Genomic DNA, 52,009 nt, shown 5'->3' on the forward strand with positions numbered 1-52,009 from the left:
ACTAAAAAGCTTGCAGACAGTCAACAAAATAAAAAAAATGTTGTTGGGTTGGCAACCTTGACAGTGACACACTACTGCAGTGACTAACTTCCCAGCTTTCACTAGATTCTATAAAGGAACCCTACAGTATTGAAAATACGACAGAGATTTTGACTCATCTTTTTTCCAGAGAGGGAGGCTCTTCTTCTTTAGTATATTTAAAAGAAAATAAATAGATGTCGTGTGTTGGGGTGAGTCCCCTCCGCCACACAGGAAGGGGCCACTAGTTGTGGAGGGCACAGGGAAGACTTGTGCCTGCTGGGGATAATTTAAGAGGCTTCAGAGATGGGGCAATTCCCCCAGATGGCAGCTCTCCTTGCCCACACAGTGGAGGTACCTCCTCCAATCCCCACAACCACAAGCCTCAAATGTTAGAGGAGTGGGAAGGATGGGGACATTAAAAAAACAAAAAAAAAAAAAAAAAGGAAAAGAAAAGAAAAAAGTGTCCCAAGTCAAATCAATCCCAAATCTGTGAGTCATTCAAGAACCATATGTGGCCCTGCTACCAGCAAATATCCTCCATCCCAGCCTGGGACTTTAAATGCTTCCAAACCTTTTAGCAGGCATCTTATGTGCAGTCCCAAGCCCAAAGGCTAGCGTTTGGATGCCCCCTAAGTTTTGCTTGCCCTCAACTGTAGGTCTGCAGGAGCAAGCTAGGGAGATTTCTATAAAGTCAGTATACAGCCAAACTCTTCCGGCTGGAAGTGAAAGTGGGAGGCTACCTATACGTGACCTCCGTCAGGGTACTACCTCTGCCAAGAAACTGGCAGTTTTCCTACTGCCAGTAGGAAAACTACCTTAGTGGTCATGGTGTTTCCCCTGCCAGGGGGATGGGGACATTGCAGGGAGAGGATACTGTGTGGCCCCTGCCTGTGGCACTTGTGTCCAGGCCGTTGGGCAGTGCCTGGCTTCTCTGCACCCTGCTTTTGCAGACCTTTTTTTTTTTTTCGCAAAAATCTTGTTGGTCTAATAAAAGATATCATCTCTACTACCAGTCCTGATTACCTTTTCCTCTAGATTAATACGGCTACAACCTGGCTACCTGACCCCGGGCAGTTAATGCCCTGAAGACCCCAGCATCCACCTCACATCATACCCTGCGGCGCCACGCACCCCCACCGGGCAGGAGCCACTTTCCTTCGCTTCTATTGACCACAAGGAGGAGGGCGGGGCACTCGGAATTTTAAATTTTTCAAATACGGAGGGCGGAGCCTCGCACGCACCTCCCTCGCGGCGTGATGCATCCTGGGGCGGGAAGTCCGTCCAGCAGTCGCCGCCCGTCACGAAGTGGGGCCGAGCGACTGCGTTTCCCGGCATGCCTGGCGCCGCGGCGCGGCTATAAATAGGGGCCCGGCGGCGCGCGTGGTTCAGAAGTCGTGCAGTGAGTGTGGTGGTGCTGGTTTGTTTTAGTGTGTGGGGATGAGGCCTGAGGCGGCGGCGGCGCAGGGCAGCCCCGGGCTGGCCCCGGCGGCGCTGGAGCAGCTGAAGCAGCGCGCGGCCGAGTGCGTGGAGCAGAACGCGGCGCGGCTGAGCGCGCTGAGCAGCTGCATCTGGGCCCGGCCCGAGCTGGCCTACGCGGAGCAACAAGCGCACGACGCCATGACTCGCTTCTTCGCCGCGCCCGAGGTGCCGGGCGCCGCCTGGGCCGTGCAGCCGCGCTACAAGCTCGACACCGCCTTCCGCGCCGACTGGGCCCCGACCCCGGCCGAGCCCGCCGCCCCGGGCCCGGCGCCGCGCCCTCTGCACTTGGCCTTCCTGTGCGAGTACGACGCGCTGCCCGGCATCGGCCACGCTTGCGGCCACAACCTCATCGCCGAGGTGGGCGCCGCCGCGGCGCTGGGGCTCAAGGGAGCCCTGGAGAACGCGCTCCCCGCCCCGGTGAAGGTGAGTCCTGCCTGCCCGCCTCCCCCCCCACCTGCGGCCCCGGCCCCGCCTGACTGAGCGGCGCGTGTGACAGCCTCCCGTTCCTCCGCCCCGCAGGTGACGGTGCTGGGCACCCCGGCCGAGGAGGAGGGAGGTGGCAAAATTGACCTGATTGAGGCCGGGGCCTTTGACGATGTGGACGTGGTTTTCATGGCTCACCCAGCGCAGGAGGATGCGGCCTACCTGCCTGATGTAGCTGAGCACGAGTGAGTATTCGTCCTCCTCTCGTGCCACTCAACCGTGCTGTGTCCCTGACCCTTGCCCAAGAAAGGGGCTCGCTAGGAGCAGCTCCTGTTGTAAGCGGGTGCCGGCATCCTAAGGAGCTGTGGCACTACAGCGCCTGGGAGGATGAGTTTTTGTATCCTATGAAATGCAAGAGTCCAGCCTGCATCGGTTGTAAGGGAGAGTTTGATAGGCTTGTTAAAAGGGTGGTATGACACAGCTCCCGGCCAGGGCAAGAGGGTCCCCTTGGGAACTTGGGAGCTCCCTCGCAGACATGCAGGCAAATGAGCTGTTCCAAGGACTGGTCCTTGAGGACTCTGCTAGTAACTTTTATTTCCAGCCTAACGGTCCCCTTTTCAGCACTGCCCCTTCCTGTTTCCCCTTTGTCCTGTTCTCACCACTCTAGCATGGATGGTAAGGATGGGTGCGCTGAATCTTCAAACAAAATGCATCTATCTCTTAGCTTTCATTTCCCACCCTAGTCAAAGAAGGTGTAGGACAACTTTGTAAGTGCTGGTGTAGTATGTTTTCCAGCAAACCCTTGTTTATGCTGGTGTTACAATCTTACTCCCTTGTTTTAATTGTGTATTTTAGACATTTAACACACTCTGTTACTTTGTGTCTTGTTCAAGGTATATGTTTTTAATCAGAAATCTTTCTCTTTGGTTTTTTCAGTGTCCCTTAACATTCAACAACACCTTAAAGCTCTTTGGAGTTCATTAGAAAGATCTAGTTCCATCCTCTTTCCCCCCCAACCCCCACTTAAAATGTATTTCTTTCTATTTGCAGTGGTGATACAATAGCATTCAAACTAATTCTTGTGCCTTAAAGAATCAGCATTTATTGAAAGACTGAAGTGCCCAGGGGTTTCTTGAGGTAATGGGGATTGCGCTTGTTAGCCAGAACAGGTCTGCAAGGGAGTTCTTAGGTTGTCAAGTTCAGTCTCTTGCTGTGGCTGACAGTCATGCCATATAATCCTTTTAATAAATCGATCAAACTTTCTCTTAAAGCTGGGTAAGTTTTGGCCCCTCGTAACTGATAGGAAGTCAGTTTTAAGACCTTGCAGTTGTGATGGTTGGGAACCTTCTAATTTTATATATGGCCAACTTATACCCATTTGTTCTGTTGCCAGCATTTGCCCCAAAGCTCTAAGCATCTCTTCTTTTCCTGGTGTTTATCTCCAGTGTATTTATAGACCAGTTGTACCCCTTGAGAGCTTTCATGTAGTCTCGCTTTGCAAGGTAGGTTGTCCAATCATGCTAGTAGCCTCTCCCTGCACCTGTTCTGGTTTGGAGTTCATCTTTCTTGAATGTAGGCAACCAGAATTTTCCATGGCTTACCAATGATATTGCTACTACTCTGTCTGTCTAGCATTGTCTTGCCTTTCTCATTACCACTCCTGGCTTAAAGTAATCTTACAATCATATGTGTGAGAGAAGCTCCTAAATTATAGCAGAAATTCTCAGTGCCAAATTGTGAGACTTTGCCCTTCGCACTTTTTACTATTAAATTTATCATGCTTTTATTACACTAGTCTTCAAGGTTATTGATTTTTTTTCTGTCATAATCTAAATGTGCTTCATATTGGCAGTACCTCTTCCATTTTGTCATCAGCAGATGTCCTTAGCGCAATCCTTTGTGTTGTAGCTATTAATGAAATACTAAGTGAGGCTGTTACAAGGATTGATCCATGAAGGACTCTACTAGTAACTTCTGTCCAAGATCAATAGTTGCCCTTTCAGCATGACCTGCTGCTCTTTTCCCCTTTATCCAATTTCTTATCCACTTTAGAATTCTAGTATTAATTCCCTGGCTTTTCCAGCTTAATTTCCCATGTGGCATTGTATGAAATGGCTTACTGAAATCCAGATAATGCAGTCAATCTCATCTTTTTTAATAGAAAATCAGTAATCAAAAAATAGTTAGTCTGGCACAGTCTACCTCTTGGAAAATCATACTGCTTTGTATCCATTTCTGTTTACCTTCATATCTTCAGTTATTGTTTCCTTCAAAATACGTGCATCTTGCATATAGTTGTGGTCAGGGAAATGAGGTTGTAGTTGCCAGGATCTCATTCCCCTTAAATATAGGCAGCATGTGTGCTCCGATCCAGTTGTTACCAGTAATTTTATTAAAAATCCTTGCTACCAGACCTACCACATCATGTGAGTTATTTCAGAATTTTGGGGTGCAGATCATCTAGTCCCCTGGCACAAGTGCATCAGATTCTTTGGGACATCTTAGACACCAGTTTCTGGTTTCGTGCATGTATTTCCATTAGCTATTCCTATTCAGCCATATCCTTAGTGAAGTGTGAGACAACATATTCATTTTAGTTTTTGTCTTGTTTTTTCCCCTGTGACTTGGAGATTTTTATTCTCCAACCTGTCTGTGCTACACTGCAGATGCACTTCTTTCTCTAGCCATGTAAATAAAAAGAATTCAAAGAATCTTTAGCTTTTTGTTCAATTTCATAGAAATCATAGAAAGTTAAGGTTGGAAGGGACCTCAGGAGGTCATCTAGTGCGCCCTGCTCAAAGTAGGACCATCCCCACCTAGATCATTCCAGCCAGGACTTTGTCAAGTCAGGCCTTAAAAACCTCCAAAGATGGAGATATCACAACCTCTCTAGGTAATCTGTTCCAGCGCTTCACCACCCTCCTAGTGAGAGTTTTTCCTAATATTGAACCTAAACTTCCCTTGCTGCACCTTGAGACCATCGCTCCTTGTCCTGTCACCACTAAGAACAGTCTAGCTCCATCCTCTTATGGAACCACGTTCAGGTAGTTAGTTTCCTTTGGCCTCAGCCTCACTTCTGGTAGTTCTCATTTTATCCTTATGCTTCCTCCTTTACCTCCAAGATGTAGCTTTTTTTGATCACACTGTTTTCCCCCCCATTCTTTGTCAACTCTCCCAACTTTTGCTTATGATTAGGGCCTTACCAAATTCATGGTAGAAGTGGGCTGTGCTGTGGCTCCTTTAATTTCACAAGTTCATTTTTGTGTGGCCCTGCCCTGCCTCTCTGCTGCTGATTAGTGGAGGGGCCCTGCCTGTGGCTCACTCCTGATTGGCAGGGGAGTGAGAACTTGTTTTAAATGTGGTGCTGTATACAGGTCTCTGTTTCTGTATCCTTGATATACAGGCATTCCAAGATGCATTTCAGTCCTGCATGAAATAACCTTGTTGTTATTTCTAAGGCTTTGAAATGCTTTTTCTTAAACCATATGTCTTAACTTGTTTAAGGATAGTGCTCCTTGAATTTAAGAGAAGCTATAGACATGTTTTGCTTTCTACATTGTTCTGTTGGCAACCATCCAGTTCGTTTGTCTGAATCATCAGTGGAACATTGAAAGGTTTGGTATATAGATCTCAAAGTCCACTTAATGAAGTTCCAGAAAATACTTATAAAAAGGGGGTAATATGTTATCATCATATCATTCTTGCTTCTCTACAGGTTTTTCTTGTACAGGCTATAACGCTCAAGTTCTGGTCTGCATGTTCTGTGCTTCACTTTAAGATGGAGAAACTATACCACTGACAATTATCCAAAATTAGTAGATTTCAAAATTCAATTCTTTATGAAAAGAAATGGTAAAGGGAATGTAGGAATATTTATGGCAACTTATAATTCAGTGGCTTTACAAGTGGGTTTTTTTCCCTTAATTTACTGAAGGTTCAGGGGCTGGGAGTATACTTAGTGTTTAAAAGCACTTCAAAGTAACTTCTTTTCAAAAAAGATTATGCTTTTGAAAACTGGCAAGTGTTGATATTGGTGACAGGTAAGAACTTAAAGGTATAGATCTGATATTGCAATTACTTTTTTAAGCTGTATGTATGTTGCATTTAATTACTGGCAGGGCTGACTTCTTGCTCCTTGACTACTTCTCTTACTTGTGTTGCTTAAATAAGGTCTTTTACCTCCCTATAACTGCATGTTAGAGGTAAAGCAGAAAAATTACAGGAAGCTTCCTTTATTTATAATTTGATTTAACTGAAGCCTGCTTAAAACCTTCGACTTGTCTGTCTCTGTCTTGAACCTATGCATTTCTGAAGAAGAGTGGAATCTTTATGCCAGCACCTCCTTTGTTTTCTGCAAAGTGGTTGGGTGCTGAGAGGGTCCATTAAATGGATTGCAGTTTATATAGCTTTTTATTACTATTGGCTTTTTATTACTACAAATTAATTTTTAAATGCATGGCATACACTTTCAATGCATGCAGTCTTTGGGTCTTGCTCTTCAGTTTTGGAATGGTAGTACATTTGGGTAAGAATTTAACTTAAAGATTACATTTTTTCAAGACTTTCTGCTGCTTTAAAGGTGGCTTAATATTCCTACACGCTAATTTCTGCTAAATCACTCATTAATTTTTGTCCTCACAATACTTGAGTAACAAATTTAACTGTGTGGATCCAAATGAAATTTTGTTTTTGACCCTTTAAGCTTAAAATAAGTGCTGCCTTTTATTTCCTAGTGTAACTGTGAAATACTATGGAAAAGCTTCTCATGCTGCTGCTTATCCTTGGGAAGGAGTAAATGCATTAGATGCTGCTGTTCTTGCATACAACAATCTATCAGTTTTAAGACAGCAAATGAAACCTACTTGGAGAGTTCACGGTGAGAGTTTCTTTAAAATTTATGTCAAGCAAGTCAAACTTTAGGTTAGTTAGACAAAAGACAGCAATGTTACACTAAGATAGTACAGTCATTTCAAATATTGAAATAACTATATTTGTTTCTAAAATACTTTTTTTAGGAACTCTTATAATAGCAGGGATGTTTAGAACTCATTGTTGAAATCAAATGAATAGGGTGGAAGTATGAATTAACATTACAAATGTTTTCTCCCAACATTGTATACTGCATGGGACAAATATATGTAAAGTTACACAAACAGCCGTGACTGAACAATAGCATGGTCTGACTTCTGCCATAACTTATCAGAAATCAAGATATGAATGGATGAAGAGTTTGTTTCTGTGCAACTACCTATAAAACTCTTTTCAAAACTGAAAACCTGGAAATAATTTTTTAGGGTGGAGTGATCAGCCAGAACAAGATCTAACTTTGGCAATAAAAGCCGTCTTGTGACAGGCGCAGGGGCCTAATTACTGGCTTGCAACAGTAGCTCTAATTTTCCAGCAGACCTGCGTGCATAGAGTAGATATCTCTAAACTAATGTTTAGCATCAGAATATTCTAGACTTTGGGTCAGTGAAGAATTTTTTTGGGGAGACCCCATTGTAAAAATGACCATGTCATTAAATTTGTTTCAAAGCAGAGTATTCCAAACAGGCTTGTTTTTCTTTCCCAACTTGAATGTAAAAAAACCTGCCAGCCTGGAAAGAAAATACCATGAACATCAGGATATTTTAGCCAAAGAAATTGTACCCATAATGAATTTAAACTAGCTAGGTAACTTAGTGTGGATGTGTGCGCTACGTTCCTCCAATAAGTTTGGTTTTGTCTTTTTGGTTTTTCCCCCCCTGTTACTTTAACAAGTACAGCATATCTTCAAACACATTCTTCTCTGCTTGCTTTCCATCTTCTCGTTGCATTCCATCTCCAGGTCTTCTAATCTAGATCTAAGAACTTAAGTTTTGAGGCTCTTTTCCATGTTCTGCAAACTAGTGGTTGCCATATCTTTGAAGACTGCAGAGGCATGACTTTTTCCAGGTCTTTCATGTTCAGAATCAGTATCTTTGTGCTTTGAGACTACAGGATTTTGCTTCTTGACAGCCTTACATTTTCAGGCTCCAGTGACACTAAACAACTAGTAGCATTCAGCAGGATTTTGCAAAGCACCTGAAACTTCAAATATGCTAGGATAGGGTGCTTTCCAAAAATGGTGGTATGACTGCAGGCTTACTTATTCCAAATATATGAATTAGCTGTGAAGTTCCTGGGGATTCTGACAGCAAGCCTGTCTCTGGTTTTAAGAACAAAAGAGAACCATAGTTGACAGGTGAAGTTTAATGCATTCCTGAGCAAGATATTCAACACTATAAGAAACTGTACTTTAACTATTAAATTACTTTATCAATAACTGGCTGCTTTCGTACTACATGTGAAAATGACATACTGGTATCCATTTGCTTGAAGAATGCTTTCTGGTCAAATATGACCCCCCCCCCCCCCCAACCCTGTGTAAAATCAGATTTTTATGAAACTTAAAATCAGTAGAAATATATTTCCAAAGAATGAAGAGGTAGATTGAGTGTGAGGATTCTAGTAAGTTTACATTCCCCTGCATTGCAGCAAATGCAGATTACTACCAAGGAGGAATCCAAATGTTACACCAGTGCAGAAGAATCTGAAAAATGACTAGACACTCATCTCTGTCCAAACTGGCAAAGCAAAATGGGAACACGTGGCATAAGTGGTAAAGTAATTTTTTTTTAATTCTTTTTTTTTTTTTAATCTGTCATTCTGGAAGAAGCCTGGTATAACCAGTTTGCCTGTAACTGTGAGGGAGGAACATGAAAAATGAGGGGATATCCTTGTTTAACTTCAGTTATGGAGAAGTGCTTGGCTACATTTTAGATCGAATACTTCTCTTCAACCTGATGAACTATTGTTGCATATAAGTTTGTTTAATTTATCATGTGCCACAGTGTTAGCAAGACTGTTTCACTGCTTTAAATGTCTGCAGTTGATGGCAGGAGAGAATTGTACATGCTAGTCCTGCTCTCTTATTTTATTTATTTATTTGGAAATCAGTTTGAATAACTCTGTCCAAAAGAATGCTGCAATACCAGCCTGAGAAGCCTTTTTCACATTATGCTTTTCTTATTCATGTAATTGCAAGAAATAAAAGAGAATGGGTTTAAATAGGATGTTTTCAGTGCTTACTAGCTTTTTTTCTCACACACAATGTGCACATTACACCCAAAATTGAGGTGCATGTATTAATTGGGGAAACCTGATTTTTTTTTCTTTTTTTTTTTTTTCCTTCCTGAATGAGATAGGCAGGAAACTGCTTTGATTCCTGTTCTGTGGTACAGCAGCTGTTGGATTACTACTTGGGCAGCTGAAGGAGTCAGTTGACTCAATGACCCATTGTTCTTTACTCCAGAGTTGTTAACTACTGTCTCTCCTCTTTAATGATCTTGATGTTCCACTAATCAACTAACCTTTCTTGAGGCAATTTTGTTTTCTGCTAGTTTCCCTTGATCTCTCTCCTCCTGTTTCACAGTGTTGGAGACTCTTTAGCTCTTCTCAAAATCATGGATCCACCCATGGAGACAAGTCTCTAGCAGCAGGTAGGGTTTCAGCTGTAGTTAAGCAGGAAAGGGAGGGTGAGGCAGCTGAAGAGTAGGTCTCTCCACTCTCTGCAGCCATAAATCTGGAAAAAAATCTTTTTTTCCCTTCATTCTGTCTTTCAAAAAACACAGTGTGCATTATATTCGGGGGCACAGTATATGCGAGAGAATATAGTATTTCCTTAGCTTATGTTTTAATGCTTTCAACTGGTTTGTTCATTTAGCTCTTGGATAAGCAGCTTCTTAAGGCTAAGAATATAAGGGTCCTTTATCTTCCTCAGCATTAACAGCTTGGCTTCTCTCTTTCAGGTGTAATAAAAAATGGTGGTGTGAAACCTAATATCATCCCTTCTTACTCTGAGCTAGAATTTTACTTGCGTGCCCCTTCTATGACGGAGCTCACTGTTTTGACAGAGAAAGCTGAAAACTGTTTCAAAGCTGCAGCGCTGGCCACAGGATGTAAAGTAAGCATTTCTTAGAGCTTGATTTAATATTTTTTATTACACTGAAAGATTAGTTAGGATATTAAGTTCCCCTTCATAAGATTTTGTGATACATGGTTTGAAACAAACCTAAACTTACTATTTCATCAACTCAGAAAGAAGAGAATATACTATGCCCTTTTTCTAAAGCCTTGATTAAAGGCAATCTGCCTTTTCTTTCCCAAACAGCTGGAGTTTTAGGTGAAGTCAGATTACACATTTTAAATCGGCAGCTCCCAGTCTTTCAGGATTTGTGACCTCGTTTCCTGTATACATCTATCTTTTTCTGTTGAATTTCTCTGAGTCTTGCAAGTGATCTGACCTACTTTTGATACAATCTCTGCTTTGGGAAATTGCTGCAGTACATGTTAAGGTTGTTGTTTGGGCAGTTTTAAATGATTAAGTGAGACTAAATGACTTTCAGCCCTGCTTGGTAGTATTTATTTTGGATTTGTGGAGGTGATCTTAGGAGGAGGAGGAAGTCCGCTGCTCAGTAAAGATGCTCTCTGGCTAAATACAGACGGTCAAAAACCACTAGGCTGAATCAATTCAATCTTTGCAGGTTAGTCAAAGCAACATAGATTTAATCGGTAAGCAAGTGAACAGACATTCACTTGTGATTCTGGAAATGCAGCCACATGCCTGCAGTGGCCCAGGCCAGAAGCTGGAGGGCACTAGAGCATGCCTCTCTGCTTGGCTGGAGCAGACAGCTTGGGCCAAGGCTAGCCTGCCTACCATGCAAGAGGGAGTTTGCAGGGCAGGTGCAAAGCATCCTGGTATGCTGGGGGACAGTAAATTAGCTTGAATCTGAAGGGGATCTAGAATAGAACGGATTTAGGCTAAATCAGTTTACTGTACTGCGGGGCTGGGAGTAAGCGGGCGTGGGGCATCCAGATGGGAGTGCAGGGCCAGCATCAGCAGGGCCCAGAACAAGGCAGTAGGAGTGTGGGGTCCTGGCTGATGGGGGCTCTATGGAGCCGGGCTGGCTCCCCTCTCTTCGGGCTGGCACAGCCCATCCTGGTTCCATAGACCAGGGGTTCCCAACCACCGGGTCGTGGGTTCTGCTGCCAGTAGTCGCATACAGGCAGCAGGGCAGCCCTGGGAGGGAGGCAACTGGCTCTGTGCGCCCCATCCTGCTCCCGCCGCCATGGCCGCTCCTGGTAAGGTGCAGCAGGTACTGGGGCGTGCGCTGCCTGGGAGCAGGGGGTTGTGGACAGGGAAATGCCAGGGGTGAAAGACAAGGAGGTGCGTCTGCTGCTTGCTCCTAGCAGAGACCCTTCTTCCTGAGCAGCCCCAGCTGGGTCCCCCTGGGCCACCACCTGTGCAGCCCCCACCCTGTAAAAATTAAATTTAAACATATAAAGTAAATTTAAATCTGTAAATTTTATGTAGTTTGCAGGTCCACAGTATAAAAAGGTTGGGAACCTGCCATAGGCCCCTGCCAGCCTGCACCCCATGCTCCTACTGCCCTACTCTGGGCCCTGCCAGGTCCCACACACCTGCTTGCCCACTCACTTCCAGTCCCCCACTGCTCCCACAGCTGCTTTCCCCACTTTCCTGTCTGCCCACCAGCTGCTCTGCACCTCATGGCTCCCATACCCACAATACCATACCCCCACATACACATCCACCCACCCACAGCTCCCCACAACCCCCCCCTCCCCTCAACATCCCTGCATACCCCACACAATATATGAGCAAGATTGTATTTTGAGTTAGAATGTAATCATTTCTACATATTTATGGCACAAACGCGCACAAATCGGGACAAAAAATATTTTTTTTAATTAAAATTTATTATGGGTGTTTGATTTCTAGTATACAATTAGTTTTCCCCCTAAAATGGCAAACACTCTTCCCAGAAGAAGTACTTCCAGGGGCAAGGGGAGGGACTTCCTGTGGCAAAGTTCAGAGGCAAAGGAGGTGGGACTTCTGGTCCCAAGATGGTAGCCAGGGGGCGGGGCACCTGTCAAGGGGCAGGGCTACCTGTGCAGCCCTTGACAGCTTGCCAAAACTCGGTAAGCAGCTCTTTGCTTGAAATAATTGCCCGCCCCTGTTCTACAAGGATTCACACTTCTGAGACTTGAGTCTGTGGTGGGAATTGGCAAGACTTTTAGCTTTGTTCTTGTTTTAAGTTTTGGGGATTTTTTGACCAACAATAGTATTAATGAACTGTATGCAGAAGTAGAAAAGACTTTGTCATTTTTCTTAAAGGAAATCATGACATATCACTAGTAGTTTTTCTCATGATCTCCATATAAGTATAACATGTAAAATGTATCATGGACTGATTTGTTCAGATTATTTAGGTGTGTAGTTAAACTGGATCTAACAAATGAAATCTTACATGTTATGTAATATTTTTTTCTTGGTTAGGTGGAAATAAAAGGTGATGGACATGATTACTATAATGTGCTTCCCAACAAGACTCTGCAGAAAATTTACAGAGAAAATGGAAAAAAGCTTGGAATGGAATTTATTTCAGAAGAATCTATTTTCAATGGCTTGTCAGGTAACAATGGAAATCTTTGTATTTTTCTGTTGCTTAGATCCCTCCAAGTTGGTTTTGGCCATTAACTTAATTTCAGACCTTGACCAAGAACTTTTTCTTAGCTACATAAGTTCACCATTTTCTATTGAGAACGAAGTGAAGACTGCTTTGGTTATTAAAAAAAGTCAAATGAGTAAACCAAATCAGTCACCCCAAAAGGGCCATATTGCTAATATGTGCTTTCATGTTGATCACTTCAAATGTTTATATAGGGGCATCTCTTATTTCTGATGAAATAGAAAACAGTTACTTCTGGAACCTCTCGGCTTTAACCTTGGTCAGTAATGGAGCCATCTACTAAAATTCCCTATCGTGGACTACACTTTTTTCAGGGGAAGCTCCTGCCTTGGGACTCATCAAAAAGAAGCCTTATTGGGGCTCCCTCTCCTAAAGGACTACCTGTAGCCAGCCCTTTCATGGCTTCACAAGGAAAAAGCCTCTGCCTTTGAGATCCTGGCTTCCCCAGTGATCCATAGCACCTCCACCTCAGAAAGCACCTTTTTTCATCAGACTCTAGGACAGGTGTGTTTTCTTCTTCAAAAATGGGGCTGGGTCAGTGCTGACATCCCAAACAGCAGAGCAGACTGGTCAGCTCCAAACCAAACAGTCTGTATTGCGCACCTTTCTTTGGACTCCACTCTGCACTCCTTGGGACTACTCCTTTTTCTCTCCAGCTTTCTGTCTTCTCTGGGACTAGCTCTGTCAGAGCCTTACCTCTTCTCCTGTTGAAAAACTATAATAGTAACCCAGGGACTAACAATCATCCAGTCAAATCAAGCAATCACATAAAAACCAATCGGGAGTAGTTTGTGGCTGCCTGTTAAATCCAGACTAGAATATCCCCCTAGTGAAAACGGCATCTAGATATCCTACTTATGCAACTGTTTACATCAATGCATGTTCACACTTGGTCCCCCATAGTGTCCTGGCTCGAACTCAGCCCACTTCCCTCTCTCATGGCATTCCTTCCCTCCAGTTGCTGGTGCATCAGTCTTCCTTGCATCCTACCTTTTTGCCAGGTTGGTTCCTTCAGAGCTAAGTCTGTAGCTCTTCCATTGTCATTGCCAGGCTCCTAATGGAAATTTAGAGAAATTGGTCTCAAACTTAGACTTCATGGCCTGGTTGTTCTTAGCTACGGAATATCTTGTCACCTCTTTTAAGGCTCCTGGTAAGCTTTGTGTGGTTTGAATCTGTTTAGGATTTTATTTTTTCTCAATTAAGGAAGAAGAAAGGTAACTTAGTGCTATAGAACAGAAAAGTCGTTAACAGATGCATGCACTTGTTACTACCTTCACCCTGGTGTTTAGCATTGTGAGGTTTATAGTTGTGAGTTCAGGCAGTTAAGCATTGTGAAGAATGCTTCCAGTCCTTCAAAGTTTCCTCCATCCCAGTTTTAAAGGGTAAAAGAAATTCTTATATATGAACCTCAATTGGGTTTGACTGGGTACCATTGTCCTTGGCTTATTTCTTATGCCCCCCGTGACAGTTCTGCTACAAGATCCTGTTCATGCATTTCAAAGTCAACAATTTTAATTATGTATACTTGCTGCCCCAGCATTTGAGGCAATGACACAGGGTGGGCAAAATATGGCCTGCAAGCAGGCACCCGCCATGTAATTATATCCTACCCTGCCAGTGGCTGCCCTTGCTGTACTATTTTTGGGGCCACATGTCACCTGCTCCCACCTCCGGCAGTGCATGCCAGCCCCGGCCAGCAGGCACAGCTTCTGGGCAAGACTGCTGCTGATATTGCTGCAGCCACTCTGGGAACTTCTGGGCTCTCCCAGTAACTCTTCTTCCTGTCCCCGCTGCAGTGCTCTGGCCAGCAGGTAGGGATGGGAAGCTGCAGTGTTGAGGGGAGTAGGGTGGGCTCTGCCTGCAGCTTGCTTTGGGTCCTGCTCATGCATAGTTGGGTGGGGAAGTGTGGATGGAGGGAGGGTGTGAAGGAGCTTGGCTGCTCACAGAAACAGATGGGCACGGGACAGGCAGGTGAGGTGAGAGCAGCAGCAGGAGCCATTGTGCACTTGGCATAGTCTCACTGGGCAGGCACGTGGGATGTAAGCAGCAGCAGAAGCCAGCACAGACTTGGCTGCAGCCCCACTGGGTGGTGCTCGCATGTGGCTGCTGATACCCACTGCCTTGCTGTCCCACAGGCAGTTGCACTTGTGGCTTTGTGGGCTGCTGACAGGCCTCACGCCCAGCCAGTCGCGCACTGCCCATCAGCAGCCTGTGGAGCTGCACATACAACCCGCCTTAGGAGAGTGGTGTGTGGTGGAGGCTGCTGTGTGCCGCCCCCCCCCCCCGTCCCCCCCCGCCCAATGCACACAGTTTGGCAGTGCCTGTGCAGCCTGCAGAGGGGTGCTGCTGCCCTTGCCCCTCCCTCCCCCCCTCCCCCCCCCCGGCCCCGCTTCTGGTGGGAGAAACATACTCCACACCCCCTGCCGTCATTGAGACCCTTGTGGTGGCCAATCAGGAGAGCGAGCTAGGGTGGGGGTGGGAAAGCACTGCGGTGTGCTGTGGGGCCAGTGGCACCTGGCACGCCCCTCCTGCTTCCCCAGGTGAGAAGCAGGCATGCTGAGGGAGGCACCGCTGCCGTAGTCCAGGGCGTGCTCTGTCCCTGCCTGCCCGCCCACCTGCATGTACCCCTGAAGACCTTTCTAAGTACCCCTGGGGGTACATGTACTGTTTGTACCACTGTCCACCAGATAGTGCTTAGGGATCGTTAAAGTGCGGTTAACCTTTAAATGGAATGTGAAATACAAACACAGAACTCAAGTGTCCCAAAATCAAAGTCTAGCTTTATTACTACAACAAGTATTATCTTAGTAGTTTCTATATTCGGAGAGAGAAAAACACTTAGTACAATGAATGATCTCATGCAATCCCAGGTGTTACTTTGCTTCACAGAAAAGACAGCCACTCAGTTCCTGAAGCAAAGGGTGTGTCGTTGACTGTGACGATCCAGGCAGGTGTTGAAAGCTGGATTCATGATGAAAATGATGATGACGATGGCACACTTAACTTTCTTGCTCCCCCCTTTTATGCTCTTCTTTAACTTGACTCCTTTGATGCCTTGCTTTCGGCTTGGTCTCTCTGCAGTCAGCATATTGTCCATATTTTATCTTGTCAGCATATGTCTTTGTTCAACAGACCCATTACAAGCATGCCTCTTAATTTGGCCTTTTTCCAGTGTCTTACTTTAAGCGTTGTCCATTAGTCTTCTTTATCACTTTTCATTAACATATCCAATCATTTCATCCCTCTGATTCAGCTGGTTAGTGCCAAGTTCAGTTAATTTGAGCCAGTAACAAAACCTAGTACCTTTTTGTATTAGAAAAAACTTCTCACAGTGATAGAAAAAGGAAAGAAACATCATGTGAGCAAACTCAAGGCCATAAGCTGCTTGCAAGAAACAAGGCCAGCTGATATTGCAAACACCAGCAAAAAGAAAACTAAACAATACTGTTATTCACCACTCTATAAACAGGTGCAACTTCAAAGCATAAAATATGCCAGGCCACCCTAATAGGTACCCCTGTTTGACAATCTCTGATTTAACATATTGAGTGACTTTTCAGAAAACTGTGTTATCTGGTTATAAACCTGATTGCAATCAGCAGCAAGAAAAAATGTCCATAGTTTTGCTTCAAAGCAGGGGAAAAATAGGTACGCTTTCTAATGCAACAGGCAGGAGTGTTTTTCCAGCATTGGGCTGGAATGACTCAGCTCAGGTGTGATGCAGGCTGGCACTAGGACCTGGTGGCTGGGTTCAGGCTAGAGCCAATGGCTTTTTTGGGCTAGATCCTGCCTGTGGGCTGCAGGTTGCCAGTCCCTGCTCTAAATTGTTTCTAATCAGATGGAGCAAAAATACTTTTGTTTCCAGCAGTTCATGCTTTATTTTTCTGGTCACTTAAAAAAAAACAAAAAACCCAAACCCTCCCTCCCTCCCTCCCTCCCTTCCCCCCCCCCCCAAAAAAAAAACCCCCCAAAAAACCCAGCTAGGACTGGGATTCTATTAATCTGGTTTAGGGTAGGCAATACTGTAATACAGCCCTTCTGGAGCTTTTTTTTTCTCTTTCCAGATCCTGGAACTGTTGAAGTAGGCTGACAGTTCAGACTATTGGATAAGTTTCAGGTTCAGTATAAGGGTTCTGACAACACTGAGTTTTCTTGAATCTGCTAAATTTGTGTGTGAAAAGTTTTTGTTAGAGTAAGAAGAGTATTTTTTGTTCTTCGTTTTGACTATAGCAAGTTATTTGCTTCACCTCAAATATTGACCTCATAGGGTGCAGACAGGAAGCACAGCTGACTTCTGTAACTCAGATTTATGCAAAATGTTCTGAGTTACAATGTTACATCAGACCAAACAGAAGTTCACTCTTGGTTCCAGGGGTGAAGGGAATGGGGCTGGGGCTGGAAGCCTACAGCCAGGTTCCCATAGCAGCGGCCAGTGCTCACTGTTTTCAGAATGGGAGGGGCAAAAGGTAGTGGAAGGAGCTCATTCTTGGGGCTCCCCAGACAGTGCTGAAGGGTGGGGTGGGTGAATTGGAGGCCCCCCTACCTTGGGGGAGCTCTAATACACCCACCCCATTCTCCAAGGGGCTGTAACTTCTCTCCCTGCCCCCTCCCCCCCCTTCCCTTCCCTCCTCCCATTCTGAAAAGTGACAGGCTGGGGGTTCTGCAGATACAAGTTAAAAAAGACACCGTTTAAAATGTTTTTACCTGATACCTTATACAGTGAGGGGTCAGATTTACACTCGATTGCCCGTTTTTAAAGCTATTTGCAGCCGTGCACTTGTTTGTTCACAGATAAACTACTTTCTGTGGCCACATCAGGCAAAAATAGTCACTTCTGTTTGCAGCTAAAAATGTGAGATGCAGATTCTGTTAAGTTTGTCTTGATAATCTCAATATTTTGTCTTTGGAAAATTGTAGTTTTCAGTCAATTTAGCGCTAAGGCTGGAAGGACTTTCTTCCAATCAAAGAACTTCATTTTCGTATGTAATCTCATTTTGTACCTCAGAGCTATTTATAGTATGTGGGAGACAGGTTTTCCAACTCGAGTCAGACTTATGAGACGTGAGATGAAATTTGTTGTGGGTGGTCTCTTTCATAAGGAAAATGTTCATCTCTGCTTTCGATTCTATATTTGTTCATATAGTATCTGTTTCCCATTTAAAAAATTGGGAAGGGTATTGACTATTTTTTCTCACTACTCTTCCCAAAACAACATAACTATTGAGGAAATCTGCTCTATCAGAATCTCAAGTAGAAGTGATATTTGTAGTGAACAGTATTCAGAGGGTGCATCTACATGTGCAAGTAATGTGTCTGAATTTTCTGTGCAGAAAATTCAAGCACATTAAACTGCTCCTGGGTATGTGTCCGAACATGTGCCCACTTTGGGAGCACTGAGGGCAGCCCTGGGCTAGCAGAGGGCATGGGGGAGGGGGACTCAGGCCTGGGCTCCAGGGGCAGGGGAAGGGGCTGGGGACATCTTCCCACCTGCCCCACAGAGCAGCTCCAAGCCGCACGGAGCTGCTCCAGGGAGCAGGCAGGGAGCTGTCCCCAGCTCCCTGCCTGCCCCCCAGAGCTTGGGGCTAGCCTTTGGGCCCATGCTGCCTGGCCTGACTTGGAGCAATTTGTTTCTGCTCAGCGTCTGTGTGTGTGCTTCAGCACATGAGTTCAGTGGGCCATCTTGTAGTACCTGTATCTACTGGTATTAGAAAACAGCTCATTAGATTAATGTATTTTGCAGTAATTGCTGTGCACATGTAGATGGTGATGCTTTATTGTGCGTTAGATTAGTCTTATGCATAATAAAGCATGTCTTGCAGACACCCAGAAAGTAAAAAAAAAACAAACCCAACCTATTTCTTCATAGATCTTGGGTGATCAGTTTGAAAGGAATGCTGTAAGCACCTGTCTAAATCAGTGATTCTCAATCTTTTTATACTCCAGGCAGCCCAGGGAAAATATTGGCTCTTGCTTTTCACTTTGGAAGAATAGTAGAGCAGTTCTTCTATTGCAAAGAACTGAAGAAAAACCCAACCTATAGTGTCAAAAACATTTAAACCTGTTGTGGTCCATCTTGCAAATCATGTATAGGTGTTTGCACACCTAATGCTGCTAATATTTCATAGCATTCTGTGGCACCCTTAAAAGGATCTCCCATCCCCTCATTGCCATGGCATCCTAGTTGAGAATCACTGGTCTATATGGTTCATACTGTGCTTTGTAGGGGTGCACTGATTTAAAAAAAAAAAAAAAATTCTTGGCTGATACTGATGGCTGATTATTAGCCAGCCATATCAGCTGATACTGATCCAATAGCTGATTTTTCAGGAATGCAGCATGGTGGCTTGGAAAGCAGTGTCTGGCTGGTAAGTCTGTTGGGGGAAGCGACAGAAGAGAGAGACGGTGTTGGGGGGTGGGGTGGGGCAGATCGAGGCCCCCACAGTGAGGGAGGGAGAGGGGCAGGAGCAGGCATTGCCCAGCTAGGGCAGTGAATGTGACCTGGTGAGTGGGACAGCCATGGGCTCCCTGCCATTGCACAAATCCCTGGAGGAGGCATAGGGGGCTTGTGCCCCCCAAATTTGTGCATGGGGCAAGGGCAGGTTGCCCGCTCTGGGCCAGGGGCTATGCCAGCCTCTTCGTGGTGGGGGTGGGGCTGGGCCAGGCCTGTGCTTGGGGTGGGCGGGAGTGGCACTGGGAGGGGTGGCTATAGGGAATTTTGACATAGCTAAAACCCACCCTGTAGCCACCCCTCCCAGCGCCACCCTGAGTGCACCCCTGCCTTGAAGAGTCTGGCACAGCCCCTGGCCCTGAGCCTTTAGTGGGCAGCCCACCCTTGTCTTGTGCACAAATTTGGGCGGCACATGCCCCCCCATGCTTTCCCTGGGAGTGTGTGGAATGGTGGGGAGCTGCACCCTTCACCGCCCCTCTGACCCACCTATGGCTCCATCCTGCTCCCGGGGTTGCATTCACCACCCTAGCTAGGCAGCCCCTGCCCTGTTCCCTCCCTTACCGTGGGGGCCTCAATCTGTACCCTCTGACTTACCAGTGAGATGCTGCTTTCCAAGCTTCTTGGCTGCATTCCTGGCCACTTGCATGCTGCGACTGCGCACATGCATGTGGCATTTATTGGTGACATTATTGGCTACACCAGCCAAAAAAAGCAGATTGCCAATAATGTTAATTTTCTTTTTATCGGTGCCTATCTGATATGGACTGATATATCGGTGCATCTCTAGTGCTCTAAAATGCTGCAGTTTAGCTAGTGTTAATACCTAGGCCCTTAAGGCTTACTCAGCCTGGCTAAAAAAGCACTGATGGTGTTTTTAATGTTTCCAGGATAAGAATCTTCAAGGCTGCTGTCAGATATCATACACCTTTGTTTACAAAGCATTTGTATCTTATGACATCTATATGTGAGCTAACTTTTATAAGGATAGTTCTGTGATCTGTTTCATTAGAACTCTTCAACTTTACTTTGACTCACCCTGCTTGATTTATTTGCCCTGTTTGGTTAGACTTGTACAAGTACAAATAATTAAAGCCACACCTAAAGAAATTGTTGCACATCTCATCATGCAGTTCTTGAAGAATTCTACTCGATCCATTTATATACAAGCAAGGTGTTCAGCTGGCACTGCTGAACTTTGGAAGTCTTTCAGAAAGTGGTAACCATTAGGTCTGTATGAGTGCCTTCTTGAGAGAGGCTGTAAAATTTTGAAGTGGCTCCAACTGTCTCAAATTCTATCAATAGCTCCAGGGTCTTGCTGCTATGGCTGGAATGGAGCACTATGCACCTTTTGATAATCTTTGCACCAATGGTCTCTGCAAGGAAGCCTGCATATAGTCCTACTGTTAGATGTTTCAAAGTGCAAAAACAACACATTTAAACTGTCGTGACCCAAAGGTCTGATTTTTTTTTGTGTGTGTGTGCTTCAGCACTAAGAATTATCCTCGTGGGTTTGCAACTTCATTGCACGGAGGAGTTCTGCTGTGCAGAGAACCCGCGTGCAAAGGAGTGTTCCTGCCACTTTGCAGCGATCTTTGCAGGGTGCATTTCCCTTTGCAACACAGAAATGCACAGTGCAAAGATTTCCCGCTAGTCGTATGCAAATTTGTGCCCCGCAGTTGGCTAGTGCTAAATTATTCACGCGTGGCGGCTAGCGATTGGCCTGCTAGCCGTATAAGAGGCTTGAGCAGTTTCCGCCCAAGCTGAAGAGGACTCCGCATCCATCTCGTGGGGACTCTGGGTGTGCACGGCAGGGTAATAGAAACCTTGTGTGTTGCTCAGAGGAGTTTGGCGGCTTGATCCACCGCCCACCTCTTCCCGTCTTCTAACGGAGCCTACTATAAGACGTAACGACGAGTTTAATGCGCGCTTGTCCTGGACATCCGGAGTTTGTCTGCATGGAGCCTAGCAAGCTCCACGTGATTGTTCGTGTTCTGTCTGCGTGGAGCCTTGCAACCTCCACGTGTGTTCGTGTTTCCTGTTGTAACCGCAACTCAAGCAAGTTCTCAGCTTACACCACGACCATCTCGGTGTAAGTAAAACAATCTTAAAATCAACTGTTACGTGTCTGTACCTAATTCTAGCTCGGCGACCTCCCTCTTCGATCCGGCCTGCCCGGGCTGCTGGCCACAGCCCGCGTGCAGAGCGACGAAAAGGGCCCGGGGTCAGACCCGGCCCACACATAAACCACTAAATGGAAGGAGATATGAGGCATCTTGAAGCATTTAGTTCACTGCACATACATGATCAGTTAGCTACTCCTCACCATTGCACCTATTTGAAAAAAAATTGCTCTATAGTTGAGGAGCTTGTCTACATGTACTGCCACTCTGAAATAGCAGACTTCGCCAAATACATACATTGACTCTGCTTTGTAAGCAATATGCATATATTTACTGAGATTTGCAGGTTTTTATATGAACATAATATCTTAGGTTGTTGGGGGGGTTTTAACATCAAAGCTCTTATTTGTTTCGTAAGATGTACATTAGAGCACTTGTTCATTGAGCAGCTTTCTCTCTCCCTAGGTTCCACTGATTTTGGAAATGTCTCATTTGTTGTTCCTGGAATTCATCCTTATTTTTATATTGGCTCAGATGCATTAAATCATACTGAGCAGTTTACTGAAGCTGCAGGTAAGAGCTTTTTGAAACACAAAGAGCTATAAATGCATAGATGTTTTCTAAAAATTCAGGTTTAGAAGAGGAACTGCTGACAGTGAGGAACAGTGACATTCTAGTATTAACATGTTGCATACATCTTAAGGAATATGACATCTTGACACTTGCCTTATGTACAAATGATGATCCAGTATTATATTAGCTATTATAAGATGGGAAGGGTACACATGGGAAGCTGGCAGTAGGCACTTAGAATTGCTCAGTAAGGCCAGTTCCCTCTAACCATTATGAATTGATAGTTGATTATGAGCCGTATTTGAATTGCAGCACTTCTTTCTGGCCCTGGGTTTCTCTCCCAGTTAAGCCATATCCCTTTCTAGTCAGGTGCTCTCCTGTGTGCTGACAGTTCCTCCCAGAGCCTTCTTCCTTCTTAAAATAACAGGCATGCCCAGCAGCTCTTACAGGTGGGTCTTTATGCATAGCAAGGAGGAGCTGTGGAACTGTTACACAGGGCTTGTGTGACCGGTTTCCAGAAGTTGCTATATAGGGTAAAAGTGCATTATGATTGGGCTTGGCGTAAGTGGGTAAAGTTAAGTTTACTGCATAAGGTGGTGTTGAATATTCTGGTCTGATTTCACCTGTGCACCACATTTTGGAAAAACAAGGCATCGAAGAGTGGCTTTAATTCTTGTTAATTAAGTTTTGGGGTGTTTAATTACTTCAGAGATGTTCGCTCTTTGCTATAGAGTTTTTAACTCTTGGAGAGTTTTTAACTCTCGGAGACCATAAAAGCTAAAGAGACGATAGTCATGGGGGACCTAAACTACCCGGACGTCTGCTGGGAGACGCAGACAGCAAGGTCCCATCGCTCACGCAGGTTTCTAACCTGTGTACAGGACCTCCACCTGACACAGGAGGTGCATGGTCCCACTAGGGGGAATGCTATACTGGATCTGGTATTGGCAACAGGAGATGACATGATAGGGGACCTCCAGATTGGTAGCCATTTGGGAGACAGTGATCACCTAATAATAGAATTCAACATAAGATGTCTAGTGGGTAAGGTAACTAGTAGGGTGAAAGTGCTAGACTTTAGGAAAGCTGATCTCAATGCACTCAGGCGATTAGTCAAGGACGCACTGCAGAGTAGGAGTTTTGAAGGGATGGGAGCCCAAGAAGGGTGGCTGTGCCTTAAGGAAACGATCCTTCGGGCACAAAGCAAGACGATCCCCGAGCAAGGCAAAAGAGGGAAAGGGGCCAGGAGGCTTCCATGGCTGACCAGAGAAATCCAGGGCAGCCTAAGGGCCAAAAGGGGAGTACATAAAAAGTGGAAACTAGGTGAGATCACTAAAGATGAATATACCTCCTCTGCTCGTGCTTGTAGGGAGGCAGTTAGATGGGCCAAAGCTACCATGGAGCTGAGGATGGCAACCCAAGTAAAAGACAACAAGAAACTGTTTTTTAGATATATAGGGAGTAAAAGGAAGGCCCAGGGAGGAATAGGACCCCTGCTAAATGGGCAGAAACAATTGGTGACAGACGGGGGACAAGGCTGAACTCCTCAACGAGTTCTTTGCCTCAGTGTTCCTAAGTGAGGGACACGACAAGTCTCTCACTGGGGTTGTAGAGAGGCAGCAGCAAGGCGCCAGACTTCCATACGTAGATCCTGAGGTGGTGCAGAGTCACTTGGAAGAACTGGATGCCTTTAAGTCGGCAGGCCCAGATGAGCTCCATCCGAGGGTGCTGAAGGCACTGGCCGACATCATTGCAGAGCCACTGGCAGGAATATTCGAACACTCATGGCGCACGGGCCAAGTCCCGGAGGACTGGAAAAGGGCTAACGTGGTCCCCATTTTCAAAAAGGGGAGGAAGGAGGACCCGGGCAACTATAGGCCGGTCAGTCTCACCTCCATCCTTGGTAAAGTCTTTGAAAAAATTATCAAGGCTCACATTTGTGAGAGCCCGGCAGGACAAATTATGCTGAGGGGAAACCAGCACGGGTTTGTGGCGGGCAGATCGTGCCTGACCAATCTAGTCTCTTTCTATGACCAGGTTACGAAACGCCAGGACACAGGAAGAGGGGTGGATGTCGTATACTTAGACTTCAGGAAGGCCTTCGATATGGTATCCCACCCCATACTGGTGAACAAGTTAAGAGGCTGTGACGTGGATGACTACACAGTCCGGTGGGTGGCGAATTGGCTAGAGGGCCGCACCCAGAGAGTCGTGGTGGATGGGTTGGTCTCGACCTGGAAGGGTGTGGGCAGTGGGGTCCCGCAGGGCTCGGTCCTTGGACCGATACTCACTAATGTCTTCATCAGTGACTTGGACGAGGGAGTGAAATGTACTCTGTCCAAGTTTGCAGATGACACAAAGCTATGGGGAGAAGTGGACACGCCGGAGGGCAGGGAACACCTGCAGGCAGACCTGGATAGGTTGGACAAGTGGGCAGAAAACAACAGGATGCAGTTCAACAAGGAGAAATGCAAAGTGCTGCACCTAGGGAGGAAAAATGTCCAGCACACCTACAGCCTAGGGAATGACCTGCTGGGTGGCACAGAGGTGGAAAGGGATCTTGGAGTTCTAGTGGACTCCAAGATGAACACGAGCCGGCAGTGTGACGAAGCCATCAGAAAAGCCAATGGCACTTTATCGTGCATCAGCAGATGCATGACGAATAGGTCCAAGCAGGTGATACTTCCCCTCTATCGGGCGCTGGTCAGACCGCAGTTGGAGTACTGCGTGCAATTCTGGGCGCCACACTTCAAGAAGGATGCGGATAACCTGGAGAGGGTCCAGAGAAGGGCAGCTCATATGGTCAAGGGCCTGCAGACCAAGCCCTATGAGGAGAGACTAGAGAAACTGGACCTTTTCAGCCTCCGCAAGAGAAGGTTGAGAGGCGACCTTGTGGCTGCCTTTAAGTTCATCACAGGGGCACAGAAGGGAATTGGTGAGTATTTATTCACCAAGGCGCCCCCGGGGGTTACAAGAAACAATGGCCACAAGCTAGCAGAGAGCAGATTTAGATTGGACATTAGGAAGAACTTCTTCACAGTTCGAGTGGCCAAGGTCTGGAACGGGCTCCCAAGGGAGGTGGTGCTCTCCCCTACCCTGGGGGTCTTCAAGAGGAGGTTAGATGAGTATCTAGCTGGGGTCATCTAGACCCAGCACTCTTTCCTGATTATGCAGGGGGTTGGACTCGATGATCTATTGAGGTCCCTTCCGACCCTAACATCTATGAATAATTTGAAGCTTCTGTAGTGCGCAGGTTTGTTATTACCCTGAAATAAAATAGTTTTCTGATAGCATACTGTTAGGTTTACAATAATTTGGATTATTAAGAAATATTAGCTTTACAGCTGAATACAAGGCATGACCTGTGGCCTAGCAATAAGGCAGAATGATAGCTAGGCCTTTGCTTGTGTCATGTAATCATTTTAACTGTACCAAGCATTTTCTGAGTTAAAAAGTGAATCTGTGTCTGTGCTAAAAAAATCAGCTACAGCAAAAAATAAGATAAGACAGAGAAACCATTGTTCTGAGCATACTAGTTGCGTCCTTGAGAAGTATCTACTACTGTGTAAGGTTTTGCTAATGTTACTGTTACTTAACTTTTAGCTTTTAAAAGTGCTAGTTCAGCTTAATAGAAATATGCTGTTACAAAGATTTATAGAGCACCGCCCCAAGTATTGCTTTTTGTTAACCATATAGTCTTGCTTTGTTGTAAGAAGTATAAAAGATCGCCTCACCCTTTTGGGGGGGGGGGGAGCCATTTTGCCTTTTGCTGGCTTTATGGTCTTTGCTCGAGCAAATAAACAGCTGTCTTTCTTTACCCGCGTTGTCTGTCAATCAAATTACAGCTAGACAACGGACCTTAGGGAGGTTTCTCCCATCACAATTTGGCGACCCAGATGGGACCCGTCTAGCTTGGCGCCTTTGGAGACCTCCATCCCCCGACACCCCAGCGCGCACCAGGTGAGTTCACCTATTGGGTTAGTCTCGGGAGGTGGACGGTCCCCTCAGGACCAATAAGGCGGGATCCTCAAGTTGGGTAAAGGAACAGTACCAGCGAGTACCTCAGGTCAGGTATGTTTTTGGTTTCTTTCTGGTTTTACCTCTAGAGGTCTCTGGAAGCAGTCTTTGAGGGTATCTGTCTGCTGATTTAAACGCTGATAGAGCCAGCAGCCTAGCCCAAAGGCGAAAGACACGGATATAAGGTAGAAATGCTGTTTTAACGGCCAATGACTAGGGTCTCGGACTCAAGACGCCCCTCCTCACGGAGAAAGCCAGTGGGGTCCGAGAACACCGGTTGTTGTACGTGGACGAAACAGCTTCTAGGCAGGTAGAACTTAGGGAAATATAAGACTGCTTGTGCTTGGATATAATCATGGGTTCTGGTCTAGGGAAAGTTATTCCTGATTCACCCCTTGATTTTATGATTAAAAATTGGAAACATTTGGAGGGACGGGCGGAACTGTCCAAGTCTCGTATGGCTGAACTCTGTTTAACTAATTGGACGTTTTATACGTCCCAGTTAGATTTGGGAAGACAGTGGCCAGAAAATGGATCATTTGACCTAAATCGCCTGGCTCCCTTACGGAAGATCTTGGAGGACCTCGGCCCTGGCCAAATTAGTTATTGGTATTTATGGGACAATGTTGCTAGCAAGCAATTAAAACCTTTAGCTTCCCAGACCCCTGCACCTTTTCCAAATCTGTTAGCTCCCTTCTATATCCAAAACCTGCTGCACCACCGTCATATTCAGAAGATGATTACAGACCCATGCCTAGGCCCCCTAACCTACCATTGATACCACCCCCAATGTTTAAACCCCAAAACATTGCCCCCTGGCCGGCCGAGGGACTAGGAAGTCTTCGGGAGGTATCACCTCGATTTGTGTCTCTCGGAATCCCCGAGTCCCAGATCTGGAGATAGAGCCAGAGATCCCTCTCCAGATTCCAGTTCCACTCCGATTTCAATTCACACTCGTCAAAAATTGTCTAAGCCTGCACTTCAGTTACCTCTAAGAGAATACCCTGTGCCTGGTGAGGGTGGAGAAGTTATCAGTCACTGGACACATGCTCCGTTCTCCACCACCGACCTCTTAAACTGGCAAGAAAACACCCCCGGGCTCAGAGATGATCCCGAAGTAGTTCTAAGGCGCTTCAAAACCATTTTCATGACTCATAACCCCCCCTGGTCAGATGTCATGCAGCTTCTCGAAAGCCTCTTAACTACGGACAAAAAGCCTCAAGTACTACGCCATGCTGACCAATTTCTAGCCGATCAGCCGCATAAAAAGCACCCCATGCCTAATGGTGTGCCCAGGCAAAATCTGAATTGGAATTACAATCAGGAAAGGGGACAAAATTCAATACGAATGCTGAAAGACAGCATTTTAGAAGGATTAAAGAAAGCAGGAGATAAAACCACAAACTGGTCCAAAGTGACAGCTACTGTTCAGGGTCCCAAAGAACACCCTTCAGACTACTTTGAAAGACTCTGTAAAGCTATACGTCAGTATGGAAACATGAACCCCGAGACACCTGCCACTTTGCCTGTGTTAAGACTTGTGTTCATAAGTCAGGCTAACAAAGATATTAAAAAAAAGCTTCAACATATCACTGAGGGTGTTGAGGGTAAATCTGTGGCAGAAATCTTAGCCATTGCTACTACAACTTTTAATGGAAGGGAAAAAAAAAAAAAAAGATGCAGAAAAACCAGTCTTTTGAGATCATGAAGCTGCCTGTAGCTTACTTCTCTGCACAATTAGATCCAGTGGCAAAGGGGGGAGTAGGCTGCCTTCGCACAGTGGCAGCAGCTGCAACCATAGTCGAGAAAGCCCAGGAATTAGTCCTCAGATATCCCCTTATCCTAAAGGCTCCACATGAAGTAGCCCTCCTTCTCCTCCAGAAAAATACTCAACATTTTTCTCATCAGAGAATGAACAAGTATGAAACCACACTTTTAATGGCTACAAACCTGGTCATAGAGAGATGCAGTACCCTGAATCCGGCTACTCTATTACCTCTACCCAGCGACGGGGAACCAGACTCCCACGATTGCCTTCAAGTTGCAGCATTTTCAGACAAACCCAGGGTAGATCTTAGTGACTTACCGTTAGACAACCCTGACTTGATTTTTTTTGTAGATGGCTCTTCAAAATTAGTAAATGGAGTTAGAAAAACGGGTTATGCAGTAGTAACTCCATTTGAAGTACTTGAAGCTGAACCACTGCCCGGGTAGTTGAGCTTGCAGGCAGCTGAACTTACTGCCCTTACACGAGCTTGTCAATTAGCATCGGGCCACTCTGTAAATATTTGGACTGATTCTAAGTATGCCTTTGGAATCTGTCATGCCACTGGACAATTTTGAAAACAAAGGGGATTTATGACAGCTTCTGGAACTAAAACATCAAATGCTAAACAAGTCAATGATCTCCTACAAGCTATAATGTTGCCAAAAGCCATAGCTGTAATGCATTGCCCAGCCCATACCAAAAAGGGAGATCAAGTCTCAAAAGGCAATGCCCTGGCCGATGCTGCAGCTCAAACGGCAGCCTTACAGCCACTATCCGCCCTAGCATTCCAAGCTCAAATTCCTCAGTCAGAGGCATATTTGGGAATATTGCTAGAGCCAAAATTATACGACTCTACACCACCTTTAGAACAACAGAGATGAAAAGCGGCAGGAGCCACCTGTGAAAAAGATGGAATATGGCGATGGCCAGATGAAAGGATAGTGCTACCTAAAGCAGCCTTTAAACCCTATCTGCAACAACTCCATCAAAGCGAGCATTTAGGTTGTAAAAAACTTGCCACTATCACTAACAGGCTGTTCTACGCACCCGGAGTCTACCAGGAAGCAAAAAGGCTTTTAGAACACTGCAGTATATGCAAAAAGTTTAATATCAAAGAAAAAAAATCAGGACCCCCTGGAGCCCGCCCCTGGGTTTATACTCCCTTTGAAAGACTACAAATAGATTTTGCTGATGTGCCTAAAGACAATGGGTACAAAAACCTCCTAGTAATTGTTGACCAACTCACGGGGTGGGTAGAAGCTTTCCCCACCAGAAGAGCTACAGCACAAGTAATAAAAATACTTCTTAATGAAATTATACCCAGGTTTGGTCCTCCGCGTATCATTGAAAGCGATCAAGGATCGCATTTTACTGCTGACATAAACAAAACACTGGCTGGCTGCCTAGGAATAGAATGGAAATTCCATACCCCTTGGCACCCAGAAAGCTCAGGACAAGTAGAGAGAATGAATCAGACCCTGAAACAAAAAATTGGAAAGCTATGTGCTGAGAGCGGGTTAAAATGGACTAAGATTCTCCCACTGGCCCTTATGTCCATCAGAACCACCCCCAGGAAAAAACTAAAGCTGAGCCCTTACGAGCTGCTGTTTGGACACCGTTCCCCAACATTTCCCCTTACTACCGGCTCACACTTCTTCTCTTTTAGGCGATGAAGGACTCACCTCTTATATTTTATCTCTACAGTCTCAGTTAAAATCTCTCCATAGATATGCTGCTTTAAGCCTACCCCTCCCTGCCGATGTCCCAGCACATCGCATCCAGCCTAAAAACTGGGTGTATATAAAAACTTGGAAACAGTCTCCCCTTGAACCTAAGTGGCAAGAACCGTATCAAGTCCTCCTCACCTCCCACACCGCCGTAAAAGTAGCAGAGAAGGACAACTGGATTCATTATACTCGTACAAAAAAGACAGAAGTTTCACCAGAGCTCAGGATCCGCTCCAACGCGAGCTTCCCTGACCTGGAAAAGGGAAAGCCAGAAGAAGACGACTGCGGACTTCGTGGGAACACCTCACGCCCACCTGACCGCAACAAGGGTGAGCCAGAAGCAGACAAAAAAATAAAAACAAACACTTCCTGGACCTACAGCCTGTTAGATAATATATAACTCAAACTAACCAAGGTCCACTAATGAACTGTCACCCTTTTGGGGTCCTGCCCAGCCCAGAGAACACCGAACTCCAAGTACTGCATCCTCTAGACACTTTTGGATCAGCTGAAACCGAGCACTTTGAGACTGTAACATGTCCCAGAAGATCAGTTATTGGAGCTGCAGGGTTGTGCATACTGTTTGTGCTGATTTTTGTTATAATATGGTTTTTATAACTATGTTATTTCTAATCTTTCTCTTTGCTGGAGAAATAAGTCTCTCACAGGGGTCGGCTATAGCTGCCAGTTGCTGCAGATGTGCTAATCCTGGTGCCCGAGGTTTTCCTGTCTGGATAAGCGATTCAGTCGAACTCTCTGATATAGACGGGAAGGTCAACATTGCCTGTTGGTATCCTCCCTCACATTGCTATAGTTCAGCAGAAGTTCGGGTATTTACTTATAAAACAGAATATTGTGTAAAGCCCAGCCACCCAGTTTTCAGACAATTTGCAGAGTCTCCTCAGGCTAAGACTACTCTTAAACCTAATGTTGCCCATATCTCTGATAATAATATATACCTCCAATACGTTGAGAGAGCCGCTAAAGCAGAAAACCAAAGTGATTGTTGGGTGTGCAGTCATTTTCCTCTCCACACTCAAGGAGGCATTCCCATGACTCCCATCCCCTTGGGCCCCATCCAGTCACTTTTAAATCCCTCTAATAACCAAGCTTGGGACCAAAGTCAGCAGGAGTTCCTTTTAATAAAGCCTGTTGTTGGAGATTGGTGTTTCTATATAAACTGCTCAATATCAGACTGCATTAATTTAGGCACAAGCATATGTCGACACTATTTTACTAGTTCAAGTGGAGAAAACTGGCGTAATAATAACACAGCAACTCCTACCTATTGCAGCTCTTACAATAATTTCTACAACAACAAAAATTTAACCAAGGGCACTAATCCTATCTGCACCCCCATCTCCTCTTTAAATAATACCTTGTGGTATTGTTTGTACACTGATACCTCCCGGGGACAATGCTTCTTCAATAAAACTGCAAATCCTTCCTTTAAATCAAAGGGTGAACGCGGGGTGCTAGGATTAGGAAACGGGGGCCGAATACCTCCTAAGTATTCAAACCTCACTGCTTTAAAAGGACAATACTGGGTCTGTGGCTCCCACGCCTACCATAAAATCCCTGCCAAAGGAAAAGGTATCTGCTATCCGGCAATGCTAAAACCCTCTACGCCCTTCGCCACGCACCTTCCACGGGGCAGGTGGCAAAACAAGAGGGATTTACAAGAAAGCCGTGATATAATAAACAAATATAAAAAAACTCCGCTTACCAAAGGAGTGTTAGTCGGGTGTTCTTTAGCAGATATACTCCCAGGAATAGACACTGCTTGTCTTAAAAGATTTACACTACGCCTGCAAGCTGTGATAGAAATCATGGCTCATGAATTCAGTAAAGGTCACAAGAAACTCTCGAAGGCCGTTGCTGCCTTGGCTGACACCCAAGAAGAACTCCGACAAATGATAATTCAAAACCGTATAGCCCTTGATTTTCTCCTTGCTGCTCAAGGAGGAGCTTGTGCAGTTATCGGACCTGAATATTGCGTTTGGGTTAACAGTTCTTTTACAATAGTACAAACCCACTTCAATGATGCAGCTGTCCATATCCAAAAAGCCGAAGATATAGCTAAAATCCCCAAAGATATATCTCTTAGTTGGCTCACTAATTGGTTGCCTTCCCTTACAGGATGGCTTAAACCTTTTGTATTAAGCTTAATCGGAATTGTTATAACTATAATCTGCCTGTTGTGCTGTTTTCAGTGTCTATGCTCTCTAGAACAACAGTTTATGCAAAGGCAAGTAAAAATGTATGGTCAGTTTATACAAATATCCAGCATCAATCATCAAAACCTAACCCCACAAGAAGTTAAATACCTAAAAGTGTGTTCCAAAATTTCCTCTGGAAAATTAAAACAAAGGGAGGAACTATAGTGCACAGGTTTGTTATTACCCTGAAATAAAATAGTTTTCTGATAGCATACTGTTAGGTTTACAATAATTTGGATTATTAAGAAATATTAGCTTTACAGCTGAATACAAGGCATGACCTGTGGCCTAGCAATAAGGCAGAATGATAGCTAGGCCTTTGCTTGTGTCATGTAATCATTTTAACTGTACCAAGCATTTTCTGAGTTAAAAAGTGAATCTGTGTCTGTGCTAAAAAAATCAGCTACAGCAAAAAATAAGATAAGACAGAGAAACCATTGTTCTGAGCATACTAGTTGCGTCCTTGAGAAGTATCTACTACTGTGTAAGGTTTTGCTAATGTTACTGTTACTTAACTTTTAGCTTTTAAAAGTGCTAGTTCAGCTTAATAGAAATATGCTTTTACAAAGATTTATAGAGCACCGCCCCAAGTATTGCTTTTTATTAACCATATAGTCTTGCTTTGTTGTAAGAAGTATAAAAGATTGCCTCACCCTTGGGGGGGGGCATTTTGCCTTTTGCTGGCTTTATGGTCTTTGCTTGAGCAAATAAACAGCTGTCTTTCTTTACCCGCGTTGTCTGTCAATCAAATTACAGCTAGATAACGGACCTTAGGGAGGTTTCTCCCTCCACACTTCTCATCTCCTAGCTGCCTGCCACTGGCTTAAAGAAATAGCATACATGCTTAGAGTGAAAACAAGTGGATTATATAGCAGTGGGAAATGAGCTCAGAGGTGGTTTCGTCTTGTTATGTCAGAGCACTTTACATTTAGAAGCATTTTTACAAGCAGAAATTTAGAAAATGATTTGGAATTTAAACTCTGAAACTTTTCTAAAAGTATGTTGTTTGCAATCATTGAATACATGGGTTTAGTAGTGATATCTTAACCTGTAATGTCTTGCTTTTTACTACAGGGTCAGAAGAAGCTCAGTTCTATGCTTTGCGCGCAGCAAAAGCTTTGGCGATGACTGCATTGGATATTATTTTCAAGCCAGATCTTCTGGAAAAAATTAGAGAAGACTTTAGACAGGTGAAACTGAAAGAGCAAGGACCTTTAACTATTCTTCAAGGCAAAGGATCTGGCCTTGGCATTGGGGCAGCATGTGCATCACGTTAAATATTCTCCACTTCTATGGGAGTAACTTAGTGGAATAATGGTTCTCTACTTTAAACCTAATGGAAGCTAGACAGACTTCTTAACTGTAGAAAGGATGATTTTGGACTCCTGAGGATATGAGAAATCAAATGGCAACATTTCACTTTCACTTCTCAAATTTTCTTTTTTCTAAATAACTTTAAGTAGCTGTAAACTTGCTTGCTATATTGACTAATATGACACATTTTCATAGATTTGCAAAGCATACAGTTAAGAAACTTAGCACCAATAACAACTTGGTGAATCTTTTAGAACCATCATATAGATAACTCTTCCATCTGCTACGAATCTAATTCTCCCCTCTCATATGTGGGTTCTGTGGCAATCATCAGTTACAAATGCTTGTAGTTTAAATATGTCAGCCATAAATAGTAAACTTTCTATGATTTATGTCTAGAGGAACCATATATAAAAATCTGAGATGCATATCCACTAGCTGGAATTACAGACCTTCAGGAGGGTATAAAATTATAGGGAATATTTCTACATTTGAGTGAAAGTGAGGTGCATAAAATAATGATTCTGAATCCTTCAGTGTGTAAGTCATTAGCTTCGTCCAAAGTTAGTATAGAAGTTGTTGTGATGGTCAGTGATTGTGAGATCAAAGTACAGGGTTTTATTTTTGTTTTGTTTTTTTGGTCACCCTTTCTTAGAGCTCTATCTACTAATACTATCTATAGTCGTCTTCTGATGGAATGCGTACTTCCAGAGTACCTCACAGTTTTAATGTAGTTAGTTTCATAACATGCGTGTCAGAAAAAGAGTACTGTCATCTCTGTATAAACTAAGGCATGGAGGGTAAAGGACTCAGTTTGAGTCACAAGTCTGCAATGCAGGAATTAAGCCTAGGTCTGCCAAATCCCAGGATAGGAAAGAGACCTCTAATAGTTCAGTTAGCTTGCATGGACTTACTTTAAAAACAGTGTACTAATCCAGGGGTGTCGATCTAGTCTGGCCCCAGGTAAGTGGTGCAGGATTGGTCCATGGGCCAAGTAAATGGTGTGCGCCTAGGCCGATGGGCTGTATTGGGCCCATGTATTCCCTTTCTCTCCCCTTCAACTTCTGGTCTGGGATCCAGTGGGAAGAGTCCTGGTATCCTGGGCCCTTGGGTGCTGCTGTGAGAACAAGCTGAAAAGCCTAGCTCCTTCCCATGTTGCTGGGGCTCCAACCCCCTCGTTTCTACCTGAGTGCTTGGCTACTGCTACAGGAAGATCACCCATCCAATCATCAGTTTGGATGTTTGACATGCCTGTACTAATCTGTAGTAATTTCAGAACTAGATACCGAGAACATTTTTATATATGCTGTGGGATGCAGCGCTGGGTGCTTTAATTAGCAAGCCACACTAATTAAAAGCGCCCATGCGTCATGTGTATCAGCATCCCCGTGCTGAAAAAATGGTGGTGGGACACTTAACTAAAGCTCATTGAATGAGTTTTATTTCAAAGCTCCCCACCGCCATTTTTTCAGTGTGGAGATGCGCTGGGACACTGCTGCACATGATGCAGAAGGCTGCCTGAGTGCGTCAAGTTCCATACTTCAGCAGACTCGATTAATTAAGTCTGCTCTGACACTGGATTTCCAGTGCGTTGGAGCAGGCTCCACACACGTGCATAGGAGTCCTGAATGTTTGACCGTTGTGATTCATTGGATATCACTTCCAAACGGTGTGTAGCTTGTTTGGGTTTTCTTCTTCACAGATCTTGGATTGTTAAAGTTTGTCCAAAGCATTTCACTTGGAGTTTCTTTTCAACAATGACTAAGCAGCCTGGAGATGAGTAGGAAAATCTTTTTTCCTACATGTAAGTAAATGTCTTCACAGTAAGTAGCTTGGGGTATGTTAATTTGAAAGGCTTTATATCTCCATTATGCTTGTATGGTTTTTCTCTTCTGTAAAGTCATGGTCTACAGTTTTGAGGTCCCCATGTGATTTTTTTTTTCCCCCCCTCTTTTTGTGGGCTACCTACTTTTTTTTATTTTGTGACTTTGTCCATAAAAAATTCACAGAAGTAGTTGCACTACAAGTGTAGGCTTTTCCTTACACTAGAAACTTTAAAATGCTGCACTGGTTTGATGACTTTCTTTTTAGAAGCTCACTTTTGTTCAGGGCCTTGGTTCCCTTTTCAAAATAGATAGATAGATAGGTATTGGGCTAAAACATACAAGAGTTCATTTAATCAAGTCTCTTTACCACAGGTAAACAAATTGGCTAGTTTTGCCATAATGTGGATAAATTGTGGCCCCAGTTTTATTAACAGATATTCAGTTTTGCTCTGCTACACTATTTCTGTATTTCTTCTGCTGTAATTGTCATCACCCTGTTCAGTGTATGCATATTTTGCTATCAATAGAGGGTTCTGTGCATCTCTTGCCTCCATAATGCTGTGTGGAATAGTGCAGCACTGTTTGCTTATGCTATGAACTCTAGAGTTTTGTGCCTCCCAGATTGCTGTGCACAAGAAGATTAGTTTCAAGGGGAGAAAAGGGAATTGCTTCCTAGCACTATGGGTTGAGTGCAGTTTCCACCCTTAACATGTTCAGCTCTCTGCAAGATGTAGCGATGATGGTTTTACCTTCCTTGTAAAGCATTGTGTAAAAGCCATGTGTTCAGAAGCTAGTCTTTCTCATTCAAAACTGTGAACTTTTAAGTTCTTTTAAAAGAGGTAGTTAGTTATATTAGTCTGAAATCAAGTGGAAGGCAAGGCATAGTGGCATCTTTCTAAAAGATGTTTTCTCTCTCTGCCTTCCCTTCTGCCAATCTTTTTAAAAGAAGTGACTGGCAGTCTCCAACTGCAAGCATTTTCTTTTTCCTAACAACAATAATGGTAGTCAAATATAGCATTTAATAGCAGCTTCTAAACTTTGTTACAGCTGCATTCAGCCAATGAAGTGTATGCTTTAGATTCATGATTGCTGTTTTGCCTCAAATATCTATTACTTAGGGACCTGGACTTAACTGGGTTTGGGTTTAAGGTTTCCACGTTTAGGATCTTAACTCCATGACAATAATAGGTGGAATTTTTGAAGTGCCTGTATGACTGGAGCACAGTTCTTTTTTACTTGTGACACTGAATCTCATGAGCACTTCTAAAAATCCCTACTTTAGCTCTTAAATTCCCATAACAACTTGCTTTCCCACAAGATCTTTTCACACTTGTTCCAGTATTCTCAAAACCGAATTATCTCTGGCAGAAATATGTAATGTAGCAACTTAGAATGAATCTGTCACAGACTAATGATTTACTTAAATGTTGTACTTTGGCATCATTTAAGGCTGGGTGATGGATATCAAACTTCTGTGATAGGCTTCATAGAGCAGTGTTGGTAAGGTCCATCCTACAACTTGAGCAAAAGATATGCCTGGTAGACTATGAAAACTGACGTATACCTTCCTTTCATGAAGCTGTCCTGGACAAAGGAGGAGAACTTTGGTTGTTACCAAACATACTTCATCTGTCTACAAGGGGTACAACAACCTTTCATTAGATTGAGGTCCCTTCCGGCCCTTAAAATCTATGAAATCTATAACCCATTATTTTGTATCAGGTGCACTCTTTTCGAGTAATCATTGCTGTTTTGCTGTCACTGTTTTACTTGTGCAATAAAATTGATCTATGGTGTATAAAGACTTGTTCAACATATTCTAATGTAAAAATAAAGTTGTTTGCTTAGTGTTCATGGTGGTTTGAGTACTTACTGTCAATCTTGATGTAATGACTCCAGAAGAATAATAAATTATGCTAGTGGGTGCATGGCTTTTTAGGGTTTTTTGAAGTTATGTACTGCTGGTCTCCTGGCTGGTCAAATCTGAACTACTTCACTGGCAAAATATACTTGCTGTATATCTGATGCTTCTCCATCTTGTTTTGTAAGATAGATTGATTGATCTTACCATTCTGGTTAGAGAGAAGGGGAGCTTTCTAAATTTCAAGTAAGCGTTAGCAATAGATAGCCATTTATATTTGTACCCCCATATAAAATACAAGTTCCACTGTCATGTCTTAACTCTTGGATGAAGGTTGCATTGCATTCTTAGCTGTTAACCTGATGTGCCAAATGTTTTACCTATGGACTGGTACTGTTGTATTGCAGTCTATAGTCTCAAGGAAGCTGCTACATTAACTGGAATTTGGAAGAGAGCTGTTGTTGCTGAAGACTTCAGGCTTAACCTGCACACTTCAACTCCTGCCCCTGAATTTTGGTGTTAGTGCCACAAGATGCTGACTATTTCTCCTGAGCACTTGCTCATCACGCAGTAGCAATTTCAGCTGAGCTGCTAGTAGCTCCCTCCTTAGAAGAGTAATCTACTCCCTGCCCTCCAGTGTGTCTGCTTTGCCCCATAATTTAGTGTCATCCATGAATTTGGACAGTGTGTTCCCTATGCCCTTGTCCAAATGGTTGATTATGTTGAACAGCACTGGCCTGAGCCCTGGGGGTCGCCACTGCCCACATCCTTCCAGGTTGCTATTGACCCATCCATTGCCACTCTTCGGGTGTGTCCCATTAGCTAATTTTCCACCCACTTGACTGTGTAATCAATCATTTAAGTCACAGTGGCTCAGATTTTTTATTAGAATAGGATGTGACGGTATCCAAAGGCTTTTTTAAAAATCCAAATGTCTCATCCAAAGGAAAAAACCCAACAATACAAGTAAGTTCTGAATCTTGGGGTCTTTAAGCAGAGCCTGGACAAACACCTGGCTGGGGTTGTCTGACCCCAGCACTCTTTCCTGCCCAGGATAGGGGGTTGGATCCGATGATCTGCTGAAGTCCCTTCCAACCCTGAAAATCTATGAAATGTATAACACATTATTGTCAACAGCTATGGCTACTGGTGCTATGCAGCAGTATCACCCCCTCAAGAAATTCCACAGTTCTTCAGACAGGCAGTGTCTAGTGCATGTGTGCACACATATGCACATGGCTGCCAGGCAGCTTGGAGAGCAACCCCTTCCCCCTGATTTGTTGGGGGGGGAGGAGGATATAGTTTCATAGTTGGTAGGGTCGGAAGGGACCTGAGCAGATCATCAAGTCTGACCCCCTGCCATGGGCCGGAAGGAATGCTGGAGTCAAAAAACCCCAGCAAGGTGTCTGTCTACCCTCCTTTTGAAGACCCCCAGGTTAGGAGCCAGCACCACTTCCCTTGGAAGTTGGTTCCAGATCCTAGCCACCCTGACTCTGAAGTAGTGCCTCCTGAAATCTAGCCTGAATCTACTCTCCGTCAACTTATGACTTATTCCTTGTTATTCCCAGTAGAGCTTGGGGGAACAGGGACTCTCCCATTGCCTGCTGGTCTCCCTGGGTCAGTTTATAGATGGCTACCACATCCCCCCTCAGCCTTCTCTTGTGGAGGCTGAACAGGTTCAGGTCTCATAGCCTCTGCTCGTAAGGCCTGCCCTGCTGCCCCCTGATCAAGAGAGTCCAGAGGAGGGCCACTCGCATGATGTTGTCACATCCCGTCTGAAGTGAGGTGCCCAGAGCTGCATGCAGTACTCCAGCTGTGTCCTGACCATAGAGGGGAGGATCACTTCCTTGGACCTGCTCGTGTTGCATCTGTGGATTCATGACAAGGTGCAGTTGGCCTTCCTGACTGCGGCCCATGTTCATCTTGGAGTCTATAATGACTCCAAGATCCTTTTCTGCCTTTGCTGATGAGAAGGGAGTTCCCCAGCCTGTAGGTATGCTGCTGGTTTTTTCTTCCTGGCCACTGTGGGCTCAGGCTTCCCACCCTGCTGCCCTGCCCCCAGGGCCTCCGTGGCCCAGCAGCAGGGCAGGGGGCCTGTGCTGCAGCCATGAGCCTGGCTCTGCCATGGCAAATTGCCCCCTGCCTGCCTGGAAGCAGCAGGAGCAGCAGCACAAAGTTGTGCCCCTTGCTGCTGCAGAGCAGTCGGGCTCCTCGCCATTGCAGCACCAAGCTTTCCCACCTAGCCCCACTCTACTATGCCACATCGAGTCTTGCCCACTGGGGACAGAGGGCAGCAGGGTGGGGAGCCCAAGTCTACAGCAGGCAGCCCTTATCCGCCTCTTGCCTAGAGATGTAAAATTGCTGGAAATTTTGAAGCCATGGGAAAAAAATGTTTTTCCCCTGAAAAAAATGGAAATTTGGGGGAAAATTGAAATATATGCAATACTTATTTTCTTAGCACCCTTTACAGATCTAAATACATGTTGCTACTTTAAGAACATAAAATATATTATGCATAACTTAGTTTTGCTCATAAAATTATGTTTGGTATATTTATTAAATTTAAAAGTAATTTATTCAGACAATAATTACAAATTTACTAATTGAATGTACTTTAAAATGTTTTTAATTTTTGTTACAAATAGAGCTACAAGCAGCTGAACTCTAAACATCTCTTAGTTTTTGCCAGATTATGAGAAGCAGGCAAAAATTGAAGTTGAAAAGTAGAAGAAACCTTCAACATTATAGTAAAACAAAGAAAGTTCTTATATATTCTGGACTTGATCTCCACAGTGTCAAGCAGATACAGAAATCACTCATTTTTAGAAAAAGGGGGGGAAACAAGACTCATTGAATACAAATTTTGCTACGTGAAACTTTGTCTAATCAGTCTCATTTTCTGAGGTATCACTATCAGCACTTTCTTCTGATTCTTCTGATCTTTCATTTTTATCATCTTCATGGACTTCTGGAAATTGAAGGTTTGCCCAGATTGAGACAAGCTTCTCTACTCTTTCACATGTTAATTTATTTCTTGCTTTGGTGCGAGTATTTCCAAATATAGACCATTTTCTTTCACATGCTGCAGAAGATGGAGGAATGTGAAGCAGGTGAGAAGCAAGAGGAGTCGGAGGCTGTGTGGTCCAAAGGCCTTGGCACCATGTTGCAGGAGCGATATGCTTGGCAGAGACCCAGACTGCATTCCTGTACCAAATACCTGAAGATGTTCTGTATTCTGCAACATTTGAAACTACCTTTCCAACACCAAGTCCTAAGTGTGGTGTTTGTTTTATAATCCAATCAAATGCAGTAGCAGTGCTATCATCACTAACATTTCTGCTTTTGAATCTTGGATCCAAGAGATTTGCAACAGCATGAATTGATTGGCAACAAAATTCTTCCTGTCAATAAAATCTTTCACTTTTCTTCTGTACTTGTAAGTGGAGATACACTTACATTCTCAAAGACAGTTGAGTTTTATCTTAGCCGTTTGGAAAGGAATGTCTGACAAAAGTGCACTGTCTGATTCAGGTGCAGTGATTGCTGAAGAAATTGGCTTTAGAATCTTCAGTTCTGCAGCTGAACCCAGAAGACACCCTCATCAAGTACAGTGTTCCTTACACTTCTGAGTACTTTAAGATCCTCAATTATTACTCTTTCTTGAAGAGCTTCTTTCTTTTTCAGTAAACTTTCAAATAAGCTCACCACTCCACCCCATCTAGTTTTACTCCAGAGTTTGTGTCACTATTTTATTCTTTACATTCTTTGCTTCGTGCTTCTTCTTAAAGACTGCAGCTACAACATGAGTAGCTTTTACATGTTTTGTAACTTCCTTTGCTCTTCTATAGATCTTTTGCGGAGTGTCCAACTTCATGATGTCATTAAGAAGCAAGTTTAGCCCATGGGATGCACATCCTATTGCAGTAATATGTGGATATTTATCGATTATGATCTCCCATGCTGCTTTCATGTTACTTTCATTGTCAGTCAGCAAAGCAAATACTTTACCACTACCAATCTTCTGTAGGACTTCACATATTTTACTACTGATATACTCTGCAGTATGCCTGTTCTCTCCTGTTTCAATGCTTCTGTAAAAAACTGTTTGAGGTGGTATCACCACAAATTTTATGATTCCTTCTCCCTGCACATTTGTCCATCCATCTGTAAGTACTGCAAGACACAGTGCTTTGTTGATTTTTCCTTGCACATATTGCATTATACGTTCATATTCTGACTCTAAAAGAGGCTTGCTCAAAGAATGTCTGCTGGGCAAATGGTATGATGGTCTTAGTAATGTAAAAGCTTCCTGCCAGTATGCATTTTCATTTATTGACAGTGGTGTCCCAGAAGAATATATTGCTCTTGCAAGAGCTTGGTCAATTTTTTCCTGATCCTTAGGTGTCATCTTGTCTACAAATGAAGCTATTGAGAGTATTCTGTATACAGCTAGTTGCAATATTTGGTTACTTGAGGATGTTCATTGGGCAACCCTTTGTGATGCTGATGTTATAGAAGAAGTAGCAGTAGGAGGACTTCTGGATCAAGAACGTTGGAAAGAGCTTCTTGCACTTTCATCGTTGTGATCTACCTTCTCACTTAAACACGAAGGACTTTTTAATGTCTGCAGGACACTTCTTACATACAAGGATGTGTTCAGTCATCCTAGTAGTATTTGGAAATGCATGTTTCATTTGACAGTATGTGCAACTTGCTTCTTTTTTCAGAATAATTTGCAGTGTGGGAATATGCTAGAAGTCAGTTGCACCATTTTGTTGAGGGAGAAAATAAAAAGGAATTTAGTGTCTAGCTTGCATATATGGACACTAAGCTACAGCATGTACAAATTTAGTACTGGATGGAGGGACAAGCCTTCTCAGAGTTGTTCACAGTTAACTTCCCTGCCCTGCAGGCCTCACCTCACTGCTAAGGGTGGGTGATTTGTCACAAAACATCAGATTAGTAGGAATTCAATTATGAATTACATAGGTTATGAAAATATACTAATGCAGCTAAAATATAGTTTAATATACTGAATTCAAAGAAATGTAAACTACCTTTCAAAAGAGAAGTATAGTTTCTTTCAGCTCCGTTGTGCTGCTTCTGTACTTCTGTGAATCTCCAGGTCACAGGGCCAGGAGGAGGCAGGTTCCTTTCAACTCCAAAACCTTTAGACTTGCTCTGTCTGCTCTCCTGAGGCTTTTGAGCAAGCAGGACAATAATGTCCTTGTTTCTAATCTCTACAGGAATGAATGGATCCTGCTGCCAGTTTCCACTCCCAGTTCTGAGGCCTAGTTAGGGGGACAGGAGTCGATCCACCAACCTCTAGATCAAAAGTCAACAATAGAGGACGTCCACAAACAAAGAAGGCACCGAATCCTTGTTCCTTCTTTTGTGAAAATGGCAGTTCCCCCTTGGGGCAGAAATGTATCTTGCTTTTGCATTTGAGAGTTGTACTGTATTGCTTGTCCTCAGTGTACAGGAATTGTAATGATCTAATATCGTAGATAGGCTTGCATAAAAGTCTTCCTGTTACGTAGTTATTAGAAAACATTTTTGGGCATTAAAGGGTAGCAGTATATGAACACCTTGTCTTAAAATTTTATTCATCATTCTAAAAGAAAATAGTTAATAAGAGGGGTTTTTTTATTTTTCCAAAAATTTTCAAATGGGGGGGGGGGAAGTCCTCGGAAAAAAATGGAAAAAACAATTTTCCCCATATTTTTCGGGGGGGGGTTTTCTGGGCCTTCACATTTATACTTCTGCCCCTGATGGGCTCCATGCCACTGCAGCAGCTGCTGCCTCCCACATGTACCAGCCAGGGCTTGGGTGCTGCTGTGGGGGGCAGGGAGCTGTGGACCCAAGGCCCTAGCCCCGCAGCCCTAGCTGCTGGGGGGCCCCCTCCGGTATAGCTGGCAGGGCAGGGGGCTGTGGGTGGAGAGTGAGGGGCACTTGCAGGGCTGTGGCTTGAGTGAGGGGCAATGGCATATCCAGGCTGCTCAGCGCCACAAAGCAGTGGTAAGGGGGACAGCCGCAGCTGGCCCCAAGTCCTGGTGAGCAAAGGGGGAAGCTCTGATTTTTTCATAGATTCATAGACATTAGGGCTGGAAGGGACCTTGTAAGATCATCGGGTCCAGCCCTCTGCCCCAGGGGCAGGAAGTCAGCGAGGGTCAAAGGATCCCAGTAAGATAAGCATCCAAATGTTTCTTAAAAGTGTCCAGGGTAGGTGCTCGTACCACATCTGGGGGGAGTCTGTTCCAGGCCTTGGGGACTCAGGCAGTAAAGAAGTTTTTCCTTACGTCCAGCCTAGAGCGGTCTTGCAGGAGTTGTGACCGTTGGATCCTGTTATCACTTGGGGTGCTCTGGTAAACTGGTGTTCCCCCAGATCCTGATGCACACGCCTAATGTACTTACAGGCTCTCATATCACCAAGTCACCCCTGAGCCTGTACTTCTCCAGGCTGAAGAGTCCCATAGCTCACAGCTTCTCTTCATAAGGCCTGTTCTCTTGCCCTCTGATCATGTGCATGGCTCTCCTCTGGACTCTTTCAAGCTTCTCCACATCCTTCCTGAATTGCAGAGCCCAGATTTGGATGCAGCACTCCAGCTGCGGCCTCACCAAAGCTGAATACAGTGGGAAGATGACATCCTGGTTCTTGCTCGAGATGCATTCGTAGATGCAAGCCAGAGTTCTATTCACTTTGCCAGCTGTTGTTATTGCATTGGTGGCTCACATTCATCTTGTGGTCAGTAATGACCCCCAAGTCTCTTTTGGTCATGGTGTTAGCGAGTGTAGCATTGCTGAGCCTATAAGTGTGATGCAGGGTTTTTTCCACCAAAGTGGAGCACCTTGCATTTCTCTGTATTGAATGCCATCTGGTTTTTGTCTGCCCACCTTGCAAGCCTACTGAGGTTGGCTTGGATCACCAGCCTATCTACAAGTGTGGATACTCTTCCCCAAAGTTTGGTGTCGTCGGCAAACTTAGCCAGTCCACTTCTGACACCCGTGTCCAGATCGTTTATAAAGAAATTAAAGAGAGTACATGATAAAATTCTAAATCAAATGTCAATTCTATAAGTATTTAGAATTAATTTTATTATAATGATTGGTGCACTGGTAGGCTTCCAAATTACTTAAAAAATGTAAGTATATCAATAAAACATTGTGTTCAACTGATACCTATATATAGAGTGGCATTTCATTTTAATCATGGAAAAATGTGGATTTGGGGGGTTTTAATCAGAGAAAACCAGGATCCCTGTTGATCAGTGGGTGCCTGGAGAGAAAGGTAGGAATTGCTATCAGGGATCAAACCAATGCTCTGTTTTCTCTAGTATTCTCTCCGACAGCAATTTTCTCAGAATAAAATGCAAAAACATTTAAATAAATAAATAAATAAATAAATAAATAAAGGTCTCTAGAGGCAGTTACTAAATAAGTTGCGCATAGTGAAGTTTTTCATTATTTTCTATTAGATAGGTTTTCTGTTGTAAAAATCAGTTCATCCTGCTAGAAGGTCAAAGAAAACTTATCAGGCAAGAAATCTGGGAAAATATGTCCAGTCCTGATGCACAAAGGCTTTTAAAAATCAGTAGCCAAAACATTTTTGGGGGAGTGACAAAAATCAGAAGCTGGTGTTCAACTAGACCAGATTAAAAAAAAACCTCTAACTGATGAAGCTGTAATGTTCTGGGAAGCAGGTTGTGGGGGGCAGGGCAAAGGGAGGGTGGAGATCTCTTTGTAACAGCTAGAGAGGAAAGTTAGATGCATAAACTCTGAATGCCAATATGAAAGATGAAGTCCCCAAAGTCTAGGGTAGCAAGCTTGTAAGAAATAACTGGAGCTGGAGTGAGTATGCAGGTGTGCAGATGAAGAGAGAAGACCCCATGGGCCTTGCTGGTTTGTTTCCATTGGGTAGCTACCCAGTATATCTTAATGTCATGTTTTTAGTAACTGAATTTGTTGAATTGGGAACTATTTAAAATGCTCCTTTGTGTTATATAATATGTTTCCTAGAAAATGTAGTAATTCACTCCCACAGTAAACTTCTATGTTTTTTATAATTATATGTAGAAGGCGGGATAGATATACTTCTGATGAAGTGAGCTCCTGCTCACAGAAGCTTATGCATCTCTGATTAGGTTAGTCTATAACAGCAGCCCTCAACCTTTTATACTGAAGGCATGCCTCAGAAAATGACAGCTCTTCATTTGACTAAAGGAAGACTACAACAGGTCAGAATGTTTTTAACACTATGGATTCCTATTTGAAATCTGTCAGTCAGTTTATCTTGTGAATCATGTTTTCATGAATAGTGCCAGCATTGCATGACACCCCGTATTACACTTGAAAGGATCTCAAAGCACCTTAGGATGCTGTGGCACCCTGGTTGAGAATTGTTAGTCTGCATGGTGCATGTTGATACTGAGTTTTTTAATTTCCCTCTCCCTGCTTTTTCATATTGTCTGCAAACCAGGTCATTTCTAACACCTTTCTCTGTCCCCTCTTGGAGACTGACAGATTGCAGCTGCAGGTTGCTTGTCAGAACAAAGTTTATCAGCCCATTAAGCCCTACAAAAGAAAACCACTCTCATTAGTTTCAAGCTTTTCTTATCTACAGGGGACATTCGCATTTGCATACCACTAGCTGTCTGCCTTTATTCCAGTGAATTTGGAGACCCACACAGACGCCTCTCAGCAGTAGCTAGCATGGGGGGCCATAGCCAGATGCAGGGTCCCTGCCATGGGGAGGAAGGGGGTGGAAGATCCCTGCTTGAGCAGCCAGAGAGGTGGGGGCTGGGGTGGCAGGGGGAAGCCTGGCAGCCACTGCAGTCCCTCAGCAAGCCAGAGTAGTGATAGTGCTCTGACTAGGAAGGAGAGGGATCGGACCAGCCCTGCTCTGCTCCAGCAGATAGCCCTGCCCAGGGATGCAAAGCATTTAGGATGCTGGGGGACTCTGGTTTAACTTAAACCAGAAAGGGGTCTGGGACAGACATTGCATAAACCAGTTTGACCCAAATCAGTTAAGTCTGATAACTACATTCAACCAGGTTCATCTTAAACCAGTTTCAGTCATTTTGAAACTGGTTTGTGTGCACTGAACTTGTGTTCTGCTACAGGCTTAAGCCAGCTTCTGATCACTTAAACTGATTTATGTGTAACGTCTGTCCCTAGCCAAAAAGCCAAATTTTGTTCTCATGTAAATGCTGAGCACATATTGGATGAAGAACTACTCGCATTTAAGGACAGGGCTAAGGTTTTATTAGTAAATTAAATTCTCACCTCAATTATTTAATTATCTAAGCATTACAAGAAACTTGTTTTGATCTAGGAACAAAGGGTCTTACGTCTGTTTTCAGTAATTTTTTGCTGTGATCATGAAATGTCTCTAACTTTTCTTGATTTTTTTGTAGAATAGCAGATTTTGTCTTGAGGGAAAATTACAGATGAAACTGATAGGCATAAGCTGATAGTAATGTTACAGGACCATTGATATCTCTAATAAATGTAATGTTATGTGACAGTTTTCCAGTTTCAGGAACATGGCTTTTCTCTTTTGTAGTTATAATAACAGATGGCAGAGTAACACCTTGTATCATCCCCTCTTTACACTGAACTAGCCCTCGACTTGTGTTGCACTCTCCTTGGCTGATCTCACTATTTTGATGGAGAAAGCTGAAAACTGCTTCAAGATCATGATTCTGTCCATAGGATGTAAAGTAAGACTCTAATGAGGCTGCTCCATGTTTGTTTGTTTTAAAAAAATTGAGGCTAGTTTTAGTTCTTTGACTATTTCATGTTTATTTTTTACTTTTGAAATTGAGATAACTCATTTAAGATCACTTAAGTAGATTAAATAAGCACGTGCAAATGAGACCAGGCTGAATGCCAGGGGGACACAAAGCTTCTTTCACCAAATGATGTATCACCCCCTCCTCCCCCATGTCTGCTTGGGAGTTTTCCCAACCACTGCAAATGAGTGCAGTAGCCTTTGCAAGTCCATTGAAGTCCTTTAACACAGGTTCTTTGCAACCAGGGTTCAAATTACAGGGAGGACAGGGGGAGTGCTGAGCTTCCCCATAAGAGACAAGAGCCCCCTTGTAAGATTTGAAAAGCATAACCTGGGGTGGGGGGGTCTCCAATTCTATTAGGGCGTTGTGATGGGTAACTCATATTTTTTTTGCAGACCCTTCCAAGAGTCAAAGTGTAATTCAAACCATGGTTGCAACTAGGAAAGAGAATTAATTTCCAAGTACAGGTTTCCCTCAATTTATGTGGTATATATGTTCCCAGAAAACTGTATGTACATTGAATTTTGTGTAAAGGAAACCCAGTTTATAACGCAAGAAATAGAGATACATTCCCATGGCGGGGATGGAGGTAAGTAAAGCTGGGACTAGGGAAGGGGCGGGGGGATGGATGCAGCACAGCCTGTCAGCTGCTCCTGGGTCTGCAGCAGGGAGCAAAGTGGAGGGAACTGTCAGTGGGTGCAGGGTGGAGGGCATGGCTCCTGCTGCTATGTGCACACCAGGAGGGCTGCAGACTGGGGGGCTACTCTAGGATTTTCCTGGGGGGTGTATGCCCCTGGATCCACATGCGGGATGAGAGCAGGCTGCTGCTGTGGGCTGGGGCAGGCAGCAGCACTGGGCTCTTCCCAGCGCTTGGGGCAGGTGGTGGCGCTGGGAAGTGGGCTGCTGCTACCCCAAAATTCACTGGAGCCCCCCTAACCTGCCCTTCCAGTGCCACTGCTGAGTGCCGGGAAGAGCCCAATGCCACCGCCAGCCCCAGCCTGCAGTGGCAGCCTCCTCTCATCCTGCATGCAGATCTGAGACCACAGCCCAGCCCGGGAAGAGCCCGGCATAGCCCCCCAGCCCATAGCCCTCCCGGGGTGCACGTAGCAGCAAGAGCTGCCCCCCCCCCCCCTTCTCCCATGCCCTGCACCCACTTCACAGTTCCCTCCACTTTGCTCCCTACTGCAGCCCCAGGCCTCCGCTTCTCCCCACTCACCCCAGCCCCTGCTGCAGCAGCCCCAGAAGCAGCTGGCATCAGCTTCCTGCAGCCGCTGGGTTGCACCATGTCCCAAACCCCCCGGGGCTTGTCCCCACTCACTCCAGCTCCTGGGCTGCAGCAGACCCAGGAGCAGCCAAAACCACCTGCCCGTACCATGGCACGGTGCAGCCCAGGAGCTGGGGTGAGTGGGGACAAGTGGAGCCCTGCGGGGTTTTGGGCACAGTACAGCCCAGCAGCTGCAGGCCACTGGCGTTGGCCGCTCTCAGAGCAGCTGCAGCAGGGGCCCCATGACCCTTGATCCTTTCCCCTTCCCCCACAGGCTTACCTGCTGGGGGAGCACCTATGCCTATCGCATAAGAGTGAACTTACCTCGCATATAATGAATTTTGGGAATAAAAAGGGTCATCGCGTAAGAGTGAATTCAGAACCCACATAAATTGAGGGAAACTTGTACCTACTGTCAGAGCAGTCCCACGGGGTGTGCAGGGCCCGGGGCATATCAGCCCATGCAGGGCTGGGGGGTGGCAAGTGGCTGGAGCATGGAGCCGGCAGCGGCCACGGCAGGACCTGTACCACACTGTCCATGGGGCCTCCAAAGCGCAGGGCCCAGGGTGGTTTCCCTGGTTCGCACCCCCCTAGGGACAGCCCTGCCTACTGTAGGTATGTTCAAAACTGCAACCTCAGGATGCTCAGAGATTGCCAAAGTAACAACGAAGCTCTGTTCATTGTTAGATGTAGGTTCACATTGATTTGAGACAGATGGTCTTAATATGCAGCTAAAGGAGGTTTGTTTGAGCTCCTTTCTAATTTTAAGTAAAGTAATGTTTAGGATTTGTTGCCTGGTGCTTAGGTCTGTTTTTTAGGAATAAAAATTGAATAGTCTATCCTTGTGAGAGAACTACAGAGAAAACACTTGTCACCATTTTTTCTCTGATAAGCTAGAGGTTTTTTTTGCTGTAAAACTAAGGATATTCATACATCTCAAAAAGAGGATGCAATCACATTACTTTCTTAAACTGGGTTTTTAAGTTGGATGTAAGCCTGGGTGTTAGTGATACTAGAGGAAATATTTGTGTGTAAATATTACCAGTGCACTTTTTGTGTAGGTGGAATTTAAAAGACTAGTTGGTTACAATTTGTTTCCTAACAAGAACCTAGAACAACCTGACAGACTGCTCAAAATAACTTACATTAAAATCTCGCTTGCTGTTTTCACTGTTTAATGTATTTCTGAACTAAGGCGCATCTTCCTCTTTGTTTTTTGCACTACTGCTCAGTGGAGTATACTTCTTAGATATTTTAACTGAGCTTCAATAAGTATCTCTGCAGTTCATTTCCCCTATGAAACTTTGAAACGTCCTGCAATTTAGAAATCTTGTATATAGAGTAGCTTTACCCTGAAGGCTACTATTGGATGCCACTGTTCTTGGAGTATTCCACTTCAAACTTACTGGGCACATCTACATGAGATGCTATGTCTCTGTAGTGATAAACTATGGTGATGTAGCTAATCCTTATGGCAACATAGCATCAGCGGGCACCAACAGTGGTGCTGCTGCTACTGCACCCTAGCAATCAGCTAATATGCAGTACTTCATCGCTACTGTGCGGTAGGGTTGAAAACAATCCATGCACCACCAAGACTTGCTAAAGCAAGTACTAAATGACTGCACAGTACCAACTGAACAGTCAGGGGCACACGTAGATGCACCCACTGTATTGTTCTGGTTATAAGCCCACTTTATTTTTCCTCTTCCAAAAGAACTATAAAAGTTGCACTTGGTTTACACATAGGATTGACCTATTACTAGGCCCCAGAAAGTCTTGACTTCTGTACTTGCAGTATTTTTGTGCATGCAGTAAAAATGCCAAGTCACAATTTTTTAAGCATAGTTTTTAAAAAATATTTTAATTTTTTTTTAGCATTTTTGTTTGCTTCTCCTGTGGCATTTTTGTAGGGACAAGAGCTGTACAAGGTTTTTAGCTGTAGTCATCAATATTTGCAGGGTCAACTTATCATAGGAATAATAGAGTAATTTTGTCTCCTTCAGCAGGACAGTATTCTTTCTTTGTTCCTTAAACAAGAAATTCACAATTTTTCTTAACAGCTCCATTCATTTTATGGAAAACTGTAATTTTCCTGCAATTGTCTATTGAGCTTTAATAGAGCTCTTCCACAGTCATTTCTTATCCTGAAGTTACTCCCCACTCTTTCCTGTGGTGCCACCATTTGAATTGGATCATGCTTATGCTGTCAGCCTAGCCCCACCTGCTGAAGAGAGAATGATTTGTAGCTAAGCCACTAACTATTGTATGCTCTTGGCAAGACACTGCTCTTTCTGCCCCAGCTTGCCTATCTGTCACAAGGGGATAACAAGGTCTTGAATTTAACTATATGGTATCTGTGTCTTCTCTGTAATGAAATAACTCTTAAATGTAACTTGCTGTCAATCTCAACATTTCAGGGATTGTTCTAGGCATCAGTGGGTGTAACCTTTGAAAAAAAAGAAAACTAGAAGGGGAAAGAAGGGAACAAGCCTAGCATTTTCAACAACTCTCAAAGTGATTGGAGCCAGCATCTTCCAGTATAACAGTGCAGCCCTTCTCAGTTATGGCCATCATCTCAGTGTTTAAAATGTTTATGTTCTGCATGACTTGTCTCCCAGACAGAAAAAAGCAAAGAATGGTTGGGAGGAAGGGGAAGTGCTGAGAGTGGGAAGACACAGATGTCCTGGCATAGGCAATGATGGGCACACTGGACTGCAGTAGGGTTGGGTATTTGACTAGTCAAATAAAGTTTGGTCAACTGACCAGTCAAATATTAGTCAAACATTGTAAAAAAATAAAAATTGCTAATAGATCCCAAAAAAACACAGAAAAAGCACAAATTTTCCATTAAGAAATGTGTTAAATAAATAAATACAAATCATATTTCTGTCAAGAAAACTACTTCTTTTTCCTTTTTTTGTAAAATCGCTATAATCTTTGACCAGTCAAAAATATGCAGTCAATTGACAATATTTGACCAGTCAATTGATCAACCAGCCAGCCCTAGACTGGAGACGCACAGATCCTCTAGCATGTGGGAAATAAGAACATAAGAGCTGGGTTGGACCATAAACCAGTGATTCTCACTCAGGGTGATGTAGCACCCTGGGGTATCTTGAGATCCTTTCAAGGGTGACTCTGAATGCCACCAAATGGTACAGGGGTGTAAGTTTACACACCAAATGGTACATGTGCAAATGTGATTCACAAGATTAAACCCAGAGATTTCAAATGGAATCCATAGTGTCAGAAAAATTTGCCTGGTTGTGATCAGAGTTCTCTACAGATCCATCTAACCCAATATCTTGTTTCTTACAGTGGCAGAGAGAGGATACTGAGGGGGAGGATAACCAGTGAATGTCCAGGTTTCCTACCCCCTACTCTTCTCCCACTGCAACTTTCACCTTTCAGAAGTTTAGGAAGTTCTGGTTCAGAGGCTGCACTCCTATCTACCATGTTCAGTACCTACTGTGGGACCTTCCCTTCATGAATTTGCCCAATCCTCAGGTGAACTAAGTCCACAATATCTTATGACAATGAATTCTACAGGTGATTATACACTATGTGTAAGAACTTCCTTTTGTTAGTTTTAAACCTAATAGTTTCATTTTATGTCCCCTAGTTTTAGTATTGTGAGAGTTAGTAAATAATAAATCTCTATTTACTTTCTCTGCGCCATGTTTTATTTTGTAAAACTCTGTTGTCCTCAAGCATCTTTCTTTAAGTTGTAAAGTCTGAACTGATTTAGTTTCTCCTCATATGGAAGCTCCTCCATAACCCTGATTGTCCTTGTTGCCCTTATCTGTACTTTTTCTAGTTCTTATATATTCTTTTTGAGGTGGGGAGGGACTGAAATGATGCAATAAATAGGGGCTATGACCCCAATATGAGGGAAGATAGAGGTATTGTCACAGAGGCACCCAAGTGGAAGATTTACTTTGAGGTACATATCATACAAAGGTATTTCCCTGACTTTGATTTACAACTGTCATGTTTAGTCTCCCTCTACAGCTAAGGTCAAGCTATGTTCAGGTGGGTCACTTTTATGTTTGTATGAACCATCAATTTTGATATCAAAATATTTTTGTATTTGTATAAATTAACTCAAGTCTGCCCAGCTTCTAAATGGCCAGGGGCCATATACCCTGCAGGCTGCACCAGTGGGGTCACAGGCCCTTGGGCCATACGCCTCATGGAAGACCCCTCTCCCTGTTGCACCCTGTACACAGAAACAGCATGCTGCAGTGCACACTATGCGCCCCCAGCCTCACTTGGCCATGCCACACTGAGCTGCTCCCTGCGGCAGGTACGGAACATGGAAGTTAGACGAGGGACAGGGGGCCCTGGAGACTCTGATGGCTGTTGTAGTTGGAGTGATAAGGGGGGTCACGGCTGGGCAGGAGTTCATGGTGCTGCAACTTAACCCCTTATGGGATATATGCAGCCCATAGGCTGCCATTCGGACAGCCCTGAGTTAATTTAAAATAGGTAATGAGTTAACTGCTAGATTAGATGGCCAGGAGTGCTCACCTCCACACAACAGCTGTTCACATCACAGAGAAACCCTGCCTTACAGGAGGGAAG

General features: G+C 44.3%; 2 protein-coding genes across 6 annotated transcripts; one reads left to right on the plus strand and one right to left on the minus strand.

Annotated features, from left to right (window-relative positions):
• Window positions 1–1,331: 1,331 nt before the first annotated feature.
• Window positions 1,332–36,358, plus strand: PM20D2 (peptidase M20 domain containing 2). Of its 5 annotated transcripts, none has more exons than XM_059731964.1 (8): window positions 1,332–1,923; window positions 2,020–2,168; window positions 6,657–6,799; window positions 9,753–9,907; window positions 12,302–12,437; window positions 21,528–21,635; window positions 23,673–23,806; window positions 32,441–32,527. In XM_059731964.1, exons 1-7 carry the CDS (start codon window positions 1,459–1,461, stop codon window positions 23,783–23,785), a joined length of 1,269 nt encoding a protein of 422 aa, XP_059587947.1. In that variant the 5' UTR covers window positions 1,332–1,458; the 3' UTR covers window positions 23,786–23,806; window positions 32,441–32,527. The 5 variants fall into 5 exon arrangements, 4 of the variants coding, with proteins under 4 accessions (XP_059587947.1, XP_059587936.1, XP_059587952.1 ...); XM_059731953.1 differs by lacking the exon at window positions 23,673–23,806 and adding an exon at window positions 25,481–25,595 and having other exon boundaries at window positions 1,339–1,923; window positions 32,441–32,642; XR_009463771.1 differs by lacking the exons at window positions 23,673–23,806; window positions 32,441–32,527 and adding an exon at window positions 12,809–12,998 and having other exon boundaries at window positions 21,528–21,610.
• A 2,765-nt stretch (window positions 36,359–39,123) lies between these two features.
• On the minus strand, window positions 39,124–41,627 carry LOC132252076 (uncharacterized). Its single transcript, XM_059731979.1, has 2 exons — window positions 41,425–41,627; window positions 39,124–41,118 (listed from the first exon to the last, which is right to left on the minus strand). The coding sequence occupies exon 2, from the start codon at window positions 40,773–40,775 to the stop codon at window positions 40,092–40,094; it is 684 nt and encodes a 227-aa protein (XP_059587962.1). The 5' UTR covers window positions 40,776–41,118; window positions 41,425–41,627; the 3' UTR covers window positions 39,124–40,091.
• Window positions 41,628–52,009: the final 10,382 nt, after the last annotated feature.

The sequence above is a fragment of the Alligator mississippiensis genome, chromosome 1 (genome assembly GCF_030867095.1).
Source record: "Alligator mississippiensis isolate rAllMis1 chromosome 1, rAllMis1, whole genome shotgun sequence".
Taxonomy (NCBI): domain Eukaryota; kingdom Metazoa; phylum Chordata; order Crocodylia; family Alligatoridae; genus Alligator; species Alligator mississippiensis.

What these genes read in the sequence shown, in the direction of transcription:
- PM20D2 (XM_059731953.1), top strand. Translation starts at nt 1,459, where the DNA reads ATGAGGCCTGAGGCGGCGGCGGCGCAGGGCAGCCCCGGGCTGGCCCCG. An exon ending in TATTTTCAATGGCTTGTCAG is followed by an intron (nt 12,438 to 21,527) that starts GTAACAATGGAA and finishes CTCTCTCCCTAG; the next exon opens with GTTCCACTGATTTTGGAAAT. An exon ending in GACACCCCAGCGCGCACCAG is followed by an intron (nt 25,596 to 32,440) that starts GTGAGTTCACCT and finishes TTTTTACTACAG; the next exon opens with GGTCAGAAGAAGCTCAGTTC.
- LOC132252076 (XM_059731979.1), bottom strand. Translation starts at nt 40,775, where the DNA reads ATGACACCTAAGGATCAGGAAAAAATTGACCAAGCTCTTGCAAGAGCA.